General features: G+C 49.7%; 1 protein-coding gene across 1 annotated transcript; it reads right to left on the minus strand.

Annotated features, from left to right (window-relative positions):
• Positions 1-29,864: 29,864 nt before the first annotated feature.
• METTL13 (methyltransferase 13, eEF1A lysine and N-terminal methyltransferase) lies at positions 29,865-46,609 on the minus strand. Its single transcript, XM_007061195.4, has 9 exons — positions 46,494-46,609; positions 46,258-46,438; positions 43,408-44,161; positions 40,897-41,096; positions 37,808-38,003; positions 35,138-35,302; positions 33,242-33,457; positions 31,422-31,553; positions 29,865-30,614 (listed from the first exon to the last, which is right to left on the minus strand). The coding sequence occupies exons 2-9, from the start codon at positions 46,408-46,410 to the stop codon at positions 30,340-30,342; spliced, it is 2,091 nt and encodes a 696-aa protein (XP_007061257.2). The 5' UTR covers positions 46,411-46,438; positions 46,494-46,609; the 3' UTR covers positions 29,865-30,339.
• Between the last annotated feature and the right edge of the window lie 15,740 nt (positions 46,610-62,349).

Consider the following 62,349-nt stretch of genomic DNA (forward strand, 5'->3'; position numbering starts at 1 on the left):
ATCTTGAACAAAAAACTGGCCACAGAAGATATTGAACAAAACTGGACCGACCCTTGGGGCACTCCGCTTGATACTGGCTGCCAACTAGACAGGGAGCCATTGAGCCTGACAATCTAGCCAGCTTTCTATCCACCTTATAGTCCATTCATCCAGCCCATACTTCTTTAACTTGCTGGCAAGAAAACAGTGGGAGACTGTGTCAAAAGCTTTGCTAAAGTCAAGGAACATGTGACAGGCACAGAATCATAGGAGATCTACAATCCAATCCAGTGAGCACAGAGGTGAAACTGCAAACTGCTAGGCAAAGTAATTCAAAAATTTCAACAATACTTTGATTCACAGAAGAATGTCACTTGGAAAAGATGCATTTTCTTTTGAAAGAACTAAGTACCAGGTGAGACCATTGACTATTATGTTATGGACCTGAGTAAGAAAGCAGAGCCATGTCAATTTCAAGAGTTGTTTTTTTGTTGGGGTTTTTTTTTTTTTTTTTTTTTTTTAAGATAGCAATAAAATAGTGATTGTCTGTGATTCCTGGCCTGGATATGAAGGGAATAGCCTGGCTTTTAAATTGTTTTCTATAGAAAACAGTCACTTGATGAACGGGAGCAGCCCCAGTGCTCAGTGATTTAGGGTTCCCACTTTAGGATTAAGGTAATGTGTACTTTATACTTGGTGGTAGGCGTCCTGTGCAAATGTTAAGCTTTGTAGTTGAGTTCTGAATTCGTTTTTGCGTACATGTCATAAATTGCATCCAGCACAGGAGTGGCTTTTGCTAGGAACTGGTGGATCTTCTCTAGAGTCTCCTCCTCGTTCACTTCTTTTCCTTTCTCAAGAGCCTTCAGTAAATCCGACTTGTATGGAAGAGCATAGACGGATCCTGAAAAGAGCTTCTGCAGCATCCAGCCATGATATTTCTTCAGAGCTATTTCATAGGCTTTCAGGCAGATTGTTTAGAAAAAATTTTTGGTGTTACTGATAATTTTTTAAATAATTAAGTCAAAGCAAGGTTGACTTTATTTGTAAAGAGCAATGGATGGTTGCAGAGCTACTGAAAACTGTGCTTCCCAAACGAAAGTGTTAGCAACCAGAACGAACTGCAGATCATTTAATTAAAAGTGTGTACCGAGGGTAAAACTAGAGTAGAAGGGTAATCAAATGCCAGGGATCATATTTGTTTGCAATCATGACAGAAGAGTCCTGCATGCAATAAAAGTCACCATTTTGCAAAATGTGTCACTCAGCAAAAGCTGTAAAGAAATACAAAAGCAAAAATAGATTCATCAACATTCAGCTGGAGGACAAAGTGATGAGGAGGAGCTGGCCTCTTAATAAACTTACAAAGCAAAGTTCTACAAAGTCATTTGTAACACTGGAAATAAATGAACAAAGTGAACTGTAAAACAGATTCAAGGTAATCCCTGCAAGCAGAGACATTCTGTAGATGGACAGGTTTCAAAGTAGCAGCCGCGTTAATCTGTATTCGCAAAAGAAAAGGAGTACTTGTGGCACCTTTAGAGACTAACCAATTTATTTGAGCATAAGCTTTCGTGAGCTACAGCTCACTTCATCAGCCAATGAAGTAAGCTGTAGCTCACGAAAGCTTATGCTCAGATAAATTGGTTAGTCTCTAAAGGTGCTACAAGTACTCCTTTTCTTTTGTAAATGGACAGTTATTTCGAAGAGTTTGAACCCGGAGGTGCTCTGTGTACTTGTATTGAATAGCAATCTGGAAAAAGGAGATAATCAAATGGGTGTGCAACTTGTCTGCAGAATAGAATGCAAAAAATATTCAAGAGTTTGGTGAAGTGATTAACCAAACAGGACACATCACACTGATATAAATCCCAGTGTCCCTCCAAACATGCATGCACCACATAAAAGTCCCACTGAGCACTGAGAAATAAGAAAAGCTGAACTTTGCCAGATGGTAGCTTTGAGCATGCGGGTAGTCCCATGAAGCCAACATGGGAGCACTGCTATGGGTACCCGCATGGCCCCACAGTATGCCAACATTTTTATGGCTGACTTAGAACAATGCTTCCTCAGTTCTCGTCCCTTAATGCCCCTACTCTACTTGCGCTACATTGATATCATCATCTGGACCCATGGAAAAGAAGCTCTTGAGGAATTTCAACTATTTCCATCCCACCATCAACCTCAGCCTGGACCAGTCCACACAAGAGATCCACTTCTGGACACTACAGTGCTAATAAGCGATGGTCACATAAACACCACCCTATACCAGAAACCTACTGACCGCTATACTTACCTACATGCCTCCAGTTTTCATGAAGACAATGGATCGTGTGGTGTGGTCTATAGCCAAGCTCTGCGATACAACTGCATTTGCTCCAACCCCTCAGACAGATCTCTATCAAGCATTCTGACAACTACAGTACCACCTGCTGAAGTGAAGAAACAGATTGACAGAGCCAGAAGAGTACCCAGAAGTTACCTACTACGGGACAGGCCCAACAAAGGAAATAACAGAATGCCACTAGCCATCACCTTCAGCCCCCAACTAAAAGCTCTCCAGTGCATCATCAAGGATTTACAACCTGTCCTGAAGGACGACCCATCACTCTCACAGATCTTGGGAGACAGGCCAGTCCTTGCTTACAGACAGCCCCCCAACCTGAAGCAAACACTCACCAGCAACCACACTCCACACACACACACACTAACCCAGGAACCTATCCTTGCAACAAAGCCCGTTGCCAACTGTGTCCACATATCTATTCAGGGGACACCATCATAGGGCCTAATCGCATCAGCCACACTATCAGAGGCTCGTTCACCTGCGCATCTACTAATGTGATATATGCCATCATGTGCCAGCAATGCCCCTCTGCCATGTACATTGGTCAAACTGGACAGTCTCTACGTAAAAGAATAAATGGACTCAAATCAGACGTCAAGAATTAGACCATTCAAAAACCAGTCGGAGAACACTTCAATCTCTTTGGTCACTCAATTACAGACCTAAAAGTGGCAATTCTTCAACAAAAAAGCTTCAGAAACAGACTCCAACAAGAGACTGCTGAATTGGAATTAATTTGCAAACTGGATACAATTAACTTAGGCTTGAATAAAGACTGGGAGTGGATGGGTCATTACACAAAGTAAAACTATTTCCCCTTGTTTCCCCCCCGCCCCCCCCACTGTTCTTCACAAGTTCTTGTCAACTGCTGGAAATGGCCCATCTTGATTATCACTACAAAAGGTTCCCCCCACTATCCTGCTAGTAATAGCTCACCTTACCTGATCACTCTTGTTACAGTGTGTATGGTAACACCCATTGTTTCATGTTCTCTGTGTATATAAAGTCTCCCCACTGTATTTTCCACTGCATGCATCCGATGAAGTGAGCTGTAGCTCACGAAAGCTTATGCTCAAATAAATTTGTTAGTCTCTAAAGGTGCTACAAGTACTCCTTTTCTTTTGTAAATGGACAGTTATTTCGAAGAGTTTGAACCCGGAGGTGCTCTGTGTACTTGTATTGAATAGCAATCTGGAAAAAGGAGATAATCAAATGGGTGTGCAACTTGTCTGCAGAATAGAATGCAAAAAATATTCAAGAGTTTGGTGAAGTGATTAACCAAACAGGACACATCACACTGATATAAATCCCAGTGTCCCTCCAAACATGCATGCACCACATAAAAGTCCCACTGAGCACTGAGAAATAAGAAAAGCTGAACTTTGCCAGATGGTAGCTTTGAGCATGCGGGTAGTCCCATGAAGCCAACATGGGAGCACTGCTATGGGTACCCGCATGGCCCCACAGTATGCCAACATTTTTATGGCTGACTTAGAACAATGCTTCCTCAGTTCTCGTCCCTTAATGCCCCTACTCTACTTGCGCTACATTGATATCATCATCTGGACCCATGGAAAAGAAGCTCTTGAGGAATTTCAACTATTTCCATCCCACCATCAACCTCAGCCTGGACCAGTCCACACAAGAGATCCACTTCTGGACACTACAGTGCTAATAAGCGATGGTCACATAAACACCACCCTATACCAGAAACCTACTGACCGCTATACTTACCTACATGCCTCCAGTTTTCATGAAGACAATGGATCGTGTGGTGTGGTCTATAGCCAAGCTCTGCGATACAACTGCATTTGCTCCAACCCCTCAGACAGATCTCTATCAAGCATTCTGACAACTACAGTACCACCTGCTGAAGTGAAGAAACAGATTGACAGAGCCAGAAGAGTACCCAGAAGTTACCTACTACGGGACAGGCCCAACAAAGGAAATAACAGAATGCCACTAGCCATCACCTTCAGCCCCCAACTAAAACCTCTCCAGTGCATCATCAAGGATTTACAACCTGTCCTGAAGGACGACCCATCACTCTCACAGATCTTGGGAGACAGGCCAGTCCTTGCTTACAGACAGCCCCCCAACCTGAAGCAAACACTCACCAGCAACCACACTCCACACACACACACACACTAACCCAGGAACCTATCCTTGCAACAAAGCCCGTTGCCAACTGTGTCCACATATCTATTCAGGGGACACCATCATAGGGCCTAATCGCATCAGCCACACTATCAGAGGCTCGTTCACCTGCGCATCTACTAATGTGATATATGCCATCATGTGCCAGCAATGCCCCTCTGCCATGTACATTGGTCAAACTGGACAGTCTCTACGTAAAAGAATAAATGGACTCAAATCAGACGTCAAGAATTAGACCATTCAAAAACCAGTCGGAGAACACTTCAATCTCTTTGGTCACTCAATTACAGACCTAAAAGTGGCAATTCTTCAACAAAAAAGCTTCAGAAACAGACTCCAACAAGAGACTGCTGAATTGGAATTAATTTGCAAACTGGATACAATTAACTTAGGCTTGAATAAAGACTGGGAGTGGATGGGTCATTACACAAAGTAAAACTATTTCCCCTTGTTTCCCCCCCGCCCCCCCCACTGTTCTTCACAAGTTCTTGTCAACTGCTGGAAATGGCCCATCTTGATTATCACTACAAAAGGTTCCCCCCACTATCCTGCTAGTAATAGCTCACCTTACCTGATCACTCTTGTTACAGTGTGTATGGTAACACCCATTGTTTCATGTTCTCTGTGTATATAAAGTCTCCCCACTGTATTTTCCACTGCATGCATCCGATGAAGTGAGCTGTAGCTCACGAAAGCTTATGCTCAAATAAATTTGTTAGTCTAAGGTGCCACAAGTACTCCTTTTCTTTTTTTAATTGACACAATGGATTTCAAGAAGGCAGATTTTAGCAGACTCAGGGAGTTGGTAGGTAAATCCCATGGGAAGCAAGTCTAAGGGGAAAAGCAATTGAAGACAGTTGGCAGTTTTTCAAAGAGACATTATTAAGGGCACAAGAGCAAACTATCCCACTGCATAGGAAAGATAGGAAGTATGGCAAGAGACTACCCTTGCTTAACCAGGCGATCTTCAATGATTAAAACGCAAAAAAAAAACAAAAAACAAAAAACAAAAAACACAAGTCTTACAAAGAGTGGAAACTCGGTCAAATTATAAAGGGTGAATATAAACAAACACCACAAGTATGTAGGGACAAAATTAGAAAAGCCAAGGCACAAAACGAGATCAAACTAGCTAGGGACATAAAACGAAATAAGAAAACATTCTACAAATACATTAGAAGCAAGAGGAGGACTAAGGACAGAGTAGGCCCATTACTTAGTGAGGAGGGAAAGACAATAATAGAAAATGTGGAAGTGGCAAAGGTGCTTAATGACTTCTTTGTTTCGGTTTTCACCAAGAAGGTTGGTGGCGATTTGACCTCTAAAATAGTGAAGGCCAGTGAAAATGAGATAGGATCTAAAATAGGGAAAGAACAAGTCAAAAATAACTTACACAAGTTAGACATCTTCAAATGACCAGGGCCTGATGAAATGCATCCTAGAATACTCAAGGAGCTGACTGAGGAGATATCTGAGCCATTCGTGATTCTCTTTGAAAAGTCATGGAGGACAGGAGACATTCCAGAAGACTGGAAAAGGGCAAATATAGTGTCCATCTATAAAAAGGGAAATAAGGACAACCCTGGGAATTTCAGACCAGTCAGCTTAACTTCTGATTCAGCAATCAATTTGCAGACACCTAGAAGATAATAAGGTGATAAATAACAGTCAGCATGGATTTGTCAAGAACAAACCATGTCAAACCAACTTGTTAGCTTTCTTTGACAGGGTAACAAGCCTTGTGGATAGGGCGGGGGGGCATGTAGCGAAGCAATGACTCACCGGCACAGCCCTTCCTTCTGGTTGTCTTGGGAATTAGCTCTCCAGCATATGGAGCACCTCCTCCTGGCTGGTGGCTTGCCTGCTGCTGCCCCCCTATGTCCCTCCTGGACCCCAGAGGCCCTTTACCTTGGGGTGCTGCCCCCTAGCAGTGCCCCTACACTCTGGGTCTCCCCCTCCCAGGGGAACCCCCAACCCTTTATTCCCACCTTGCCTCAGTGACTACTGCCAGTCATCATCTAGCCCCCTTTCACTAGGGCAAACTGCAATCCATAAACCATTCATCACTGGCAAGGGAGGTTTGGACCTGCTGCCTTTGCCTAACCCCAGGCTGCTCCTCCCCAGCTCCTGTACCTGCATAGGCCTTTATCAAGGTCTGCAGCCTAGGGAGTTGCCAGGCTCCAGCTCCCTTTTACCAGCACTGCTCTGTCTCAAATACCCTTCTCTCCCACACAGCCAGGTCCTTTTCTCTCAAGAACTAGAAAGAGACTGACTTAGTTCCTGGCTCACAGCCCTTTTATAGGGCCAGCTGTGGCCTGATTGGTGCATGGCCCCAGCTGTGGCTGCTTCCCCAATCAGCCTAGCCTTTTCTCTCAGCCCCAGCCCTCTCCAAGGGCTGGCTTTTAACCCTTTCAGGGCTGGAGTGGGGTGACTGCCCCGCTCCAGGGGGAAGTGGTAGATGTGGTATATCTTGACTTTAGTAAGGCTTTTGATACTGTCTCGCATGACCTTCTCATAAACAAACTAGGGAAATACAACCTAGATGGAGCCACTATAAGGTGGGTGCATAACTGGTTGGAAAATTGTTCCCAGAGAGTAGTTATGAGTGGTTCACAGTCATTCTGGAAGGGCATAATGAGTGGGTCCCACAGGGATCGGTTCTGGGTCCGCTTCTGTTCAGTACCTTCTTCAATGATTTAGATAATGGCATAGAGAGTACACTTATAAAGTTTGCAGATGTTACTAAGCTGGGAAGGGTTGCAAGTGCTTTGGAGTATTGGATTAAAATTCAAAATGATCTGAACAAACGGTCTGAAGTAAATAGGATGAAATTCAATAAGGACAAATGCAAAGTACTCCACTTAGGAAGGAACAATCAGTTGCACATATACAAAATGGAAATGACTGCCTAGGAAGGAATACTGCGGAAAGGGATCTGGGGGTCATAGTGGATCACAAGCTAAATATGAGTCAACAGTGTAACGCTGTTGCAAAAAAGCAAACATCATTCTGGGATGTATTAGCAGGAGTATTGTAAATAAGACACGAGAAGGAATTTTTCCGCTCTACTCCGTGCTGATTAGGCCTCATCTGGAGTATTGTGTCCAGTTCTGGGCGCCACATTTCAGGAAAACTGTGGACAAATTGGAGAAAGTCCAGAGAAGAGCAACAAAAATGATTAAAGGTCTAGAAAACATGACCTGTGAGGGAAGATTGAAAAAATTGGGTTTGTTTAGTTTGGAGAAGAGAAGACTGAGGGGGAACATAACCATTTTCAAATACAAGGTTGTTATAAGGACGGGGGAGAAAAACTATTCTTCTTAACCTTTGAAGATAGGACAAGAAGTAATGGGCTTAAATTGCAGCAAGGGCGGTTTAGGTTGGACATTAGGAAAAACTTCTTGTCAGAGTGGTTAAGCACTGGAATAAATTGCCTCAGGAGGTGGTGAAATCTCCATCATTGGGAATTTTTTAGAGCAGGTTAGACAAACACCTGTCAGGGATGGTCTAGATAATACTTAGTCCTGCCCTGAGTGCAGGGGACTGAACTAGATGACCTCTCGAGGTCCCTTCCAGTTCTATGATCTCTATGAATAATTATTTAATTACAGCAGACTTTGAGATTCAAAAAGTGAAAGCTTTCTAGCCATTAAGATACAAACTGTCAGCATCATGTGCCAAAAGTTTAGCCTTAAATAAAACTCAAGTTCTCAAGCTGCATTATTCTTATTTTCCCTATCTGTAAATTTCAGTTATTACTGATGAAAAATTTTGTTGGTCGGTTTGTGTATGTATAATGAAATTGATGTTTATGGACATTTACCAATAAAAATCTAATTCCTCTGAGCCCTAATTATAATCTTAACCTGCCACACTAAATTAGGCCTCAGTGGAGCTTTGCCCATTGTACAGAGGCTCCTTATTAAGTCGCAGGACAAGATGACCAATTAGGATCCCAATAACTGCTTCCATCTGCGCTGGTTCAGTTTCAACAGCTTTCTTGGTGTGGACATATAATTAGGATGGAAGACCAATGAATGAATTAAGCATATTTTCCAAGGAATGCCATTACACAGCTGGTCCTCATGTGGTCACCAAAGCTTCAGTGCTGGTACGATGGCCAGTGATGGACATAAACTGAATATCCAGCAGACCACCATATGGATTTAGCTAGAGAGCAGTGTGGATGCCACTCGATCTGCAAGGAAGGTATGTCCCTCTGGGATTTGCTAGGGTAGTGCTCATACTTGCTTACTGTAGCAGTGTCACCTACTCAGTCTGGCTTCACGCTAGCCAGCACCTCAGTTCCCCCTCACCCAGGTTGAACAGCCCAACCTTTCAGCCTGGTTCAGTTGCTGCAGTGATGCGGCCATCTAGCTAAGTCATTCAAGAAAAAGTCCACCCCTTCTAGCAGGGCATCCAAGTTCAAACCAAAAACAAAAGCACCTTCCACCCCAGTCTCAAGCTGGGCCCAGCCCCTCCATGCTGAGTGGCTGTCTTCTCTTAAAACCTGCTTCAGCTCACTCTCTGAGGTTAGCCCTCAGGTCTTCTCAGGTTCTACTCAGTCTTTCCCCTCCACCTCTCCTAGGGTCCTTCAAGTCTCTACTAAGCATACACTCCCAGGATTTCCTACCTGGAGTCTCCCTTCTTGCATTCCTAAGCCTTCTGTCTTGTCTTATCTCCTTCCCCCCATGCCTGGTTTAGCCACATAACCTGCCTATCATCTGACTTTGCTCATTTTCTCCACCTGGAAAAGCAAGTGAAGTGTGTTGCAAGTGGGGCTGCCTTCATCTCCCATTAAAGGGCCACTCACCCTCTGACACGTACCTCCTTCCACATGTCACTCGCCTCCAGTGGAGCAGTCCTTGGGCCTCACATAAAGCCCACTGAAGTCAATGGAAATCTGTTGACTTCCATGTGTTTTGGATCAGATCCGGTGATGCTTATCAGGGACTGTCTCCTGCTCACATTTAAATACATGACTGAAATACTCTGATTTCAAGGGCACAGTAGTCTGAAGCAGCATTTATTGCCCACCCAAAATACCCATTATAATAAATTATTCTTTGTATTATGGTAGCATGTTGGGGGCCATCTGGATTAGGGCCCCATTGTTCTAGGCACTGTACAGACACAGAACAAAGAGAGAGTCCCTGCCCCAGTGAGCTTATATATAAGCTCTAAGAGGAGAGACAACAGGGGGATACAATGGGTGTGCTTCCAACAGACAGCAGGTGTGAGTTTGAGCCCGAGGGGGGAACTGCCTTATTTTGTCACAGAAAGGAGGAGTTGTGACCTCCAGTAGGAAGGCAGTTTATAACAAGAAATAGCCCCTTCTCATAAGGAAATCTCCTCCCCTGTCCTTTCCCCTACTTCAGATAGATCTTCACAGATTCTCCCCTAGTTCAAATAGAAATCTTTCTGGGCTCCTGCATGCAGCCAGACTGAGAAACTGACAACAAATAGCTTGCATGAAGCAGCAGGCTGTGAAAGTGATAAATGGCATCTGATGGGAAATTTCCCAGGTTATCAATAGTGTCCGGCAGCTGTAGCTCACAATGTCAGCATGAATCTGCCAGTTTGCATTATGCCTGTGCACTTGGCTGGGAAGAGATCTCAGCAGCAAGAATTTGAAGTGATGGAGGCAGGAAATGAGACTGACGGTAAACACTGGGATGCAGTATGCCGTGTTGTTGTTGCCGTCGGTGCCAGGATGTTAGAGAGACAAGGTGGGGAAGGGAATATCTGTTACTGGACCAACTTCTGTTGGTGAGCGAGACGCGCTTTTGAGCTACAAAGAGATCTTCTGCAGGTACTAAGGCTGTCACAGCAAAATACAAGGTGGAGCAGATTGTGTAGCATAAGTAGTTGATACATATTTCAAGGGAGTAAGTTTCCCAGACCTGCAGAAGAGCTCTGTGTAAGCTCCAAAGTGTGTGTCTTTCACAAACAGAAGCTGGTCCAATAAAAGATATTCCCTCCCCCACCTTGTGTCTCTAATATCCTGGGACTGACATGGCCACGACAACACTGCGTACAACGAGTGTCTCAATGTAATAAATTTGATGCATCTGCCATTTTGGTTCATGGTGGAAGCATTTGGGACATTGGAGACACCTCTGATGCGGCTGTCATTAATGAAGCAGGAGGAGCGACAGAGTAAACTCAGGAGCATAGCATTTTTCAGCCACTGCTGGGAGTCTGGATAGAAAGAGGAATGTTTCTCAGGACAAGCTGCCACTGCTGCCTAAGTGCTGGAGGCAGTCTCAGGTCGGCAGAGGCAGAGCTTTCTGGATAACAAAAACCTGCTCAGTCAGCCTGTAGCCAGCTGTGCTAGGGTTATAACACTTGGCAGCAAGCATTTTGGCTGGGGCAAGTAAATCAAGACATTCAGAACTTCAGGCTTCATTACAGCAAAGCTTCCCCCAGCTGTTTAATGCACCTCCAGCATATGGGTGGCAAGAGAAACCCCCAAGACTCCGGCATCATTTAAGCCTAGCTGACCCCAAAATTGTTACTATGGCAGCTGACCGTGATATGATAAAGTAGAGCTTTGACAGAGTGGATAGCTGGCCTTTGCAGATGAGACCAAAATCATGTTTTAACCACCTGACCGAACTGTGTTATATTCCTCTAGACTGTGTGATAGCCCACTCTGTTTTCCTATTCGAAAACCAAACACATTAATTTCAAAGCCTAGCTAAGGTTGCTAAGTGACAACAGTGCGCGTACCTAGCCCATCGTTTACAAAACCCCAGGACTTCAATGCAAGGAAATGAAGAGTAAAGGACATAATCAAAGTACCCTGCCCATATAACCAGAAACCCAGGTGCCAAACAAATACATCAATAGTCCCTGACATGACAGGGCTGCTTTTTGCAGGTGCCTCAACACAAAACAGCCCTAAGCTTGGAGTATCCAAACACTGGAGGATTCTCCCTCTGTAGTGGGGGATCCTTGGACACTGGGAAGCAGTGTGGCCTCATGGACAGAGCACAGGCCCAGGACTTGGGACACTTGGCTTCTATTCCTGGTCTGTTAGGTGACCTTGGGCAAGTCAATTCCCCTTTCTGTGCCTCCATTTCCCCATCTGTAAAAGCGGATAAGTGCTTTGAGATCACTGGTGGAAAAATAAAGTATTATCATTACACACAGCCTTCATTGTCAACCGTGCAGTTTTCAGGTTAGAACAATTTTCCAAAACAAAGTTATAGGGCTTACACTAGGGCTTCATAATAAGCTGGTTGCAGCCTTCTCCATAATTACTCTGCTTCTGATAGATTTCTTTTTCTCCCCAACAAGAGATGGTCCTACAACAATCAGAAACGATATCGGAGATGTAGAAGCTGTCAAAGGAGAGCTAATGTGCAATAGTGTAGCTGTGTTGGTCCCAGGAAATTAGAGAGACAAGGTGGGGGAGGTAATACCTTTTATTAGACCAACTTCTGTTGGTGAGAGTGACAAGGTTTTGAGCTGCTCAGAGCATTTCTTCAGGTCTGGGAAAGGTACAAAGGAGAGCTATACATATTCTTATATGCAGCTGAGGAATAAGTGAACTTGTTTACACATATACACTAGTGATCATGGTTCCTCCCTTCATCCTCGGAAGGAAACCACTCTGCCTTCCTGCGTCGGGCAGCAAAACTGTCATTAGTTACTAGTCTATAGGCTCTGGCCCTCTAGGCAGGGTCAGGGAACAAGCAGTCTTTAGCCCAGCCTTCTGGCTAGGGCAAACAGCAAACAATGCACAGGTCTTCCAACCTAGGGAGAGTAGGCCGCCACCCTGGGGCAGAAAGTTGGTGGCAGGGGGACCCAGGCCCACCCTGCTCCATCAGGTCCCAGCCCAAGGTCCTAACAGTGGTGGGTTATTCCGCCACTGGGTCAGCGGGGATCCTATCAAAACACGCTGACTCATATTGCAATAGCATGACCATACTAATGTCTGGTTCCCCTGTGCTACTTCCTACCACCTTCTGTTGGTGTGGCTCCATAGTCTGTGGGTCCTCAGTCTCCTCGGGGTAAACAGCAGATGGCAGTCCCAGAAGCGCCTCTCTACACTCTGTCTCCTCCAGGGTCAGGGCACTACACAGTTCAGTAGCAGAGCCAGCACCCTGCAGTGGACTAGAGATGTCTGCCTCCTTCCCTGGCTCTCCCTCAACTGAGCTGAAGGGCCCGCCTCTTATACTTCTTGTTCTGCCCCTCTGTTTCCACCCCCTGCTTGCGCGCGCGCGCGCACACACACACACACACACTTACTTTTTGGAGAATTGCAAACAAAATTAAAATAAATGAAAAGCAACATACCACTAATGATCCAGTGTGGGAATTTGCCATTGTCATGGTATATTGAATGATGTACTGTCTTAAACAGAAGGTATTTATTAAAGGAAACAGCTAGAAAGTACATGCATAAACATACAGGCTTTCACACAGCTTGAGTTCCAGCTTTGTCTGTCCCGTTTACCAGAAACTACACCTTGTCTCGAACCCTACATAGCACAGAGACACCTAGTGGCTGAACTAGTGGAATCTAGTGTATTCCAAGTAAACATATTCTAGTCATCATAGGTATAGTAGGGGTGGAGTGCTGATCAGACCAGGATTTTGAGCTCTGTCCCTCATAAGCATCCCAAATTCCTGGAATATACCAGAAGCACTTTTTAAAAACGTTTATTCCCTCACCTAAGAATCAGGTCAGCCTAAAAAGAGTGCAGAATACAGAAATATCTTGCTTATGAGAATAAAAATGTATACAGCATAGAACTGACATCAGATCTTCAGTAAAATGGTTACAAAAATGAAACAGACCATCAGGTCAAATAAAAAATTCTGTGCTTCAAAGTAACTAAGAGCTTCATTGTGACAGCACTTTGAGGGTGCAAGTCTCTAGAACTCTGACATCAACTTGGGGCCTGCAGCCCTCCCCACAATCAGCATTTCAGATGGCCCCAAGTAGGTATTGTCAAGAATTAGGGCTAGCAGCTGCATGGGCGGTGTGTAATGGGCTAAGCTTCTCCAAACCTTGTGCTGCAAGGGGGAAGGTAGTGGTGGATTACCCCACGGGGCCCATGTCCAAGGACCCCGGCCAATTTGGGGGCCCCAGAAAAATCTCTCCCTGCCACAGCCCCGGGATTGAAGGAGCTCTTGCTCCCAGCCATGGAGTTTTTCCGGTCTCAGGCCTGCAGCCGGGGGAAGAGAAGCAGCCAAGGCGTGAGGTTTCAGGGGAGGAGGTGGAGTGGGGGTGGAATGGAGGCGAGGCTGCGGGGAAGGATGGAATGGGGGTGGGGCTGCAGGCAGAATGGGGGATGGGGCTGCAGGGGAACAGGGGAGGGGCTCAGGAGCAAGAGCTCCACCACAGTCCCAGTTGAGGCTGCGAGCTCGACCCCAGCTGGGGCTGAGCTCTCAGCACCCCCCATGACCCTAACCAAGCTCTCAGGCCCCCCTCCCCACCCCAGCTGGGGCCATGAGGGGGCTGAGAGCAGCAAGCTGGGTCGTGGCCTCAGCCAGAAGAGGCAGGGTCTCTGTTGGAAGAGGTGGGGCAGGGGCTAGCCTCCCCAAGGGAAAGCTTCACCCACTGCCTGTGAGCAGCTGAGCCTGGGACCACCCAGCTCCACCTCCCTATGAGCAACAGAGGACTTGCAACTGTATCACAGATCGTTTCTATGCCTACCTCATTTCTGGCCCTGCTCGATTCCTGCTCCAGCCACTAGGCTGGGCTGCCCATGACTCCGACCACTAGGCCCAGCTGCCCACGTGTTGGTCCATGAAAGGTATGTCTGGGGGTGAATGTCCCCTGCCTCCCACCATCCACTCAGTGCCTGCGTGCTCTTTAGAACTAGCATTTCAGATGGTCCAGGATACTTCTCTATGGGGCTGGATACCTCTCCACTCCTGGTCATCAGCTTGATACCTGTTGGGTTCCTGTGACCAGCGTTTCAGCTTGCTCAGAGCCAGGTGCTGTCGGTGAGTACCTAACAATACCGCCCCCCGCCCCAGCCCCAACCACACACACATGCAGATTGTATTCCTGTAGCACTGCTCTCTGACCAGCATTTCTGACATGACTGGGTAGAACCTATAGGCGACTGATCAGCATATCCCCTGCAATCCTTCATGACAAATGAGACAGGGCTCATGCTGACATTGCAATACTGGCATTGATCACCACCCCCATCACAGCCCCTTGCCTTTCAAATTAAGCCGCACATTATAATCTAAGAGAATCTTTCTGGCAAAGCTGGACCAAAAGGAGGTGTGCTTGTCATGAGACAGTCAGACTCCGGCAGGATTATACAGCATAGCTAACCAATACCTTGGGGGGGGGGTATGTTTTCTCATGAAAATGACCCACCACAACTGCTCTGCAGTCCCTTCTTTGCTGTGCTATTCTGCAATCAACTTTACTTTCTGTTTATATAATGAAATTCAGGACTCTGTCACTGGCAGCTTGCCAACATAATACAAATGTTTCAGTTTGAAGGAAAAATCACCCCTGTGCTTAGTGCTGCAGAGCCAGTTGTGTTGCTTCCTCAGTACTCTGACAATTTGTCTTTCCACTGTAACGCCCAGCAGCCATCCTTATCTCAGAGGTGAGCAAGCCAGCACAGCCCTGAGCCTCTAAGCGTGAATGTAGTTTTAAATGGACAGCCAAGAAAGGGTTATTAGAGACAAGATAGCTCCAGAAGCTGCCAGAAATTGTGTTCTCTCATCAGGGTATGATCAGCCAATGGGAGTGTGCAGTGGTTATGTCATGTTTGTAACTGGGTGTTTCATTGGTTGAGAGTTGTTACTTCCTTTGTGCGAGTGGTGCTATCTGGGAGCACCAGTCACTTGCAATCTTCTCCCACTCCTATCAGCTCTTGCTGTGCTCAGTTGTTATTTTTTCCAACTCCCTCTTTAGATTCTTAGTACCAATTCAGTGGAGCTACATAGATTGACACCAACTGAAGGGCTTGCTCAATATACCTAGTTAAAGCAAGCTCAGCCTCTCCTTCTCACTGCATGACCTTGAGCAAGTCTCTCTGATCTCCTTGTGCCGCGGTCACGGCCGACTCCTGTGGGAAATACAGGGTGTTGTGCCAGAGCTGAGTTTTCTAGGCTATGTGAACGGCACGAGGGGGAGCGTAGCTTTGCTTGAAATGAACTGGATAAATCTGCAATGGCTGGAGCCAGTCAGTGATCTGGCCCATTCTAATGATTGATGTGCCATTCATTAACTACACTGTGAAAGCCACCAGGCCATTCCTTAAGGGACAGATCCTCAGCTTAATCCTCAGTGCAATTTAAAGCTGCCCTAGCAGGGCAGCTCGGGAGTCCTGTGGCATGGGGAATCCTTGGGTGGTATAAAGCTAGTGTAGCCATCCCTATGCCACCCTCGTCCTTGACTTCTCAGGGTCGGGGCTGTGCTGGTGATGGGAGCGGATGGCTGAGGTTGTGGCCAGGGTGTGCCATGTTCCAGCAATCCCTGTTGATATAACAATCCCTTAGGGGCCATTACAAACTGGCATCAGCCCTGAGGCAAGTCAGCCCCAGGCAGCCCAAGGATCAGGGGATGGAAAAGTGGTCGAAAGCCACCTGTGCCCCTCCTCCCTCTTGCACCCAGGAGCACTAGCATGGCTGAACCCTAGTTCTTGGGCACCATGGAAGTAGGGTGACCAGATAGCAAGTGTGAAAAATCAGGACAGAGGGTGGGGGGTAATAGGAGCCTATATAAGAAAAAGCCCCAAATATCGGAACTGTCCCTATAAAATCGGGACATTTGCCTCTAGTGTCCCCACATGGAAGGGACACTGGAGGCAAATTGCTTGTGCTTGGCCAGCTTCAGATCAAATAAACTCTGCTTATCATGATCAGGGGAACTGGAGTCAGCAGGACCATGTTTCCTGGAGAGACTATTATTGACGGGACACCAGAGGAACAGGAAACTGGTGCAGTTAGGCTCGAGGCAACTCAGCGACATGGGCAGAGCAATACACAGGGTTTAAAAAAGTCCCACTTGTCCAACTTCACCTGCATTCAGCACGTCTCTTTGCTAATGAAATATGGTGGCAGCATCAGAGCAGCAAGTTCCCTGCAGTGGGAGCCATGGAACTGGGTCTGAAGCCCCCAGAGCCCCGGATTTTCAGACACAAACCTCGCCCAGCAATGGACCCAGTGGAAGGAGGAGGTTGAGCTGTACACAGACCTGGCCATGCAGTGGGACGACAGCAGCAGGGACATAAAATGATTATTTAACCTTCCTGGGGAGCCAGGCAGAGAGCTCAGCATCAGGGTTGAAGCTCACCAGTCTCACATCGATCCTAGGAGCCCTGTGCAACTATTGCTTCCCAAAGCAGAATGGAGCTGTGGTGTGACCCAGGTTTTGCACTAGAGACCAGTCCGAAGGGGTGGGGATAGACCCCAATGTTACTGCCTTACACACACAGGCTGCTACATACAATTTTGGGAACTTGTCAGACTTCCAAATTTGGGAGAGGATAGTCTGCAGCACTTGGAGCACCATCTGCAGGAGCAACTGCTCTGGAAAGGGGATCTCAGGTTAAACAGATGCTTAGACTTGGGACGTGCAGCAGAAGCCTCAAGAGAAAGGATGAAAGCCCTAGGAGGCACAGCACGCCCAGAAGTCCATGAAGTGAGACAAGAGCAAAGGAGAGCAGGTGGGCAGGAGGCTCCACACCCACAGTGAGATGTGTTACTGTGGTAAGGTGGCCAGGTGCCTGGTTTTTGACTGGAAAGTCTGGTCGAAAAGGTGAACTGGCAGTCAGATCTACTAAGCTGTATCATGGTGGGGGATGGGAAGGGAAAAGCAGCGAGTGAGGCGGGGGAAGAGGAGTGGATGGGGGTGGAGCCTCAGGGGAAGAGGTGGGGCAGGGCCTCAAGGGGGAAGAGGCGGGGGAAGACATGGTGCCTCAGGGGGAAGAGGTGGGGCAGGGTTGGAGCCTTGGGGGGAAGAGGCAGAACAGGGGAGGTTCCAGCACTCCTGCTGGAGTGTCTGGTTTTTAAATATTACCAAGTTGGCACCCTATGCTATGGGAGACAGCATGAGTGAGTAAAGGAGAAGTGCCCTGCACTAGGACAACATTGCAAGGAATGTGGCAAGCTGAACCATGTTATCAGTGTGGGCAAGAGCAAAGGAATGTCCCAGAAAGATTTTACAAGAGGGGAAGGGCACATCGGACAGCAGTGATGACATCCTGACTCTCTCCTTGAGTCCCAGAGCATACTAGGACAGGAAGGCAACAAGAGAAAACACCAACCTCCGTGCGTGCAACAATGTTAATGTGGAAACACCCTGTGTGATTTCAGTCGGATAGCAGGACCTCCTGCAGTATCATTCTTCACAATGAATTGGATTCCACCACACCCATCACAAAGAGCAGGTGTGAGTTAATTACGTACAATGAGAGCCTAATGCAGCCCATAGGATAATGTGATCTCATAATAATTAACCTAAAAAATAACAATACCAACTGAAGTTTGTGGTGATGGACAGTAAGAACCACAGACCCCTCTTGGGGAAGACAGCGATACAAACCATGAATCTGATCATGGTGCAGCATCAGAATTTTATAGCTCTGGTGCAAGAAGCAAAAAATGGAGTCTCCTGGACAATGCAGACAATTTCAATAGCATATGGGGATGGTTTCAAAGGAGATGAGTGCCTCAAAAGAAAGCTACAACTGGAAGTAGACCCCCAAACTGGACCCTGTGTGCTTACCACAAAGGAAAATTCTAGTAGCTCTACATAGTCCTGCACGCAAGGAGCTTGAAGATCTGCAGAGTAGAGATATCGTAGCACCTGCAGAAGCCAGTACACCCTGGTAAGCAGCATGAGGTGGTAAAGAAGCCATCAGGCAAATTACACATCTGCACAAGCCCAAAGCCACTGAACTGGGAATTGAAAAGATGCCACTATCCACTGCCCACAAGTGAAGACTCATCTTGCTAGAGCTCTCCAAAGCCAGAATCTTTACAGTCTGTTATGAGAGGAATGGGTTTTGGCACATAAGCTTGGATCGAAAGTCCAGCATGCTGATCACCTTTGCAACACCATTTGGTCACTACAGATGTCTGTGCATGCAGATGAGCCTAAGCCGAGCCGCAGAGGTGTTCCAGAACAGACTCACCCATGTGTTGGAAGGACTGCCCCAGATGAAAATAACTGCAGAGTATATCCTTGCTGTAGGTGAAGGAAGCAATGATACAGAAAGTGAACGAGGCTATGACAGAAAACTACAAGCTTTTCTATAGCAATGCAGGGACAAGAACATAAAACTCAACTCATAAAAAATGCAACTCAAACAGCATGAGGTGACACCCCTTGGACATCTGCTCAGACCCAGTGGGACTGAAAGCAGATCCCAACAAGAGCAAGGTGGTCAGAGACGGGCAGGTGGGGGAACCTTTTGTAGTGATAATCAAGGTGGGTCATTTCCAGCAGTTGACAAGAACAGTAGGGAGGAAATAAACAAGGGGAAATAGTTTTACTTTGTGTAATGACACATCCACTCCCAGTCTTTATTCAAGCCTAAATTAATTGTATCCAGTTTGCAAATTAATTCCAATTCAGCAGTCTCTCGTTGGAGTCTGCTTTTGAAGCTTTTTTGTTGAAGAATTGCCACTTTTAGGGCTCTAATGGAGTGACCGAAGAGATTGAAGTGTTCTCTGACTGGTTTTTGAATGTTATAATTCTTGACGTCTGATTTGTGTCCATTTATTCTTTTACGTAGAGACTGTCCAGTGTGGCCAATGTACATGGCAGAGGGCATTGCTGGCACATGATGGCATATATCACATTAGTAGATGCGCAGGTGAACGAGCCTCTGATAGTGTGGCTGATGCGATTAGGCCCTATGATGGTGTCCCCTGAATAGATATGTGGACACAGTTGGCAACGGGCTTTGTTGCAAGGATAGGTTCCTGGGTTAGTGTGTATGGAGTGTGGTTGCTGGTGAGTATTTGCTTCAGGTTGGGGGGCTGTCTGTAAGCAAGGATTGGCCTGTCTCCCAAGATCTGTGAGAGTGGTGGGTCGTCCTTCAGGACAGGTTGTAGATCCTTGATGATGCGTTGGAGAGGTTTTAGTTGGGGGCTGAAGGTGATGGCTAGTGGCGTTCTGTTATTTTCTTTGTTGGGCCTGTCCTGTTGTTATTTTTGCTGATACAGACTAACACGGCTCCCATAATGATAACTAGTGACCCCAGCCACAGGGAATCAGGAGGGACTCATTCAATAAAGCTGGGAATTCAGCCTCGTGGGAGAGGCTGCAGACGAGGCTGGAGTCTCATGCAGGGGAAGCCCAGCAATTTGCGGCTAGCAGTGGCTAGAGAGCTGAGCCACAGGAGTAGAGCTGACTCCTGGTGGTAGAGCCCTGGAACGAGGGGCCAGGCATCTAGGGGGACAGTCCTAGGGCCACTGTTCCAGAAGGGGAACAGGAGACACCCACAGGGAGCAGAGCAGGGTCCTGGGGGGACCCCCTGAGACAGCATTTCCCCTGCTCTTTGTAGGCCCTAAGCGAAGCTGCCAGAGTCCCTGGGGAAGGGAGGCAGAGAGGGAATCCTGAGAAGTGGAGACAAAAGAGAAGCTCTGCAGGGGCCTGGAGCAGGAGCCAAGAAGCGGTGGACATCAGTAGAGTCCAAGAGGGGCATTTGTTTTGGATTCCAGTTGGATCCTGTGTTACTCCAGAAGGGGAGTTAACTGTTACGTGACATGGCTGGAGGGCCACAGAAGACCCGGAGACAGACAGGCCTGAGGGCCTGACAAAATGACCAACAGGGGATGCTGAAGACAAGGACTTCTGGGAACATTGTCCCCTGACACAAGGAGGCGCTACTCAAGGTGGGGAAATGTCGTTACCAACTGTTTTTGAAGGGACACCAGGGGAACAAGGATTGGGGAGTCAGACCGGCAGCAACACAGCCACGAGGACAGAGCAGCACACGAGGTTCAGTAGAGTTCTACTTCACCTGCATTCGGCTTCACTCTTTGCTAATGAAACACAATCAAGGAAGTGGAATTCTTCCTAAGCCCTTTAAAAACCCCTTTGGTGTAAGTGTGGGGAAAAGAGAGTAAGGAAGCTGAAGGCGTTGGCTGCGGGATCATGCAGACAAGAGCTAGGCAGATTTCTTCCCTATGCCTCAACTGCACCATCCGCTGCCAGCCAGGCCTGCTCCAAGACAGCCAGCTTAGGCCCAAGATTGGGCCATATCCCTCCGTCTTTACTCAGACAAAGCCCCCAGTTCAGAGGGAATTTAACCCATGTAGTGATGGATTGCTCAGACCCTTACTGTTGTTTCTGGGATGGGGACAAATGTTTCTCGCTCTGCACCCCTTCTCCTGTGCAGAGGGAACTCCATCAGGTCCAAGATGGAGTCAAAGTCTGGAGCCCGCGATGCCTGAATAGGGCTGAAATGAGGCTAAAGGGTTACATTTTCCAAAAGCTACTGAGTGACTCAAGAGCCTATATATCACTGAGTTTCAATGGGATTTAGATTCCTAAAGCATAGCAGCATACCTCTAGCTTGCACAGGTAACAATAGCAGTGAAGAAGATGCAGAGTCATTGACCCTAATGCAGGCCAGCAACCTGGGTAGATAGCCAGAGTCCCTGGTAGGCTTGTACTGGGCTGGCCCCCACTGAAGCCTGCACCATTACTCATGCCAGCTGGATTAAAGCTAGCAGAGCTATGCCTATCTGCATTGCAGTCACATCTTCATCTGTGGTGTGGACACACCCAGCATGTCACTGAATATCATGAAACTCCTAAGTGCTGAATTCACTTTTGAAAATGAAATTTGGGCTCCTAAATGACTTACTTGCTTTGGAAAATTCAATCCTTAGTGACTTTGCCCATCCCTGTTAATAACGTGGAAGGAGTGGGGGGAAATCCAAGGTTTCCAGAGATGAAGTCTATGTCCCGCCTTTATCCGAGGCCATGCCCACACTAGAAAGTTATGTTGGCAGAACTTTTGCCAACATCAGTTGCCTAATCTTAATGACCTGGAGCTCCTCCTTATCCAGAGCAAGATCACGTCCCTCACATCAATTAAATAGAGTCATAGAGTTGAAGGCCAGAAGGGACCACCAGAGATCAGCTAGTTTGACCTCCTGTACAGCACAGGCCACCAACAGCACCCACATACTAACCCCAACACCCAAAAGATTACAGCCCATGGGACACTAGACTGTTTTGTGCCACAGGCAGAGAACAGGAGGGACTGAGATGCACCTCCATTCACCAAAACCTCATTGTCCTGACATTATTCATTATTCCCCTGACATTCCAGCAGCTCTACAGGACTGGGTGCCCTAGACATACCAGAGACCAACTCAGGGCTGAGATCATACCGTTTATCTCATCTCTGCTCCTTTTCAGCTAGGAATCTTTAATGAAACCTGAACTGCTCCACTTTGGGGAAACCTTTATGCTGGTGGCAAAGCAGCTTCACAGCTGGCGTTTCTATAGGGGCCCAAAGCAACAGCACTGGAAATAAGCTCACAAGCGCATGCCCACCCCCAGAACAATTCTATGGCCCTTCCTTCATGTTATTCTGATCAATAGAGGCTTGTGCACGCAGTCGATTATGGGGGCAGACAGTTCTGGGAAACAGTCACCCATTCCTGCCTGGAGGAGTCACTTGGGGGCAGATGTTTATAAAGAACTTCCCTCTGCTGCTTTGCCTAATGGACCCGTGCCCTTGCCTCAACCCGTTCTCAACTCGTGAATCACCATTCAGGCTCCATACTAGGTCCATTGTTCCGGCTGCAGACGGGTAGCATGAAGGGGTTGCCATTTTAAAGCTTGGACTGAACGTGGCAACGTCATCTTGGAAGAAATGTAAGCCTGCCCTTCCCCCACGCAGAGAGTTAAGCGGGGATAGGGAGGGGCCGTGCATGGCCACAAGCTACCCTAGCGCAGTGAGGAGGCTGAGCAGTGAAATGCACTAAAGCCAGGGCATGCCCATATGAAGGAACTGGACCCTCAGTCCCCTATCCAGCTGCTGTGCACTCAGAAAGCCATCACAAAGCTGCCCCAGAGGAGCAGTTGAGGAGTCCCCTGACATAGGGGGATCCTCAAAGGGCATCAAGCTGGCATTGCTGGCTCCTGATAGGGGGCATGTCAGAGTCAGCACAGGACACTGCTTAGTGCTGCTCTGAATTACACCAGGGGTCGTTTTGGCTACTGGTGATCCCAGAATCAGAGGAGCGGAAATGTGGCTTACAGCTGCCAATACCTACTGCTCAACTGCACCAAAGATTTGGCCCTACATCTCCCCCACAACTGTAACCTGGCTGGCTATACTGGAGACACGAGGCCAGACCCTCTGCTGGTGTCAGCCAAGGCAGGTCCACTGATGTCAATGGAACCACACAGATTTACAGCAGCTCTGGAGCTGGTCCATATACCAGGACATTTAATAGCTTGGTTTATAAAATAAATCAAGGCCAAAGCGGTTCTGGTGCATTGATCTGAATGGGAGACCCTGCGCTTACATCACTGACTAGCAGCCCTGAACTGGGGGGATTTCTACAGCCACTCAGCCCCTTCCAATGAGATCTCAGGGCAGCTAGTGGGGATTCAGGAAGTGGCCAGCGCTGCAGGATGGGCAAGTTCGTGTCTGGGGCAAGTGTGGAGTTGAAGGTCTCTTCTCTCACGAGCCAGAGAGTTGAGCTTTCTAGCATTTGAAAGGGGACAGTCTCAGCCCTCCAGGGCGGAATGCAGCACTTACGCCTACCCCAAGAGGTGCTGAAACATCAGCTCAAAGAGTGGGACCATGTACAGAGAAGCCCCTTTAACTCAGTTTTTAGATGCCCCTGAACATTGATCAGTTAGTTTTTTAACTGATCAACGTTCAGCAGCTTCTAAAGACTGGGACTGCTAGGCATTACTATACACAATGATCATTTATTATGTGCAGTGTGGTAATGCCTGACACCCCCAGCCAAGTTCAGAGCTCCACTGTGCTAGGTGCTGCACATACACATAATAAGAGAACGGTCCCTTCCCCAGAGATCTTACAGTCAGATGAGGCAGACACAGGGTGGGAGGGAAACTGAGGCACAGAGAGGGGAGGTGACTTACCCTAGGACTCACAGCATGTCATTAGCAGAGCCAGGAACAAAACTCAGGTCTCTTCCCCTCTCTGGTCCACTGTTTTGCACATTGTTTTGCTCACCTCCACCAATGCCCTTTGCTCACTGCATTGAGTTCAGATGTCTTGTTCTCCACAGAGCTTCTCAGCTCTGTTCCTCCTCACTCAGCCACTCTCGTCTTTAACCACAGTACCCCTTCCATGTCAAGTATGCCCCAGAAAACCAACTTTTCCCCCACTTTCAGGCCTCCTACCTGGAATGCCTTCCCTGCTCAGATTGCTAAGGGCAGTTTGTTAAGATGTTTCTTCTTCAAATCCCCCTGCAAGACTCACTTATCCCATCACCCCCAACACAAAGTTAGCCAGCTAATCCTGGTGAAGTAGGAGGGCACTCAGGCAGAGCAGAAGGTTTTAAAGCTCTGAGCACATGGTGGGCACTACCAGAATACAGATGATCATAATCATGGTCCCCAAAGGCATTTGGCTGAGTTTGATTGCTGCAAAGCACTGAAAGATTGAGAGAGGGAGAATTAGTGTGGGGGAGAGAACAGGGCTCAGACAGGTCGAGAGACGGAGAATTAGTATGGGGGAGAGAACAGGGCTCGGCCAGAGAAGAGAGGCAGTAGGGGGAGTAGCGTGTAGCAGCAGTGGAAACCATATTTTTAATACAAGGAGGTCTCCATAAATTATGGTTTTGGGGATTTGTAACAGACGTCCTGTAGGATACAGGGGCTGGTGCCCTCTGTTGGTTAGGCAAGAAATAGCTCCGTTTGTAAGGGTGTTCTTGGCCGTGCTCCAATCACTCGATCGGCAATGCCCAAAAGCTTCTGGCCCTGGCCTGCCAACTCCATGAAATCCTTAGCACACTGAACTGACACAAATGAAGTATTCTGATTAGCCGCAGCATCTCCAGCTGTAAGAGCCCCCAACTCCATGACCATTACATGGCTCCCTCTCTATCCTGACTATTTAACCCTAATGCAGCCAAGAGGCAGTGTGGTCCAGTGAATTGAGTCCTTGGCACCAGCAGACTGGAGTTCTATTCCTGGCTTGGCCTGCTGGATGAGCTTGGGCAAATCACGCCGCTGTCCTGTGCCTCAGTTTCCCCTCCTACTTTTTGTCTACTTAGACTGTAAACTCCCTGGGTCAGGGACTGTCTCTCACTCTATGTCTGTACAGCACTGAGCACAATGAGGCCCTGATCTTGGTTGTGGACATGAGGTGTTTCTCTAATAATACTTACTCATAATCTGGCCCTGCTAAGGAATTCGAATGCAGAGGTGCTTCTGGGGAACGACAGAGAGCCCCATTCTTCTCATGTAGTCAGTAAACAGCACTGATGCTCCACCCAAGGAGATTTCCTGCTGTAAACTTTCCTCATTAACAGCCCTTCGCTGTAGCTCTCTCCTCTTGAGTTTTAGTAAAGGCCCCAGCCCGGCAGCCCCAAATAGCACACCCCATCTCTCTTGTTCCCTGGGAAAGTAGGGGCTGGAAGCTATTGGAGAGCCAGTGTGCTCAGTCCTGGGAAGAGACTTGCTAGAGTTTACACCACCACCTCCCCAGCCAATCCACTTCGGAGGGAATCTCATCCAGTCCTCCTCAGCCCAAGGAACTTTGCTGTAACACAGGACGTTTGAGAGGGGGAATGGAAAGGTGGGGTGATCCCTCATAGAGGGTTCCCTAACAAAGAACAACCAACTCCCAAGAGCTCTGAGATGAAGCATACTGCAAATGGTGGGACCTGGTGGGGCTACAGCCAGCTGGAAAAGGGCTCAAATCTCAGCAAACCTGCATGCTTTAGAAACACTGCATCACAGAGAGAAAGTTCCCTCCCAAGCCAGCAGCTGGAATGGAGCTGGGCAAATGGATTGTTTGTCCAGTGCCAGGAGGAAGATTTCCCTGCAGCATAAGGAAAACTTAGACTGTCCTCGTCATGCCAATTGCAGGGAGAAAGTAGCCCCGTGGGAACAAAGCCCTGCCCAGGGCACTGGTCGAAGATGAGACACCTTGGGGAGACTGGGGTGGAGCTGTTTGCCTTCCCTCCGCTGGCTCTCCTAATGCTCAAGCAGCCTCTGAGATGATGGACACCAGCGAAACACCCTGGCCAGATGGAGATTCCTAATGGACCTTCTAATGGACATCGTGTGAACAGGGCAGGGGACCATTCAATATACCTGTTTCCTACTCCACTGTGACCATCGGCCCAGATCCTACAGGTATTTAAGCTTCTTAATTCCACTAAAATCAATGGAATTTAGGAGCCTAAACGCTTTTGTGGATCTGGGTCCTAGTCCCTAATTCTGGAGGCACTCAGGCATTGCAGTGGAGGGCATGGTATGAAAACCTAAATCATCAAGTATAGGGCCAGAAGGGACCACTCTGACCATCTAGTCTGACCTCCTGCATAACAAGGCCAGAGAATTCCACCCACTAATGTCTATATCAAGCCCTTGGCCTCTGGTTGAGCTGGAGGAGCTCTTTTAAAAAGACCCCCAATGTTGCCTTTAAGACTCCGTGTGATAGAGAATCCACCCTGTCCATCCAGTGGTTAAGTACCCTCACTGCTAAACCCTGGCACCTTATTTCTTGTCTGGATTTGTCTAGCTTCAGTTTCCAGCCATTGGATGTCATTATGACCTCTGCTAGACCGAAGAGCCCTTTAGTGTCAGAAATCTTCTCCCTGTGTGGGTAGCCCAATGAGAGCCTGGGTTGGTCATGCTTTCCAAGCCCAGCTGGGCTGCTTGCTAGTAAACTGAAGTTGGTTTTTAGAAGGGTGGAGACTTCCACCTGTGTTTAGAAAAAGACACTCAGAAAGTCCTGTCCCTTGGCTGATCCCCTTACAGCTCAATAATAAATAATCCAGCAGTTCTCAGCCTTTTCCAACCCTTTGCTATGCTGGAAAACGCTGTCTCTAGCCAAGATGTCCTTCCCCTTTAGCAACATGGGAAAGGCAGGGTGGTCAGAGCTCCAGCGTGGGCTAATCCAGTACCTCTCACCAGCACTGGTTTTTAAAAAGTACAAAGAATATTGGGGAAGTATTCCAGAGTGCCTTGGATAGGGGAGTGCCTAGCTCTGGAGTTGGCCATGGGCTGCAGAACCTTTCACTGCCATGTTCCCATGTCTAGTCTGTCCCACACCAGTGTCATTGGCTGAGAGCTGCTGGGACATGAGCAGGTGAAGTGGAACAAAGGCAGCTTGTTTCCTTCCTCAAGAATAAAAAATCCCTCAGGACGGTAGAGGCCAGGTCCCAAAGAGAGGTGCAGAACAGAGATTTGCATACCCCACGCTTAGGCAAAAAGGCCAAGGTCACTGTAAAAGAGGCTTCTTCACAAAGGGCCCCCTTCTTTGCAAACAATCCTCACCTGAGACCTGACAAACTCACTACATCAAACACGTCTTACAGAATATTTATCCATAAAGTGTAACATGTCAGGTAGCTACAGAAAGCACATAACAGTTAAGGAATAATGCATATTGAAAGTGTGCTTTAGGGACTTAGACGGGATAATCTGTCTTGGCGATGGTCCATTCAAGTGGGAGGAAACTGTCATCCCACGCTGTTTAGCCAGTGATGCAATGCAAGGCTCAGTGGTCTAGCCTTGCCCCATCTCAAGATTTTCAATGGAAAATCACCAGCAACAATAGCAATGGAAACTACTTAGTCAAAAGGGAATATTACAACAGAGGATCACCCTGCCTTTCAATAAAGACAAAAAGACTGTTTCAATGTAACGTTGGGGAGTGTGGGGGAGCACAAGAGACCCTGTGGATCCATTCACTGAGGAGCCATTGTGTGAGGCAAAGGTGTTTCATGAAAAATTGGACCCTGGTTCCTGGGAAGCCAGCCGGCTCTGCAACAGACTGAACATTGGGGAGGGAAGGGGAGAACATCCTTTTTCAGATAGGAAAGGGAAATATTGGTAAGTGTAAACCCAGATTTGCCTGTTTTGGTTTGTATTGTAACCATCTGTTTCCAGCACGCTCTCGTTTCTAGTTAACTCTCCGTTCTTTCCAAATAAACCTACTTTGGCTTTATTCTAAGTGCTCACAAGTGCTGAGTGTTCTGCAGGAGCAGTAGTTTGAGGTAAAACTGGCAAACTGGACTACAGGGCTCCTGTGGGGGCAGAGGATCTGGGATTTCTGTGAGCAGTGTGTCCAGGGCTGGATACCGCAGGGGAATGATTCAAAGAGACTCAGGTTCACCTGTTGTTAACCTGCAAGGCAAAGGAAGGGCTATGGTGAGAGGGAGGCTCAGATGGTCATCTCCATCCAGCAGCCCGCTCCTCTCCCTCCCCCACACCCCCTCCAGAACCTGCTGCTCATGTTCTGGCTGCACTTTCCCCTTACCTTTTTATGATCAATCACCTCACTCAGTCCTGGGCACCTCTTCCTGACGCTGGCTGACTCTCGCTCCTGGAGGGAGGTGGCCACAGGGACTCTGTGAGCACAGAGCCTTGGCCGTGCATTCGGGGATCCAATCAGTTACCAGCTGGTAACACCCACTGATGCCTCTGCTCTCTTGCCACACTGCCCAGGAAGCAGTGCTGGAGTCCCCCATTGGTTCCCTCCCAGCACACTTCCAACCTCCCCTCCCCCCACCATTTCCATCAGCCATTCCCCAGAAAGAGTTCACTTCTGCTCCCCTAAAGCCCATCCCTTCTGCTGCAGAGGCCATTGCCCCACTTTTGCAGGGGTCAGGTACCAGCACGCTCCCTTAGCCCTAAATTCATTTCTCACCCACCCAGTATTAACCCAGAGGGGTCAGTCTCAGGGCTGGTGGCTAGATACCCTCCTTTCCCATAGAGGTGAAAGCTCCAGAGACCTAGAGCAGAAGGAGCGGATGGCACCTGAGTCTACGAGAGGTCTATGCAAAATGGCCTTTGGGCTGGTGCAGAGTCCTTACGCGATCACACCTGCCATCCTGGCTTAGGGCCTAGGATGGGTAGGAACAGCCCCTGAGGGGGAGGCAGCATTGGTGCTAGCAGGAAGGGGCTGACAGGCCATGGGAGTGAGCACCATGGGCTCTGCCAGCAATCGCAGGGGAATGACTGGGTACTAGGCTGATGTAGGGGCAGGGATTAGGTGGCCGTTGTAGCCTGGAGGTCCTTCATCGGGCACCAACCTCATTCCAAGGGGTGCCTTAAGGTGGACCAGAGAGCCAACCAAGAGCACAGCGTGCTGGGGTAGGGCTTGCAGATTCCTGGCCCTGGCAAGTTAGTACTAAAGACAAAACTCAAATAGCACCAAGTGAAATGAGTTTTGATGTGTCTGTTTCTCAGGGCTACAGGGGCATGATTTCCCCTTCTGAGTCGCATCTGCCTGCAGCCCCAGGCTTTGACCTGGGCAGATCTCCCAGGGCCAGCAGTACTGGGTATGTTTCACACCTGGATAGGACGCCCCCAGGCAAAGCACCAGTGGAGCAGAAACCCTGGTGCTAACTCAGGCAGTAACATCTCTCCTGCAGCAGCTGCACTGAGCCAGCTCCTGTGCTGGAAAAAGGGCAAAGGTTTAGGAGAGATACAAAGTGCTCAGACAGGTGACCATCACTGAGCACTGTTCCGAGAAGGAAGAGGTGGAAGAGCAAGCGTGGGCTTACATTACAAGGCAGGTGTTTACATTCAGGCCAGCCTAGTTCAGCACACTGAGTTCTCCTTCACGTCTCATCCCACAAAACACCCTTAAGGTTACTATGGACTGTTCAACCTAGCTGTGCTCTAGCCCAGAGGTAGCTGCAGTGTGACACTGATCCTCAGACTGTCAAAAAGCTTGTTTTTCCTGGAAGGCACAGGAGGACATACTGGTATTGGCTGAGAACATTTTTAAAGACATCAGATGTCCATCACATGCTTTGTGGTTGCAGCCACTGCAGTACAAACAGATCCATGCAGGACCCAATTCTAACACCCTTACAGAGTGGAGACTCCCTCTGATTTAAAAGTGGGAGAGAGCCCTGCAGGCCAGAGGAGCTCAGAGCTGGGCCTAGCTCTTTCTCAGATCCTACCTATTCATCTAGGGTCAGAGAAAATTGTGGGGAGCATGGGCCAGCTGACAGGAGAGCTGGGGTGAGAGTGTACAAATGCCAGGCAGGGCGAGTGATAAGACTGTACATTGGTGAGTCAGGCGGACAGACACAGGAGACAGGTGGGATTTGGGATCAGAGACCCAGACAGCCCCCTTTTGTAAGTGGGACTTCCTCGCTTTTCCCCAGCCTACCAGCTTTGGCCCCCACGTTCCCACCCTTCATGCTAGCCGCCTACTCCACACCCAAGGCCCTGCTTCCCCAGTTCTACATCTGCCAAGGAAAAAGACCTTTATTTTAAAAGCAGAGAGCGGGGGAGGCTCCCATGGCAAACAAACACCCAGGGCTGGCGCCCAGGGGACTGGCCTCCACAGCAATAAGGAGCCAAAGTAGTAGAGCTAGACCAGGCCCCACTCCCCTAAGCAGCTGGCACACAGCCACTCGGAGAAGGAAAAGAACTTTTCACACCATTCGCTGCTGCCTAGAGACCCTTCGGTCCTTTCACTATGGCTGGCAGCCCCCCTTTTTCCCCCAGAGGGAGGTTTTCCCTTCCAGGATCCTGCCTCCCTTCTGACAGGCTGCTCGAGATGCACCATCCTGGCCCTAGCAGCTGGGAGGAGCACGTGTGTGAGGTGCTGGGGGGCGCCGCTCTTCACTCGCAGTGTTTACAGTCAGACGGCACAACTGCCTTCAGCTCCTCTCTCCAAACAGAGAGCACAGGCGGGTAACCCAGGCAAGGCAGAACGTCCCTCTCACACGATCTCCACTGCCTTCAACATGTCCGACAGGATGTAGGAGCTGTCCCATGCTCGGCCGGGCCTCCTCAGCGTCCTCTCCAGGGTCCTACCCATCTCCACAAGCTCCGGGGCAGCCAGCTTCCCCTCGGGGTGCGGCTGGCAGAACAGGATTTCGTTGACCTCCCCCTCGATCCTCCGGGCGTACAGCAGGGGGAAGACCTCCTTGAGGGTGGCCATAACCGAGTCTTTGAGCAGGGAGTCTCGGCACACCAAGTTGAGCACAAAGACGCCTGGAGCAAGGGGAAAAGAGACCCGAAAACACAGGCACGTTTGGAACTGGAGTGATCAGTAGCAACCTGCCTCGCCCTACTCCCCAATCCTCCACACCAATAGAGGCGCTGCTAGGGGACTACAGATTCCAGCAGGCTGAGCTCCAACTGGAGCCAAGCAGCCAGGCATGCTGGAACCCACGGTCTCCCAGCAGCACGGCCAGGCTTGCAGCCTCAGTCTCTCCATTTATGCCCATTAGGTGCAGCTCCTGAATTAACAGCCAGAAGGTGCCACGGCCCTCGTCTGGGTAAAGCTTGAGAGCACCAGCACCGAACGTCAAGTGGGTGAGAGTCCTGGCACACAGCACAAACAAAGAGAGGCCCCTGCAAAGCAGCCATGGGCCTGGAGCTAGTTAGCAGCTGACTCCAGTGTCTAACAGAGGGCTCCCATTGCTGTCGCTAATGCCAGTGAATCACTGAACATACATAAGGCCATCCCGCCATCCCTCATCGCCCCTTCCTCCATGAGCAGATCCACTGGTATCAGCAGACCCGCTCATGGAGCAAGGTGCTAGTCATCCTGGGGGGGAGGGCATTACAATCTGACCCGCACTGCCCTGTACATCCATTGAGTGGCTCCATCTGCCTCACCAACGTTATTCGCTCTGTTTTACAGAGTGGGGCTGAGCCACAGAGGTTGCTCTGCCACTGAGTGGCAGAACCAGGCACAGAACCCAGGGATCCTGCCACCCAGGGCCGAGCTTTCACCACTAGGGACACGCTTGCTCTCTTCAGCGCATGTGAGGCTGTCGGACAGCCTTTCCGTACCTTCCGGTGCCAGGATGGTTCTAACCTTCTGCAGGAAGGCCGTTTCCACAAAGGCCGGCGGCGGGCAGCTCATTCCCAGCGTGGGATCCTTGCTGTCTACATCAAACATGACAGCATTGTACCGGGCTGGTGCTGCAGAAGAAGAACAGCCCAGTTAGCATCCCCAAAGAGCAAGGAAGCAATAGCGTTGGATGAGCCAAGCACTGCTCACTGCCATAGTCACTGTGCGAGTGCCTGAGATAAAAGGTGGAAGGTTAAAAGATTCTTTTGCCATTTGCACAGCAGCTTCCATCCAAGGCTCTATGAATGACACTTGCAGGAGTCTTCTCCCCTTCCACAGAAACACAGCCACCTCTGGAGCGGGCATGGCAGCTGCTCAGCAATTAACAGAGGAAGCAAAGAACACTGTGTCACACTGGAACTACAGGCAGCCAGGCTGGAATTTGGCACCAGGCCAGGAGATCTTTAAATGACCACGAGTGGTCATGCTGCCCATTAGACATCTTGCCAGAAAGACCCCCCAACGCCAGGCAGTGGCATTAATTCAGCAGGGAAAGAATGCAACCAATGACGCAAAACCACCACTTTCTCCAGCGCTGGGTTCTCTTTGGAGGTCTCCCATCCACATACCAACAAAGGATGACTCTACTTAGCTTAGGAGGCTGAAAAGGTCATAGCTCATGATGCTAATGGCTGCAGGTGGAAGAGAATTAGATATCCTTCCACACCTTGCTAATGGCACCTCAGCTCACGCGTGTTACATACAAATTAAATGGCTGATGGGTAAAGCAGTGATGGGCTGGCGTGGAGGCATAGGCGCTAGAGCACCCACGGGGAAAAGTTGGTGGGTGCGCTGCACCCACCGGCAGCCAAGCTCCCCACCCCACCCCCACCTCATCTCCGCCTCTGCCTCCTCCCCGCCGTGTCCCTGCTCCTCCACCTTCCTCCCAGTGCTTGCCACCACCAAACAGCTGTTTGACAGCTTAGCAAGCTCCAGGAGGGAAGGGGGAGGAGCGGGAATGTGGCATGCTCAGGGGAGGAGAAGAGGCGGGGCTGGGACACGGATTGACCTCCTAAGGTCCTTTCCAACCTTGATATTCTATGATTTGGGGAAGGAGTCAGAATAGGGAGGGGACGGAGTTGGGGTGGGGGCAGAGGAAGGTCAAGCACCCACCACTGCAAGCAGAAGTCGGCGCCTATGCATGGGGGGACTGGGCGGAGGAGAGAGAGGTGGTATGGCTCAGAATGGAAGAGAACCTCATCAGAAGACACTTTTGGGTGGGGAGTAGGGGAATCAACAAGAAAGGGATGGGTATGAGTCAGAGTTGAGGTAACACATCATCAGATCTCTCTTCTCACCACCTCACAGGGCACTGCCTTAGTGGGATCTCCCGAACTGTGAAGATTCTCCCCGTCCCCTCGCCCTATCCCTGTGGGGTACAAAGCTAACCAACTGCAAGGAGCTTGGAAGATCGGCATTGGGGTTGCTGCGCTCAGGGTCAAGAATCAAGGGGAGTACTCAGCACTACTCAGCAGTGACCCTGGCTAGCAGCTACAGGTGTGGAACCGATACCATCCCCTCACAGCATTCGAGAGTAGGGAGGCGGGATTGGTGGAGCCTCAGGGATGCATCGGGGAGGGATAACTCAGTGGTTTGAGCATTGGCATGCTAAACCCAGGGTTGTGAGTTCATTTAGGGATCTGGGGCAAAAATCGGGGATTGGTCCTGCTTTGAGCAGGGGGTTGGACTAGATGACCTCCTGAGATCCCTTCCAACCCTGATATTCTATGATCAGTCTGCAGGGACCCTTGCCCATTACCTGCCGCTGCTGCCAGGTTGGCCACGTAGTCCAGGCCGTCCGAAATGTGAACCTTCATCCTGTCGCCTTGGGAAAAGCCGAACCACCGGGTAGCCACCTCCAGCATGGAGGGGTCGATTTCAACCGCCTCAACGTGGGACTGGCAGAAATAGTCGTGGATGAAGAGAGGCAGGCTGCCCCCGCCCAGCCCGATCACCAGCACCGAGAGCCTGGCTCCTGCAAGTGGGAAGCAAGCTGGGAAATTAACTGCCTCCATGCTCCATGCTGTCCCCTCCAGGCCAGCGTGGGAGAACACTATGCTCACATTCCACCCACCATTGCATCTGGGGTCCCTGGGGTAGACCTTGGGCATGGAAGTGGCTTCCTCTTCATCCATCGCAGTCCCTGGGTCCCCACTATCTAAAACACACACCTCTAACCCTTTTCCTCCTGCAGCTGCGTTTAGTTCGCTCTCTGCTGCTCCAGACATCCCCTCCCCACCTGCGCCATCTCCTCCTTGAGTGGATTTAGCTAGCAAGTTTTCAGAGGGGAATTTTTCATTTTAATACCGGCCACATCTGGCCCTCCAGCTGCACACTGGGGTCCCTGTGGCGTCCAGAAACCAGCCTCCTCGCCTCTTTTCCCTCTGTTTCAGGGCGAGAACAAAGCTGATCAACAGCGGGTGACTGTCCAGGGAAATTCTGGGAACTTGGCTCCTATGGAAGCTACACATGTAACAGGGATGTGCACGTCAGGGAAGTTCAGGGCAGTCGGGGGACACCTGCCCGGCACCTTGTGATCCCCGTTGCTGTTGCTGCCTTACTGGCCAGGGGGTAGAGTTGCTTTTGCTCAGCTCTTGGTATCCTGAGACAGCAGCAGCCTTTTCCAGAGGCTGTGGCTGCCCACTGGCCATAGGCTGCTGAATAGGAACACAAGGTAGTGTTCAGGATAGCGAGTGAGCAATAGAGCCAGGCAGACAGCAGCAAGCACCAGGCCACCGCCCTCATCTCAGACAATGCAACCTACCGGGCCCTGAAACTCCCCTGGCTTTGCAATACCAAGCAGCCACGGCTGGCTGGGCATGGGTGCTGGGCCTGGGATGTACACGACACCTACTAGGAATGTGCTGAAGCCACGCTGCTTGTTTTGCTTACTGACCTCACCAGTCTTTTAAACCGGCTCTGTAGCGACAGGCAGTGAGCGCCCTAACCCAGAGCACCAGGAGACGCCAGGGCTAGCGCCCAGTCCCCCCGCCCAGCCAGAAGCACCAACCCAACATCCCCCAGTTACCCATCCACCAGACTGGAAATCCAGTCCAAGGAACTTCCCACTGACCAATAGTGCTTGGGGCTCCTCCAGGGCCTGCCACAGGAGGATCTCAAAGCGCTTGGTGAGCTTGAGCTAGCAGAGCTTCCCCTCCCTTCCAGCAGGACGTGGGCAAGTGTCGTCCTTGCCGCTTTACAGACAGGGGAGCTGGGGCACAGACACATCAACCCATACGCACTCTGTGTCAGCGCCAGGAACAGAAACCAGGAGTCCATAGTCCAAGGCTCCTGCTCTAACTAGTAGCCTCCACAGCCACTCCATACCAAAACTGACGTGCCGATTCTGAAGCACCTTTCATGCTGGGGGAGGCTACAGCACTTTCCATGCTGTGTCCAGATGGCACCAGAGACTCACCCCCACCTCTGGGATAGGGAGAGGACACAGACGGACTAGCACCAGCGGCAGCCAGAGAGGAGTCCCTGGGCCCGCCCTGCCATTCGGTCACTGATGGAGATACTTCCCCCCCCACCTTAGCTGCCCCTGACTCCGAGTTGACTAGATCAGGTACAAGTGCAGGGAAGACTTGTATTAGGGACTTTCCCTCTCCTGTGGCGGAGGAGTATCATTTCTCTTAGCTCGTGAGCCTCGCACCTGGTAGGAGCTCAGGATTTCTCAGCAGAGCCAGTCCTGCAACCATGGCCTTATGGTGTTCACAGCAGAGGTAGCTCCGGTCAATGGCCTGGCCAGCTGACTCTGGGGGGGCCTCAGTGGAGCCAGACGCCTGTTTCTTCTTGTCCTTCTTCCGCTTCTTCTGACCTGAACAACACAGTAGAGATTAGCCAGATGCCCAGGCAGACATGCAGAGAGGCTCGCACACCCGACATGCGCTGGGGACAACAGCACATATCCTTGGGGGAGGGAGGTCGCTAAGTCCCCATGTGGCAATGCAGAAGCTTGGAGAAGGGCTCATTTTATTCTGCTGTATCCATTAGGGGTTCCTCTTATGGTCAGACTGTAGCTAGGTTTTCAAAGGGGCTGGATGATCTCTCCCCATTCCCCAAGCCCGCAGTCCTCCCTCTGGCTATGGTTAACTCCGTTTGCTGCTCCCTTTCCAACATTTCAAACAGACACCCACCAGCCTGGGCTCCTGGAGCCCCACACCCACCGACCTCTGATATCAGCCTCGCTCCCCTCTAGTCTATACACGTCATCTCCAGACTCTCCCACCTCCCCCGCAGCACGGACTCCATCCCCCCCCCAGTCCCTTCCTGCCTGGGAAAAACCATTTCTGATCACTTGTTCACTGGCAGCTAAGACTTCAAGGGTAGCTGCCAACAGGAAAACATGGGGTGTGACCTCATTCTCTCCTATCAATTCAACCGGGACCTTGTGGCTGCTGTGATTGGCTCGAGGTACTGTTGTGTCAACATTTATCAGTTTTACTCTCTTGTTCTCAGCATGTCGGAGTCTCCCTCGTCCTTCGGGGTTTAGTTTTGTCCTTCCCTTAATGAATTAAAATGCTGCTCCTGGCAGCTGAGAGATGGTGTCAGACCTAAGACGACAATCCATCTTTCTCGAGTCCCACTGAGCATCTAATAGATCAGTAATATTCAGATTGGGACTCTACATCAGGTCATTGTGAAGACCGCCAGCCTCGCTCAGCTGAAGGAGGAGGTGGTGGTGGTGGTGGAGGAATGGTTTAGAGGCACCACTAGGAGCACTGAGAAAGAATTAAGAAGAGGAAAACACAGGATGAACACTAGAAAACGTTTCCTCACAGCAAAAGGTGCAGGATTGGATTGTGGGCTAATCTGCTATTTACTCTAGTTTAAACCTGCAAGTGCCCCATGTCGCAGAGGAAGGTGAAAAAACCCCAGTCACTGTTAGTGTCACCCACGAGAAAATTCCTTCACTGCCCCAAATATGGTGATCAGTTAGACCAGGGGTTGCCAACCTGAGCCTGAGGAGGAGAATTTACCAATGTACATTGCCAAAGAGCCACAGTAATAGGTCAGCAGCCCCCCCCCCGCATTAGCTCCCCCCACCCCCGCTCCCAGCGCCTCCCACCCACCAGCAGCCCCACTGATCAGCACCTCCCCCTCCCCCTCCCTCCCAGCACCTTCTGATCAGCACCTCCCCCTCCCTCCCGGCACCTTCTGATCAGCTGTTTCGTGGTGTGCAGGAGGCTCTAGGTGGGAGGAGTGAGGGTATGGCAGGCTCAGGGGAGGGGGCAGGAAGGGGTGGAGTGGGGGCAAGGCCTGTGGCAGAGCCAGGGGTTGAGCAGCGAGCACCCCCTGGCACACTGGAAAGTGGGGCTGGAGCTACAGGCGCCAAGAGTTGGGACCTATACAAGGAGCCGCATATTAACTTCTGAAGAGCCGCATGTGGCTCCGGAGCCACAGGTTGGCCATCCCTGAGTTAGACTCTGACCACGTGGGCAAGACTCACCAGGCAGACACCTGGGAAAGAATTCTCTGTGGTAACTCAGAGCCCTCCCCATCTAGTGTCCCTCTCTGGCCGCTGGAGATATTTACTAATAGCAGATGGGTCATTGTAGGCAACCTCATCATACCATCCCCTCCATAAATGTATCAAGCTCAGTCTTGAAGCCAGTTAGGCTTTTTTCCCCGCCACTGCTCCCCTTGGGAGGCTGTTCCAGAACTTCTCTCTTCAGATTGTTAGAAATCTTTGCCTAATTTCAAGCCTACACTTGTTGGTGGCCAGTTTACATCCATTTGTTCTTGTGCCAACACTAGCCCTTAAATACCAGGGAGGGAGAGTTATCTCCCCATAGCCTTCATTTTGTTAGGCTAAACAAACCAAGCTCTTTGAGTCTCCTCTCATAAGGTAGGTTCTCCATTACTCTGATCATCCTAGCAGCCCTTCTCTGCACCTGTTCCAGTTTGAATTCATGTTTCTTAAACATGGGACACCAGAACTGCACAGTATTCCAGATGAGGTCTCACCAGTGCCTTGTATAGTGGTATTAACACTTCCCCATTTCTACTGGAAATGCCTTGCCTGATGCATCCTACGACTGCACTAGCCTTTTTCACAGCCACATCACATTGACGGCTTATAGTCATCCTGTGATCAACCAATACACCCCGATCTTTCTTCTCCACAGTGGGCCCCCTGGGATGAGCTAGATGTCACCCAGTGTGGTTGTTCCATTTACTCTCATGATATGCTCCCAATCTGCTTATTGCTGCCCAGAGCCATCCAACGGCTCCTGGGTCTACTGCAACTCTTCGCAGCCCTTTACTGTGCTGCCCAAGCCCTGAGAATCTTTCCCAAATCCCTAGGCCCAAGTTTACACACCTCTAGGGGCTGCACTGGACAGCAGCCTGGCTTCTGACTGTACCACGTTCCTGTTGCTGAGGAAGATGAGCCGCCGGAAGTAGCACATGTTGTCCCCTTTCACGTCTTCGATGAGATATTCCCCGCTCATGGCGCTGGTGTCCCGATGCTGAATGGTACGGACCCCGATGTCCCCCCCTACAGAGAGAAACGGCACCTGGGGGAGAAAGAAAAGCAATGGGGGAAACTAACTCACACAGGAGACACCAGCGACTTTACAGAAAGAACCAGAGGAAGAGCCCAGAGACCGCAAAAGGAAAATAGCATTACGAACACAAGCAGTTTGTTGTTCTAAACAGAGTTGTGCAAACTCCCACCTGCAATCCCTGTCTAGGCTGACTGGAGACCAAGGCAACAGCACTGCAACCCAGCTCAACGGGCCCCCATATAGCATGATGGTCCAGTGGCTGTTTGGATACAGATTCTGATGGGTTCAGAGCTTGGCTTTCAGGCCAAAGCAAGGATCTGGTCTGATTTTCAGTGGTGCCAAAATAAATAAATCAAAAAATCAAATGCTCTTTTAAGATTGTTGTCCAATTTGGCAAGATTCTTAGGAGATCAGTTGTTCTCATGAGAATTCTCACGTCTTGTCTAGAAACCTCATGAACAATTTCAGCTGCCCCAGAACCAGACCTGGTACCAGATCTGCAGGGGCAGGTCCAACCCTGGGGATTTTAATCTGATTTCCCACATCTACTGAAATCTGAAAGGCTGACAGATCATAGAATCCAGTTTTGCCTGGTCTCCTGTACTTTTGCCTGTAACAGGAGACCGGCAGAACAGTTTCAAAGAGTCACAGAAATCTAGGACTGGAAGGGACCTTGATAGGTCGTCTAGTCCAATCCCCTGCACTGGGGTAGAACAAAGTATTATCTAGACCATACCTGACAGGTGTTTGTCTAACCTGCTCTTAAAACCTCCAAAGATGGAGATTCCACAACCTTTGTAGGTAAGTCTGTAGGTAATTTATTTCAGTGCTTAACTACCCTGACAGTTAGGAAGCTTTTCCTAATGTCTAACCTAAATCTCTCTTGCTGCATTTTAAGCCCATTGCTCCTTGTCCTGTCCTCAGTGGATAAGGAGAACAATATATCACCCTCCTCTTTGTAACAACCTTTTACATAGTTGAAGACTATTATGTCTCTCCTCAGTCGTCTCTTCTCCAGACTAAACAAACCCATTTTTTCCAACCTTCCCTTGTAGATCATGTTTTCTAGACCTTTAATCATTTTTGTTGCTCTTCTCTGGACTTTCTCCAATTTGTCCACATCTTTCTTGAAGTATGGTGCCCAGAACTTGACACAACACTCCAATTGAGGCCTCTTTAGTGCTGAGTAGTAGTAGAATTAGTCTTTCACATTATTAAAGGCAGATTTGTCTGCTATATGTAGATGGCCTGTTTGACTTACTTCTTGTATCTTGCTTACAACACTCCGAGTAACATATCCCAAAATGAGGTTCGCTTTATCTGCAACAGTGTTACATTGTTGACTCATATTGAGTTTGTGATCCACTATAACCCCCAGATCCCTTTCTGCAATACTCCTTCCTAGGCAGTAATTTCCCATTTTGTATTTGTGCAATTGATTTCTTCTTCCAAGTGGAGTACTTTGCATTTGTCCTTATTCAATTTCATCTTATTTATTTCAGACCATTTCTCCAGTTTGTCAAAATCATTTTGAATTCTAAACCTGTCCTTCAAAGCGCCTGCAAAAAAACCCCCTTTGGTATCATCCAAAAATGTTGTCAGTGCATTGTATGCGCCATTATCCAAATCATTTATGAAGACACTGAATAGAACTGGATCCAAGATAGATCCCCATTTGACCTGCTAATACTGAAAAAGGCACAATAAACCATTCTACGCCTCCTCTTCGAAAGTCAAGCTGAACCAGATGCATCTTAGGAACTGGAAGGATATTTGCCGTAGGAAGTGGAGGATATCAGGGGAGGGTGAGGAGCAGACAGGTTTGTGTGGCATAGTAGCTTGGCCAGTGTTTTCACCACTGTTATCAAGTCACGGCAAGAATACATGTTTTATGAGTTGCTTAATGGTTCAGTCCTCAGCGAGGTGGGGAGAAAGCTGCAGAAAGAAACAGGAAGGCGGAAGAGACTCAGGCCAATATTTGCAAATAGGGCAAGTGGTTTTGGGTGCCCAACTTGAGATGCCCTCCCTATAAAAATCAGGCCCCGCTGGGGTATCTGAAGTTGAGGCCCTCAAATTAAGGCATCCAAAAATCACAGCCTAAAGGAATGAAGTGACTGGAGCTGGCGTGGGGAGGAGAATAAAACAGCAGTTAGATACTGGGCTGAATTAAGCCTCAGAGCTGAACCCCTCCCTTGACTGGAACCAGATCAAATTTTGCAATTGGAGCCCACTTCCAGCTGAAAGGAAAACATGACTGCACAGAGAGATGGAAGGCAACAGAGAGCAGCAGGATGCCCTGAAGTAGGAGCTAGAGCAGGGGCGGGCTAACCTTTTGGCCTGCGGGCCACATCAGGTTTCTGAAATTGTATGGAGGGCTGGTTAGGAGAGGCTGTGCCTCCCCAAACAGCCAGGCGTGGCCCAGTCCCCGCACCCCTCCCCTCCAACCTCCCTCCCCCCCGCCCCCGGGACCCCGGCCCCATCCAACCCTCCAGTTCCCTGACCGCCTCGGAACCCCTGCATGCCCCCTGCCACCCCATCCAACCCCCCACCTTTCTGACTGGTGGTACCCCTGCCCCCATTCAACCCCCCTGTTCTCTGCCCTCTGACTGCCCCAACCCCTATCCACACCCTCGCCCCTGACCACCACCCCGAACTCCCCTGCCCTCTATCCAACACCCCCGTGCTCCCTGACCCCTTACCGGGGTAGGGGTATAGCAGAGGAGGGGCTGGGGGCTAACTTGCCGGGCCAGGAGCTCAGGGGCCAGGCAGGAGATGTGGCCCACAGGACATAAATTTGCCCACCTCTGAGCTAGAGTCTGGTTATGGAGGTGTGGGGCACAGGCTGGGTTTGCAGCTCTGCCCAAGGAGATGCCTGAACACAGCTGCTGGAAACAGCACTTACTTGCTGCTGGGATGGAAGACCGGGTGGTGCCAGCTCCATCACCTTCCCTGACAGCTCTGCCTGGATGCCTTCCATCCCTTCGTAGTGCTGATCTCTGTGCAGCGCCACCGTTATCAGCCGCCTGAAGCCTGCGCTGGCAGCCAGCTGCTTCCGACCCGCCTCTGTTCCAAAGAGCCACTCGGTCTCTCTGCCCTGCGGTACTGGAGAAAGGGGTTGCGGTCAGGAGAGCAGAGACCACGGTGGCAAAAACGGATGGTGCAAGAAGTACAGTGCTACCTATGTATCTTAGCCTGCAGCCAAAGCAGCTGCCCTCATCTCTAATGCAGATAAGCTCCAGAACACAGTATGTCTGTGCTGCTTGGATCGAGATGGAGCCGGTACACAGCGTGCTCCTGTTATACTGAGGACAACGACAACTGCAATCTTCTCCAGATTTGACAAATTAGGTGCAGTCCCATGGCCCTGAAAGCTGCCAATACACCCCTTGATTGAATCCATTTTGGATGCCCCTTCCTCCAACGCATTCATAACACAAAGGCTTGAATGCATTGCAGGACTGTGTATCTAGAGTCTGTGCTAATGAAACAAGAAGACTTAGCACTCCTCTGGATCTCATCCAGTTGTAGATTCCAAAGCACTTGGAAAGTGGAGCAAGTATCTGCCCCATATTTATGAACAGGACAGTTGAGATGCAGTGTGGTTAACTGGTCACACAATGAGTCAGAGATGGTAACAAACTCCAGGAATCCCAACTCTCAGCCCTGTGCGCTGGACTACATTGCCTCCTTGGATGAAAATCCTACAGGCCATCTATTATAATTATTGTCTAGCAGACAAATCTGCCTTAATAATGTGAAAAATTAATTCCACTACTGGTAACAGGTTGGAAGAGGGCAATTGAAGAAATGCTAAAAATGCACTAACCAGTGTGACCTGCTTTGTGTGTGGCTAAGAAGAGGGGAGGTTTCTGCATTCTGTTAAGGAGGCTTGGATTTCATACACTGAAATCTCAGTCAAATGGGGTTTTTGTTTTGTTTTTTTTAATAGCAGAGCGCTCTCAAATTCAAGGAAGAAGCTACCTCAAAGCTCCTGCTGATCCTAAGGATGCCAGCAATTTGTACACACAATAAATACCATACACATGCATCCACCAAGGAAAGGCTAACTGCAGTGAGTGCATTTATGATATTAACACAGAGTAAATTGGTCTATTTAACCTTTACCTGGCAGTAACAACAGGACTGAGCATCACAGAGAAAGTTAGTAACAAACATGTATGAATGTTCCATGATCAGTATCTGCTATTTACTAGGGGGCAGATTCTGCCACCAGAACTCTCAGCTGCTGGTACCTTTTTCCGTACGTAGCCTCAATGAAACGAATGGGGCTATTCATAGTGGTTGGGAATAGCTCTTTGGGAAGGTGGCAGAATCAGATCCTACAGGTTAACAGCTGTATCTTGTATTGTGCATTTGCTCTCCGAGCTGAAGTAAGGGGCTATCCAGCTATCTCAAGTACCGATGCAATAAAGCCCAGGTGTTCACCAATACAGCTTCAGATTACACCGATGGGCACATTTTGGAGATGAAAAATGGGGCAGCTATCCACCCATCTTCATAACCAGTCCCCTATGTCAGATTAAGGGTTTGTATCAGGCCACAGCACCACACTGCTTTTTTGGTCAGTGACTGGGCTCTGCCTACACACAATACCATGGCAAGCTAATGTGTCTAGTTCTTTTGCTCCTGAAGACCAAGATTTTCAAAACCGGGTGTCTAAATTTAGGGGCTCAGGAGCCTTGAAAGGCATCTTTGATAACTAACTTGATTTTCAGAGTTGCTGAGCAGAGCTGGCCAAAAAAATGGGAATCTTTCTGAAAAAAAGTTTGGATGGGGGGTGGGGAGAGAATTCATCCTGCTTTAGAATGAACTGTCAAAACCATGAAACCTTTTCAGTGGAAGAAATTTAAAGAAAAATTCCATTTCAGGAGAACTGAAACAAAATGTTTCTGGCTTCCTGATCACCCTCACTTGGGAAATCTCAGCCCAGCTGCTGGAGAGTCACTGAGCCTCCCTATCGGCCCACAGCTCTGGGAGCTGGAGAAATGCTGCTCATCCCCAGAACTGGGGGGTGGGGGTACAGGGAAACCTGCCTGTGTTTTGATGAAAGTTTCATCCAGTCTGTGAGAGATTTGGTGAAATATTTCATACCACCAACTTGGCATTTGCCAGCAGAATAAGTTCAGTTGGAAAATCTCTAACTGTCTCTAGTGCTGAGCACCCAGCAACTGCCATGGAAATGAATGGGAGTTGTTGGGTGTCCGGCACTGGTGAAAATCAGGCCTATCTTATACTTAACCAGAGGCTTAAGAGCTTAACTTTAGACACCTGAAATTGTGACCCCTGCTGAAATCAATGGGAGTTTTTCTAAGGACTTCAAAATAGGGATGAAATCCTGATCCCATTGAACATCTCAGCTAGAGAAATATCCTCTCGGAGGAGTTGAACTCACTGATGAAGATGGCGAAGTGATTGTTCCGGGAGGCTTTCACTGAGGGGCTGTCCACTATATGCAGAGTGTACCGAGGTTTCCCAGCATCCGCATCACACAGATCCAGGGAGATGTGGCTCGCACTGGGGTTTTTATTCAGCTGGCTGCGCAGCAGAGCATAGAGCTGCCTCTCCTTTATTGCCTCGACCAACTGCTCAGCACTCTCCACCCGCACAGGCTTGTCCTGCTCCTCCGTGCAGATCTCGAGGATCTGCAGAACCGAACCAGGGATCTTCTTGAACTTGGTCATGACGTAGACAAAAACAGGCAGAACAAACTGCTGCTTGGCTGCTCCGTCGTCACTGCCAGAGACCTGGTGAACGCGCACCATCCAGCCTTCCCGGGAGAAGTAGCCCACCACCTTCTTCACCACATGGGCCTGGGCCAAGGAGATACACAGGTAACGGCCTCCAACCTGCAGCATCCGGCTAATCTCAGCAAACATCCTGTCCACCCTTTCAAGGGTGGCCTCTTCTTCATCAACCAGTATAGCATCCAGGGTGCCCTTGTCCAATACCACCTGGAACTGTGCGTCCTGGAAATCCATCTGCAGCATGTCCATCTGCAGGTAGCTCATCTTTGGCCTCCTGTGGGCATTCCGCTCCCTCATCTGATTTATCACCACCTCACTGATGTCCACGTTCACAATGTCCTGGTAGCCCACGTCATACATCTGCTCACTCAGTTCGGAGTTGCCGCAACCCACTACAAGAACCTGAGAAATTTAAAGAGATAATAGTTTTCCTGTGGATACACAGCACAGCCCTGTTTATCCCAACCGATCCCAAACACACATACACACTCCATGGAGATCAGCAAACAACGGATTCTCTGGGAGACAAACCCGCCATGAATGCTCACTAACCAACACTCTGGGATCTTGCGATAAATATACTACAGCGGGAGTCACCACACAGAAAGGAGGCATTCGACACGTACATGTTACACACACACACACACGCAGGAATCCCTTCCCCACCACTGCACTATAGCTGCATCCGGGTGGAAGACAACATCTGATGACTAATGCACAGCAACTAGTAAACTCGAGTGGACGTAACCTGGACTGCACATGGAATTCAGGGAGACAGGATGTGATTATCTGAGCTAGATTTTAGCCAGAATAAGGGGAGCCATACCCCATCTCTTTTGAGAAGTGCTGTGAAATCATTTATGACCACAAGTGGTCATGATCTTGGTTTTATCTACTGGTCACCATCTCCAACACCAGGCTGGACCATTAGCTTAGCACTAGGCTATGGGGAGATACTGACCTGGATAAGCTGAGCATCCATGAGATTACCTGCCAAGCTGCCTCCCTACTCACAGATCCACATCCAGTCAAGCAAGTAGTATTTGGAGTCTCCTATTCTGGGATGGATCTGGCATATGTTTTAGGCTTTGAGCCACCGGACTGTAACACTGGGCTGTGAATCAAAAATCTTCTGTCCTCAGCACCTAGGAGATCAGCCCAGCCCAGCCCCTGCCTATACCTCTTCACATGCCCATATGAAGCCTGCCCTAAGAGAATCAGAATCATAGAAACGTAGGGCTGGTAGGGACTTTGAGAAATTATTAAGGCCAGCCCCCTGCACTGAGGCAGGACCAAGTAAACCTAGATGCTCCCTGACAGATGTTTGTGTAACCTGTTCTTAGAAACCTCCAATGATGGGCTATTCCAGCCCTTAACTACCCTTAGAGTTAGAAAGCTTTCTTAATATCTAACCTAAACCTCTCTTGCTACATATTAAGCCCATTACTTGTTGTCTTTCCTTCACTGGACATGGAGAACAATTGATCCCTGTCTCCCTTATAACAGCCTTTAACATATTTGAGAACCATCATCAGATTTCACACCTTCCACCCTCATCCTTCTTTTCTCAAGGCTGAACATACCCCTTTAAACCTCCCCCCCCCCAGAAAAAAAAAACAACAACAACTCACACCTTTCTTCATAGGTCAAGTTTTCAAAACTTATTTTTGTTGCTCTCTTCGGGACTTTCTCCAGTTTGTCCACATCTTTCTTAAAGTGTGGCACCCACACAGTACTCCAGTTGATGCCTCACCAGTACCAAGCAGAGTGTGACAATTATATCCTGTGTCTTACATACACTGCTTTGCCTGACATGTCCCAGAACAACATTAACCTTTTCTACAACTGCATCAGATCCAATTTGCAATTCTACTACAACCCCAGATCCTTTCCAACAGCAGCACTGCCCAGACGGTTATTCCCCTTTTTATAACTGTGCATTTGATTTTTCCTTCCAAAGTGCAGCACTTTTCACGTGTTTTATTGACTTCCATCCTGTTGAACTCAGGTTGCTCTGAATTCTAATCCTGGCCTACCCAGTGCCCCTACCCCTACTTGCTTGGCGCCAGCCACCAACGTTACAAGCAGGCCCTCCCCTGCGTTACCCAAGCGGCTAATGAAAACATTGGCACGGGACCCAGGACCGACCCTGGCTGGCAGGACCCCCCAGACATGCACCCTCCAACGGGCCAGTGAGCCCGTGACACCCACTCTCTGGGTGAAAAGAAAAGGAGGACTTGTGGCACCTTAGAGACTAACCAATTTATCTGAGCATAAGCTTTCGTGAGCTACAGCTCACTTCATCGGATGTACTCTCTAGGTGCGATCCAGTGGTGCCCCCGCCTAGCAGCAATTTCACCCGCTCCCGCTTCCTTGGGCTGCTTCTGACCCTACCCGGGGGGCCTATGCCCTACTAGAATCGGGGGAGTCGCGAACGTGCTCTACCCTTCGGCCCGGGCTCCACCCAACGGAGGCGCCCCCGGCCGCCCCGCACTCACCTTGTCTCGGGGACGCACGTACTTGTGCAGCGCCGCGCACAGCTCCAGGTATCCGCCGTACCACTCGAAGGTGCGCGGCCCGCGCTGCTGGAAGAAGCGCTCCCAGTACTGGGCCGAGGCGAAGTCCCGCGCGGTGCGGGGCAGCAGAGCCATGGCGCGGGGAGGGGGCGTCACGCCGGGCCGGGCCCGGCCTGCCCGTCCCGCCTCGCCCCGCCCCCAGAGTCCCCCTGACGGGCAGACGCGCTGCAGACCCGAACCCGAAACTGTTTCCACGTGCGCCCGTGCTGCCCCCACAGTGCGATCCTTGAACGTTGCTATGCTACGTCCGTGTTCGGAGCCTGCTCATTGGGCCGCTCCTCCGCACACCGACGTCCCAGCTCATTGGTTGCCTCTTTTTTCCAGCTTTCTTCCCATTGGCTCGTTACCTCCCCCACCCCAGTGTGTGTTGTTTGAACTTTGACAGGGAGGCGAGTGCTCGAATAGGGCCCCTGCAGGGTGGGGATCGCGGGACAGGGCGCTGGGAGGCGGAGGGGGGATCGCGGGACAGGGCGCTGGGAGGAGGGCGAGGGGGGATCGCGGGACAGGGCGCTGGGAGGCGGGGAGGGGGGATCGCGGGACAGGGCGCTGGGAGGCGGGCGAGGGGGGATCGCGGGACAGGGCGCTGGGAGGCGGGGAGGGGGGATCGCGGGACAGGGCGCTGGGAGGAGGGCGAGGGGGGATCGCGGGACAGGGCGCTGGGAGGCGGGGAGGGGGGATCGCGGGACAGGGCGCTGGGAGGCGGGCGAGGGGGGATCGCGGGACAGGGCGCTGGGAGGCGGGGAGGGGGGATCGCGGGACAGGGCGCTGGGAGGCGGGCGAGGGGGGATCGCGGGACAGGGCGCTGGGAGGCGGGGAGGGGGGATCGCGGGACAGGGCGCTGGGAGGAGGGCGAGGGGGGGATGGCGGGACAGGGCGCTGGGAGGCGGGCGAGGGGGGATCGCGGGACAGGGCGCTGGGAGGCGGGCGAGGGGGGATCGCGGGACAGGGCGCTGGAGGCGGGCGAGGGGGGGATCGCGGGACAGGGCGCTGGGAGGCGGGCGAGGGGGGATCGCGGGACAGGGCGCTGGGAGGCGGGCGAGGGGGGATCGCGGGACAGGGCGCTGGGAGGCGGGCGAGGGGGGATCGGGGACAGGGCGCTGGGAGGCGGGAGGGGGGGATCGCGGGACTGGGTGCTGGGAGGGGGGATCGCAGGATAGGGCGCTGGGAGGTGGGACAGGACGGATCGCGGGACAGGGCACTGGGAGGCGGGGGAGCCTGGATCGAGGGACAGGAGGGGGGGAGGGGGGATCGCGGGACAGGGTGCTGGGAGGCGGGGGACTGGGTGGTGGTGGGGGGGATCGTGGGACAGGGCGGTGGGAGGCCGGGGGGGAATCACAGGAGAGGGCGCCGGGGGATCGCGGGACAGGGTGCTGGGAGGCGCCGGGTGGGGGGGAATCTCCCAATGCCCCAATGGAGGGGCTGCTGTGGCGTGCTGTGCACGCAAACACGACACAAGCTATCTGAGCGCATTAGCTGAAATCTGCCCCTCCAGCAGAGGGAGTGCGGATGAAAGGCTCCCCCTGGCCCGTCTCTCTCACTAACAGAAGTTGGTCCAGTAAAAGATATTTCCTCCCCTACCTTGTCTCTCTAGTAGGCGGTACAAGCCAATAGCATTTTGCACACTTACTCTAGTGATGGTTCACTAATTCAGACCGATTTGTGCTGGGGTCAGACTTTCTCCTGCTGTCGCATCGCTGCCTACCCTGCTTTATTTTTCACCATCAGTTTTGAACTTTCTCTCTCTTATCTATTACCCACAAATTACTGTTGCTGTATGTACCCCCACTGCCTCAAATGAAACAAACCCTTAATTTTAGCTTAATGACTTGGGCTTATCCTCTGTCAATAGATTATGCAACTGCCACTTCCCTTCCTTTTGTGTTTACTGCCCTTTGTAAATCTGCAGACTGCTGAGCTCTTTGAGTTTGCTTTTTCACCTCCACTGTACAGTCCTGTATCAAACCTGTCACCTTTTCCCATTGGAGCCACCACCCATTAAAGTGTGTGTCCAGGGTCACATCCTGATACAGTGACTGCTACCTTATTCAGGCCACTTCCTCCCTTCGCTGCCCTCCCATCCTCTGTGTATTTATGCTATTGGTATTTCATGTGTTTCCTGCTGCCACTTCTCCTTCCCCACCTCTCCGTCTAGTTTTAGTTAACTCCAGTCCTCCTTTCATTCCCGCATTGGCCAGACGTTCCTGAGAAAGGAGCTATACATTGGTACCACCCAAAGCTATGTGCTGGCAGAACAAAGAGAAGCTTGGGTTTATAGGCTGCTCCCTGAGTCTGCAGTTCTGTATATAGGAACTGCACCCACAGGCAGCTCTGTTAGGGCCCAATGGGGAACAAGGACAGAAGGCTTTCCAATAGGCATCTACTACTTTACCTGCAAATATACAGCAGCATGGTTAGTCTGTGGATGAAGGTGGCATAGGCTTTAGAGCAGGAGTGGCCAAACCGTGGTTTACGAGCCATCTGCTGCTCTTTTACAGTCAAAGTGTGGCTTGCAGAGCCCCTCACACACCCCTATTTTCCACCTACCAGATTGGAGGGGAGCTTGGGACTTCTGTCTGGCAGAGGGGTGGTGGGGTAGGAGCTTCTGGCCAGCAGGGAGGCGAATCTCGGGGCTTCAACCTTGTGGAGCATGCCTGCCAGGACATGGGGCTTCAACAGGAGCGGGGCTGAAGCCCTGAGCCTCAGCAGGTGCCTCCCATGGGGCTCAAGCCCCAAGCCCCAGCAGGTATGCCCCAGCTCTCAAACTTCTGATGATTGTTGTATGCAGCTCGGAGGGTCAGAGAGTTTGGCCACCCCTGCTCTAGAATCTGCTGTGTCTAGACTACAGCTTATGTTTGCATAACTTATATTGCTTAGGGGTGTGAATAAATCACCCCTTGAGTGACATACGTTACACTGACATAAGTGGCAGAGTGCGGGAGAGCTTCTCCCCCTGACATAGCTACTGCTGCTCGCAGGGGCTGACAGGAGAGATCTCTCCAGAGGGCAAGTGACTACATCAGAGAACCTACAGCAGTGCCTCTATAAACTCTATAATGTAGGCCTGCCCATACCTGTTGACAAAGAAGATTCTAGTGATGGTGTGTAATGTATGTTTGTAGATTTTGATCAATTCATGCAGCTGGATTTTGTTTAGGTGTAGGGTTTGGCCAGGGGTGGGTAACTATGCCCTGCTCCAAGGTGCCCAGGGAGGCTCCAGCTCAGGGAGAACCTGGCACTGTGACTATGTGGCTCATCCTGTGACAGATTTAGGGTCTTCAGACCCATAGCCTCCCTAGGGAACAGTGGCCACAGCTCCACAGGCAGCATCGGTGGACGGATGCCTGCCAGAGCCTGTAAGCAGCGTGAGCTCAGGGCCAGAGGAGCGTGGCCATTATCAGCTCAGCTGGGTGTCAACTCTGGATCCTAATGAGGGAATGGGACAGGGAACAACAGGAGGAGGCCGGGCTGCATGAGCGAGGAAGCAGGCACTGTCCTGTACGTTTTTTGATCGGAATGCCCGGTCATAAAGGGACCCTGGCAGCTCTGGTCGGCACCACTGACTGGGCTGCTAAAAGTCAGGTCAGCGGTGCAGCGGTGGCCCGGAGCTAAGGCAGGCTAAGGTCAAGGCCACAGTCTACTGGTACAAAGTACAGGTATCCATTAGTGCTGAGGAAATACTTAAGGAACATAGGAATTGCCATAATGGATCAGATCCATGGTCCATATATTCAGTATCCTGTATCTGACAGTGGCCAGTACCAGATGCTTCAGAGGAAGGTGTGCATATCTGTCAGTTGTCTTTCTTCTGAGTAATTCCTGTGTCACACATACCTGAAATGTGCTCCAGAAATGATTTTTGGCTTTTGCAGAATAAGCTTCCTTCATCAGGAGAAGCCAGGAATACAGAGCTACATCTCCCTTCTTGCCTCAAAGAGAAGGGGAAAAACTTCTTGAAGTTGGCAGTACAGGACCTATGGCTAGGGTGACCAAGTGTCCATTTTTCGACTGGAACATCCAGTCGAAAAGTAACCCTGGCAGCTCTGGTCAACACTGCCAACCAGGCTGTTAAAAGTCCAGTCAACGGTGCTGCGGGTCTAAGGCAGGCCAGTCTCTACCTGTCCTGGCACCATGCTGTGCCCTGGAAGCAGCCAACAGGTCTGGCTCCCAGGCAGGCGGGCCACGGGGCTCTGCACACTGCCCCCAACCCGAACACCAGCTCCGCACTCCAATTGGCCGGGTTAGTCAGAGAACACTTCAATCTCTCTGGTCACTCGATTACAGACCTAAAAGTCACAATTGTTCAACAAAAAAACTTCAGAAACAGACTCCAACGAGAGACTGCTGAATTGGAATTAATTTGCAAACTGGACACCATTACATTAGGCTTGAATAAAGACTGGGAGTGGATGGGTCATTACACAAAGTAAAACTATTTCCCCATGTTTATTCCGCCCCCCCCCCCCCCCCAAACACACACACTGTTTCTCACACGTTCTTGTCAACTGCTGGAAATGGCCCACCTTGATTATCATTACAAAAGGTTTTGTTTTTTTTTCTCTCCCGCTGGTAATAGCTCACCTTACTTGATCACTCTCATTACAGTGTGTATGGTAACACCCATTGTTTCATGTTCTCTCTGTATATAAAATCTCCCCACTGTATTCTCCACTGCATGCATCCAATGAAGTGAGCTGTAGCTCACGAAAGCTTATGCTCAAATAAATTTGTTAGTCTCTAAGGTGCCACAAGTACTCCTTTTCTTTCAGCCTTACTGCATACTCCTCCAATGGCTGAATCAATTTCACATGTGCCTCCTTTGCGCTAGAGTCTTGATTTGGAATATTTATTTTTCACGCTTTGGCCCTTGGGAATGGAGGTTTTCTCCCCTGTTGCGGAATGACAGACAGCTTCCTGGAGTCTGCTTTTAACTGAATGTAATTTAGTACTGAACTAGGCTTTATGATTCTTTGGATGCCTTGGGGTTTCCAAGGAAGAGACTGTTAAACAATTTCCAAACTGAGAGTATTCAGCACTGCTGCATGGAGGGAGGGAGAGAGAGAGCTGCTCCCCATAACCATGAATCATGTGGTCCTATACTTTGTTTCGTTAAGTAAGCTGGCATAGCACTGTATGGTGGTATCATTTTATTACTACTACTGGATAGTAGGCAGTGTGTGGGTGGGCCAAAGTGGGGGGACAGACTGGGAGTTAGGCCTCTTCTTCCTGGAAGTCAGTTGGAATTGTACCCTGCAGGGCCCCTGGAGTCTGTTCCCAGCTCTGTCACTGACTTATCCTGCGACCTTGGGCAAGTTACTTAACCTCTTGGTGCCCTAATTTTCCTGTCAGGAAAATGGGGCAAGGCATTTTCTACTACCTCACTGAACTGTTGTGTGTAATAAGTATTGTTTACAAAGCGCACTGTGAGCAGATGAATAGTTGAGCATTATTTCACTCATCCTAGCTCTGTACACACACACATCACATGAAAAGCAGTGATACCCAGGCGTTACAATTTAGAGCCATGTGGCAAATGAATTCATCATGGATTTTTGATGGTTTCACCAATTCTGCCTATTAACCCCTCTCCCCCAGGACTTATTCTAACAGTCCACTCCCTTGGGCAGCTTCAAACAGCCAACACGTTTTAAAATCAACCTGCCAGGGAAATGTTCCCTATCCCCCTGAATTACACCTGCCTGAGGTCCTGGCTGAGCAAGAGTCAACCATGGACAGTGGCCATGTTTTCGAGACATTAAAGTGTCACAACTTTAGAGTCTAATGCCATATAGCCCTGCAGAAAGATGAGAAGAAAGAGCTTTATCCTCCCACTGGGGAGGAGAGATGCACTGCTTCCCAATGTGGGGCACAGCACTACTAGCCTTTAACCTCGTGGGTCTAAAAGATATTGACCTTTCACATCTCATTGTTACCTGTAAAAATCATTTTTAGAGGATTTTTATTCCTCTCTCTGAACCCCATACAGTCGGACTCAGGGTAACTAAGGAACCTGGTTTTTCAGGCAAAGGGATAAAAGAATCTCAGTAACATCTTTGAAACTCTCAGATAGTTCTTTCTGTGGCGTACATGACAGGGACAATATATATGATGCTATGGCATGGAATAAAGGTTCAACTGGCACTTTCTTGGGATGACTTTCATAACTTTAATGACTTTGTATGCAATGTGCCCCTCCTAAACACAAGCTAATAAAATCTTTATATCACACTACATCACAAGGAATTTCTGGGTCTGTACATGCAAATGGTTGTGTAAATACATCTTAAAATATAGTCCCTCTCAGCCATGCGTTTTGACCTATTGATTCTTCTGAACTGCATTACTGAAACACTTGTAAGGTACTAGTTAGAGGCACACACTCAGCTTTGTCGGTGAAAAAACACACCCCTGAGCAACATAAGTTTCACCGACAAAAGCGCCGGTTTGGACAGCACTATGTCAGTGGGAGACACTTTTCCGCCAACATAGCTACTCCCTCCCATTGGCATAGAGTGGCTACACAGGAGACCTTGCAGCGGAGAAGCTGCAGCAGGACAACCGTGCTGCTGTAAGGTCCGTAGTGTAGACATAGCCTTAGTTTCTGCTGATATTTGGATGAGTCCTTCCCACAATAACAGAGGGGAGGAAAGCAATTTAAATAGCCGGAAAATATGTTTTCACAATGATTGGCGGGGGGGGAGTCAGGACACTTCTTAACTCATTTTTGACTAGATTTCAAGTTCATTGTGCCACTTGAAGCAGCAACAGTCAGAACAAAGGGTATTCCCTGGGGTTAATGCCTGGGAAGAGCCCAGGGCTGAGGTGCAACCAGTAATTAATCCTCTGGAGATGTCATGCACCACAACTGTCATTGCTATTATAAGGAGGAGTGAGACAAAGGGAGGTCAGAAGAGAGGGGCATATTGATTTTTCTTCATGGCTACTTCATTTTGCCAACATGTGCATGGCATTTCTATAGAATTAATCAGACTGGGTGCATCGTCTCTCTACTTTACTGTAAGCAACTGGTGTTCCCCGTCTGCTCCTGACAGAACACTCACAGACTATAGTTCAGATTACCTTCTTCCTAGCATTTCCTTTTAACCAAGTAACAAGCAAACTTCAGCCTACACTCCTTTCTGAGTTTGGCTGTTCCTAGGGATTTCTGTCTGCAGGACCCCTCTGGAGGTGACTTTGTCCAAGAGATGCCAATGGCCCAGGCCACCACTCAGACAGAATGGAGAGAACCATAAAGAAATGGGTCAACTGAGAGGAAACGTGAAGGAAGCAACAAGGATGGGTGGGTCAAGCATGTAGGAGGAGGTAGCCAGCAGGGGCCATCAACCTGAGAACCCCAGAGGTCACCCACTGCTCTAAGACCAGGAGAGTCAGTGGAGGCACTCAAGTTAGTGTGGCCCAGGTGCCTGCAAACATGGCAGTTGCCACTGCTGGCCTCCCTGTTCTCATCCTAGTGAAAGGAGATGGGGATCAGGGAGCAGGAGAGCTAATAGTGCCACCTACCGTCATTTCCCTGCCAATGTAGGAGGGGCTTGAATTTTGAAGCAGCCTAGCCCCCTTCCGAACAGCAAGCTGGCAGACCTTCACAGCTGCCCCTCACGCACACTTGTATGCCGCTTAGTCCAAGCTGCAGTGCTTGCTACAGGCCTTGGCTCACAATCTGGGAGCCTCTAGCATAGATAAAAGGCAATATCATTTTCCACATATCCCCAAATCCTCTACGTCGTGATCTGAAATGGCAGCGATGAGGAAAACCTTGCTGGTGGACTAACCGCTAAGGATGGAGCCATCAGTTAGTGAAAAACCTGGGCAAAGGAGAGGATCCCACAGCATTTCTCAGTGTGACCAGGCTTAGGCTTAGATGTATTTCAGACAGGAGCAAATTGCAAAGGGCAGGGCCAGTCACCAGGAACTTGGATCTTGCCCACGGGACAATTAGCTTGAGTCAGGTGACATGATGACAGAGGTGATCCTGAGGTAGCTGAGCTCTAGGTCCCCAGGGCTTTGTAGATGAAGGTTGAATAGCACCTGGGAGTTGACTGGCTGCCAATGCAGAGCACCGGAGAAAATGCCTTCACCAATCCACCTTCCTCAGAAATCAAGGGGCCACTTCCTTCTCCACGTTTTACAGATGGGAAAATGAAGGCAGAGTGGGGTTAAGTAACCTGCCCAAGTTCACACACGAACCCTCTGGTAAAACCAAGAATAAAACCCATATCTGATTCCCAGTCTCCTGCTCTACCCACTGCACCATGCTTCAGCAAACAAAGGCAACTGAATTCCCCTATTTCACCTCAGCCTGAAAAGCCTTTTACAATGAAACATCCTGAGTAAACACTGGATTTTATTGTCTGTTTTCCTACTAAAGTCGAGTCGTTTTTGAAGGAAGATATCTGATTTAGGCACAGGGACAAGAGGCATTTCTGAAATAAGCCCCTAGGCTATTCAAGATGCAAACAGAATCTGACATGCATTTCAGAGAAATCTTCCCAGTGCCAAAGGTAAGGATAGAAATAACTTGATTTCAGCTATTCTTTATATTTTGCACAGAACATGTGGCTAAAGGTTTTAGATTAAGGTCTTGAAAAAATACTGCCCATGCCTGTGAACTGGAATAGACAAAATCCCAATAGGGTCTGGGTAAAGACAAAATCAGTGAACCAGGAGATAGCAATTCCTGGGTAATTAAGTTGTTGGTGAATAACAAAACAACACTGGGTAATATTAATGGTAATAGTTTTCATTTAGTCAGTGTTTAGTTTCATAGATTTTAAGGCCAGAAGGGACCATTAAATCATCTGCTCTAACCTCCTGCATCGTAGACCCTAGAATTTCATCCAGTTATTCCTGTATTGAGCCCAATTATGGTAAGTGTGACTAAAGCATATCAGGTTATGCTCTGTGAAGTCTAGGAGTGGATTGAGAAACTTCAGAGCCATAAAGTATAAGCGGGATAGCCATGTTAGTCTGTATCCATAAAAAGAATGAGGAGTCCGGTGGCACCTTAAAGACTAACAGATTTATTTGGGCATTAGCTTTCGTGGGTAAAAAAACCCACTTCTTCATAATTTTCACTCCATGCATCTGAAGAAGTGGGGGTTTTTACCCATGAAAGCTTATGCCCAAATAAATCTGTTAGTCTTTAAGGTGCTATTGGGCTCCTCGTTGTTTTTATAAATTGTACCGGGACTCCTGAAGGAATGTTATTTACAAGGCAGCCCAAGTAGATGTAATCTGAAGTGATCAGGAATTTGCAAAGGAAACCACTTGCAGTCCTGTTGGGAGAGAAATGTGCTCTGCTTTAGATTTGTTAACAAAAACAATTCTCTTGGCCAAGGATGGTTTCTGTTTTATTCATTCCTATCCTATTTTTCACTTCATCAAGAGGCCATTCTTCTTTATAGTTGTTTGGAAGTTGTTTTTGCAGAGAACAGTATGGCTTTGCTGGATGCATTTGTTCCTTAGCCAATGATGACTCCCTTTATGAGGCCCTCTCCTACGTATCCTAAGAACCTGTGAGAGAGCTGTTAAAGCAACTAGTGCAAATCAGTACTGTACCTGCTCAAGCCAAGAAGCATCACTGGTTACAGTCACCTCCTGCTGTTACTTTTGCATCCTACTTATGTCACTCAGCACTGACTATACTCAGTGTCATGTCCCCCGTGATCTCAGTGAGGGTCTTCTGATTTGGGGGGTCTCCAAGCATAAGAAGGGAAGGGTGGTGATAAACTGGGCTGTGAATTTCCTCTTGTTGGGTCCCACCCCTGGATTAGGCAATGAGTCTGATTCCATGAGTTGCTGAGTTGGAACAGGACTGATGGGGACAGGCCCCAGCTGTCTGTCACTCATGTTTGCCTGTGTCAGAGTCCAGTTCTGTTCATTGCTCATGCACAGGATGCAGGTGTGGCAAGGGGTGGGGAAGGAGCCTGAAAAAAGGCAAGAGTTAATTTTGGACAGTTTGAAAAAGTAATCTGTTCCTATGGTCAGTTACACTCCAACAACCCAGGAATGGGTGGAGGTGTCAGTCAATATCAGCACAGCTAGGAAAATGCAGGTTTCCGGACCACATGGAGTATAGGCTGCATGATCATGGAGAAAATGGCATCTGCTCTGCCTGTGCCGCTGTGTCGGAGAACAGCTGTATGGTCGTTAGAATCCATTCCCCATGTATGGCTTCCCAGGCTCTGTCTTAAGGTAAAATCATTAGTTAGCGGGAACCTAATGCTGCTTCTGTTGAAGTCAATAGGAAAACTTCCATTGATTTCCCTGGGAGTTGGATCATTGGACCTCAAGAGTGAAATCCTGGCCCCAGTGAAGTCAGTGACAAAACTCCCATTGACTTCAATGGGGCTAGGAGTTTTATCCTAAACTTGTAGAAGCATTGGACGGACTGAGGGCTCTTTCATAGCATCAATCAAGCTGGAAAGCTCTATTAGAACATGTACTTTCCTACAGTACAGTACAGAGTCCAGTATTTTGCCTAGTTCTGTTTTATAAAGGATTCAAGTGATGGAGATTTCGACCTTTTCATTTGCAAGATGATTCCACAGGTTAATAGATCTTACCACTGGGAAATGTTTCCTGACTTCCAGCTCACATTTTCCCTTGTTCAATTTCATGTGATTGCTCCCAATCCATACCACCTGACCCGGCACTCTGAATAATTTCTCTCCCTCCTAGGCATTTATATAACCCATGCTATACGTGTGGGGGAGGGAGGGGTTGTCCCCCACTAGTGGTTGGTCCACATAAAAGGATAAAGAAAAGGAGTACTTGTGGCACCTTAGAGACTAACACGAAAGCTTATGCTCAAATAAATTGGTTAGTCTCTAAGGTGCCACAAGTACTCCTTTTCTTTTTGCAAATACAGACTAACAGGGCTGCTACTCTGAAACCTGTCATAAAAGGATAAGTGTCTACTATAATGGCCAGCTAATGGATTTAGTTCAAGTAGTAGAAGATGATGCTTTTATGGCTGTAAATTGATTCAAGACAGGTTGTCTGCTCAAGTGAGGTTTTTATATTTACACCTGTGACGGGATCCCTGGGGTGCAGCCTGGGACTGTGAGTCCACTGTGCCCCCTTAGCTCTCCAGCCTGGGCTTTCTCACAATGCTTTGCTAGTGACAAGCAGCAACCCCCTCCAGGCACTGTTATCACTCAGCACAACAGCATGTGGAACCCCACACCTAGCTATATTGCATGAATGCTCCCAGAGCCACTCATGAATCACCCAGAGAAAGGCACCAGCCAAATCCCCCCAGCTCCCAGCCCTGTACCCAGTGATGAGCTGCCAAAATCTTAACAACCGGTTCCCTCCTCACCCCACGAGGGGGTCATTGCCCATCCCCGCCCCCCGGGACTCCTGTCCCATCCACCCCCCCCCCGCGTTCCTTGACGCCCTCCCCAGGATCCCTGCCCCTTCTACCCCCCTCCCCTGTCCCCTTACTGCTCCCAGAACCAGGCAGGAGGGTCTCGTGGGCCACCGTAGTGGGTGCCCACCCCTAAGAGCCAGAGGCACCTGCCGGGGGGTGAGGTGGAGAGTCCTGGAGGTGCTTACCGGGGGCAGCTCCCAGGAAGCATCCGGCAGGTTCCTCTGGCTCCTAGGGGTGGGGGAGCGTAGCTGGGGGGAGCAGCCGCTCCCCCACTGATCACATCAAATGTGGCGCCTAAGGTGCCGACTTGCTGGGTGCTCCGGGGCTGGAGCACCCACGGGGAAAATTTGGTGGGTACAGAGCACCCACTGGCAGCTCCCTGCCCCGCGCCCGGCCCCAGCTCACCTCCGCTCCGCCTCCTCCGCTGAATGTGCTGCCCCGCTCTGCTTCTCCGCCCCCTCCCCCGGCTTCCCGTGAATCAGCTGTTCGACGGGAAGCCTGGGAGGGCTGAGAAGCAGGCGGCGGCTTCCCGCTCAGGCCGAGGGTGGCGGAGGTGAGCTGGGGTGGGGAGCGGTTCCCCTGCGCCTGCCCCCGGGTTACCTGCTGCGGTGCGGGCTGCCCTCCTCGTGCCCCCCTGCTCCAGCTCACCTCCGCCTCCCTGGGCCTGAGCGGGAAGCCGCGGCCTGCTTCTCAGCCCGCCCCAACTTCCCCCACGAACAGCTGATTCGCGGGAAGCTGGGTGGGGGGGGCGGAGAAGCAGAGCGGGGCGGTGCGTTCAGGGGAGGAGGTGGAGGCGAGCTGGGGCTTGGGGTGGGGCGGGGAGCTGCCGGTGGGTGCTCTGCACCCACCAAATTTTCCCCTTGGGTGCTCCAGGACTGGAGCACCCATGGAGTCGGCGCCTAAGGTGCCACTTTTGGCCGGTTAAATTTAGAAGCCCTTTTAGAACCGGTTGTCCCTCGCGGAACAACTGGTTCTAAAAGGGCTTCTACATTTAACAACCGGTTCTAGCGAACCAGTGCAAACCGGCTCCAGCTCACCACTGCTTGTACTTCAGGAATACACTGTCTTACACGCCTCAAGATGAGCAGTGCAAGTTAATTAATTGGTTCACCACTTCATCAATGGAAAGTGGACATACACCAGCCTTTGCTAACCTGAGCAGATTTACCAAACACTTCAGGCAAAGTCACTGGTAAAGATTAACAGAGTTTATTGACTACAAAAGATAGATTTTAAGTGATAGGCAAAAAGTTAGAGTTAGTTACCAAAAGAAAAGAAAATATAAGCACACAGTCTAAACTCTCAACCCTATTAAACTGGGCAACATCTAGATTAAGCAGTTTTTCTCACCCCATTGGATATTGCAATTCATAGTACACAGGTTTCACTCTTGAAACCTGGGCCAGTCTCCTCTGTTGGAGTCTTGAGTCTTCTGAGCATCCTTGTTGCTTCAGCATAGGTGAGTGGGTTGCCAGGCATCCATTTTTCAACCAGTACATCCATTCAAAAAGGGACCCTGGTGGCTCCAGTCAGCACTGCTGACCAGGCGGTTAAAAGTCCGGTCAGCCCCAGGCAGGGAGGGGGGTTGGGGTATGGGTTCCAGGGGGCACTCACCTCAGGTGCCTCCCAGGAAGTGGCAACATGTCCCTGTGGCTTTTAGGCGCAGGGACAGCCAGGGAGGCTCCACGCACTGCCCCCGAGCGCCGGCTCTGCCCCCGCAGCTCCTTTTAGCCACGGTTCCAAGCCAATGGGAACTCCAGAACTGGTGCCCAAGGGTCCGCGCTACCCCCACAGCTCCCATTGGCTGCAGTTCCCAGCCTATAGAAGCTGCGGAGCTGGCACTCGGGGCCCGTGTGTGGTGCCTTTTCCCTAAACCTAGAAGCTACAGAGACATGTTGCCACTTCCCGAGAGGCACATGAGGTAAGCGCCGCACCCCCTCCCATGCCCGAACCCACTGCCCCAGCCCAGAGTCCCCTCCACACCCAAACTCCCTCCTGTAGCCCACACCCCAACCCCTTGTCCCTGTCCATAGTCCCCTCCTGCACCCCAAAGCCCTCATCCCTGGTGCCACCCGAGAGCCAGCACCCCCAGCTGGAGCCCTCACCTCCTCCCACACCCCAACCCCAACTCGGCCACCTGGAGCCCACACCCTGCACCTCCTCCCACACCCCAACCCCCTGCCCCAACCCAGTGAAAATGTGCAAGTGAGTGAGTGTGGGGGAGAGTGAGCAATGGAGGGAGGGGGCAGGGCCTTGGGAAGGGGCAGGGCAAGGGTGTTCGGTTTTCTGCAAATAGAAAGTTGGCAACCCTATAGGTGAGGGAAGGAGAAAAGGCGAAGCATGGGCCCACTGTGTTCTGTTTTATACCCTTCGTCCATGTGCTTGGAGAACACAAGTCCAGGCATGTCCAGTGGGCATTGCTGAGCCACCAGGCAAATTTGAGCAATTCCCCTGGTGTGGCTTTGTGCAAATGAGTCATTGCATTGTAGCTCCCTTGCTGGACAACGGCTGTTGATGGTTATTTGACACCTGCCCAGGCATTGGCTATCCCCCTGGTTATTGTCTTTGAGGAGATAGTATCTGGGCATTTCCCAAACCCACAGCATATTTTAGTGACAATCATACAACATGATTCTCATAACTTCATGTGCATTAATGATATATATATTTAGATGGAACAGTGGGTTTCAGGAGATCATAACCTTTCCCACGATACCTTACAAGGCATGCTTTATGTGCAACATCTCAATTATATACAAATGATGAATATGGAGGTTACAGGGCATTCCCCTGGGGTGTAGAGTGCCACAACACCCTTCAAATACTTGTCAATAGTTCTCTCCTCCCAATAGTCAGTCATCATTTGGCCAAAGTGCAATAGAGGGCTCCCTACCATGTGATTTGTCTGTATCATGCATGACTTTTTGGTCTCTGTAATAATGTGGCTATTGATTTTCTTTGTAAAAATGGCTTGTTAGTCTGACTCCAGCTAGTGAAGCAGCAGCAGCTGGGTAGTGGGCTCCAGGAGGCAGAGACCACTCACCATATAACAACATCACGATGCAGGGGACCCCACCTGCCTTCCTGAACAACAATGGTCCCTAAGGGCTCCCCAGGGAAAGACTGTGGCCTAGATCGGTGTTTCTGAACCTTTTTGATACCAGGGACCAGCTTGCCGCCTTCCTAAACTGTGTCAGGGAGATCTCAGGGACCAGTGCCCATGGAAACGCTAGCCTAGATCATCTCCTAGAGATCTAAGTGTGTGTGGGTCCTCTATGTGCAGATCCCAACATGCCTGCTTGGAAGGGGAAGAAGTTTGTCTCTCCATAGCAACATCCTTATCCTGCCTAGAAACATGTAGATATCTCCTGTGGAAAGTGCTCTAATGAGTTTTGGAGACAAAGTTGGGAGACATACTATGCAACCATTTCCTGCTAGTTCTGCCTTATTCATACCCATTCAGGGCCCCTCCAAACACTTCCCCCTTGAATGGACAACTGGCAGGGAAATCTGTAAGGTGAATCCTGTGGAGTTTTCTTGTCCCTCTGGCCTCCTCATTTGGGATGTAATGTGGCCCCAAATTACTTGTCTAGACAGCTGATGTTTTTAAATTAGACTCCTCCTGGCATATAAATTTCTGAAACTAGCAGATCAATTTATGAGGGTGAAATGAGACAATCAATTCACTACGCTCTCAGCTGAACTCGCACAGGAAAATGACAAAAAGATAAAAACACCATATCACCTGTAGGTGAACACTTTTCACAGAGCGATCCCTCTATATCTGACCTATCAATCCTCATCCTTGAAGGAAACCTGCACCACACTTTCAAAAGATGAGCCTGGAAGCTTACATTCATAAGTTTGCTAGACACTAAAAAACATGGTGTCATAAATACAGGTGGAAGGGTAGCAACCTTTATGTATACAGTAGCATAAAATCTCTCCTTGGCAGCTGTACTGGATTGCTTTATCTGTAAGGGGTTAAACTGTTCCAGTAACCTAGTTGGCACCTAACCAGAAGGACCAATGAGGGAAGAAGATACTTTCAAATCTGGGGGGGAAGGATTTGTTTGTTGCTCTCTTTCGTTGTTCCCTCTCCGGATGGAGGGAGAAGCCAAGCAGGTACAACATCTCCTGAAAATATACCTGGAATAATCCATCTAAACCCACAGAAATTGTAAGTAGGGCAAGGAAATGCATTAGGTTATCTTTTGTTTTAGCTTGTAAATTTTCCTGTGCTACAGAGATAGTTTTATTCTTGTTTTTGTAACTATGAAGCTGAGCCAAAAGGGGAATCCTCTGTGTTTTAAATCTTTTTATTACCCTGTAAAGTTACCTTCCATCCCGATTTTGCAGGTGTGATTCTTTTACTTTTTTCTTTATAATAAAGTTCTTCTTTTAAGAACCTGATTGATTTCATTGTACCTGAAGACAAAGGTTCTGGTCTGTGCTCACATTACTAAGGCAATTAGTTGGTATATTATTCTCAAGCCTCCCCAGGAAAGGGGGTGAAAGGGCTTGGGGGGATATTTTGGGGGAATAGGGATTCCAAGTGACCCTTCCCTGAATTTTTGTGTAAATCACTTGGTGGTGGCAGTAATACCATCCAAGGACAAGAAAAG

Source organism: Chelonia mydas, chromosome 8 (assembly GCF_015237465.2).
Source record: "Chelonia mydas isolate rCheMyd1 chromosome 8, rCheMyd1.pri.v2, whole genome shotgun sequence".
Lineage (NCBI taxonomy): Eukaryota > Metazoa > Chordata > Testudines > Cheloniidae > Chelonia > Chelonia mydas.

Excerpts from the sequence above, each read along its gene's own strand:
- METTL13 (XM_007061195.4), bottom strand. The coding sequence starts at position 46,410 with ATGGCTCTGCTGCCCCGCACCGCGCGGGACTTCGCCTCGGCCCAGTAC. Across the intron at positions 33,458-35,137 it reads AAATCCTGAGCTCCTACCAG|GAGCCAGGCTCTCGGTGCTG; the intron begins GTGCGAGGCTCA and ends TCCCACTTGCAG. Across the intron at positions 30,615-31,421 it reads AACCATCCTGGCACCGGAAG|GCGTCTTTGTGCTCAACTTG; the intron begins GTACGGAAAGGC and ends CCCTTGCTCCAG.